At 37.8% G+C, this 66,654-nt stretch overlaps 4 protein-coding genes and 2 long non-coding RNA genes across 6 annotated transcripts; 2 read left to right on the forward strand and 4 right to left on the reverse strand.

Moving 5' to 3' along the window:
- Nucleotides 1-11,886: 11,886 nt before the first annotated feature.
- Nucleotides 11,887-15,203, reverse strand: LOC121796426. The gene is made up of 2 exons (XR_006049747.1): nt 14,562-15,203; nt 11,887-12,399 (listed from the first exon to the last, which is right to left on the reverse strand). It is a non-coding gene; the product is annotated as an uncharacterized LOC121796426 (long non-coding RNA).
- A 485-nt stretch (nt 15,204-15,688) lies between these two features.
- On the forward strand, nt 15,689-22,821 carry LOC121795588 (peptidyl-prolyl cis-trans isomerase PASTICCINO1-like). Its single transcript, XM_042194122.1, has 20 exons — nt 15,689-16,000; nt 16,095-16,179; nt 16,265-16,334; nt 16,549-16,646; nt 16,944-17,066; nt 17,660-17,692; nt 18,665-18,723; nt 18,905-18,989; nt 19,155-19,313; nt 19,595-19,652; nt 19,844-19,995; nt 20,080-20,177; nt 20,330-20,399; nt 20,908-20,967; nt 21,539-21,595; nt 21,769-21,834; nt 21,911-21,988; nt 22,102-22,203; nt 22,289-22,360; nt 22,486-22,821. The coding sequence occupies exons 1-20, from the start codon at nt 15,927-15,929 to the stop codon at nt 22,738-22,740; spliced, it is 1,854 nt and encodes a 617-aa protein (XP_042050056.1). The 5' UTR covers nt 15,689-15,926; the 3' UTR covers nt 22,741-22,821.
- Nucleotides 22,822-22,943: 122 nt separating this feature from the next.
- On the reverse strand, nt 22,944-23,336 carry LOC121796813 (copper transporter 4-like). The gene has a single exon (XM_042195593.1). It carries the CDS (start codon nt 23,334-23,336, stop codon nt 22,944-22,946), a length of 393 nt encoding a protein of 130 aa, XP_042051527.1.
- A 6,160-nt stretch (nt 23,337-29,496) lies between these two features.
- On the reverse strand, nt 29,497-31,047 carry LOC121794086. The gene is made up of 3 exons (XR_006049233.1): nt 31,005-31,047; nt 30,776-30,874; nt 29,497-30,665 (listed from the first exon to the last, which is right to left on the reverse strand). It is a non-coding gene; the product is annotated as an uncharacterized LOC121794086 (long non-coding RNA).
- Nucleotides 31,048-40,729: 9,682 nt separating this feature from the next.
- Nucleotides 40,730-43,840, forward strand: LOC121797307 (phosphatidylinositol:ceramide inositolphosphotransferase 2-like). Its single transcript, XM_042196059.1, has 11 exons — nt 40,730-41,194; nt 41,306-41,395; nt 41,886-41,972; nt 42,070-42,138; nt 42,219-42,299; nt 42,533-42,604; nt 42,747-42,804; nt 42,888-42,990; nt 43,078-43,220; nt 43,307-43,425; nt 43,510-43,840. The coding sequence occupies exons 1-11, from the start codon at nt 41,129-41,131 to the stop codon at nt 43,588-43,590; spliced, it is 969 nt and encodes a 322-aa protein (XP_042051993.1). The 5' UTR covers nt 40,730-41,128; the 3' UTR covers nt 43,591-43,840.
- A 5,246-nt stretch (nt 43,841-49,086) lies between these two features.
- On the reverse strand, nt 49,087-50,845 carry LOC121793753. Its single transcript, XM_042191787.1, has 2 exons — nt 50,332-50,845; nt 49,087-49,417 (listed from the first exon to the last, which is right to left on the reverse strand). The coding sequence occupies exons 1-2, from the start codon at nt 50,688-50,690 to the stop codon at nt 49,174-49,176; spliced, it is 603 nt and encodes a 200-aa protein (XP_042047721.1). The 5' UTR covers nt 50,691-50,845; the 3' UTR covers nt 49,087-49,173.
- Between the last annotated feature and the right edge of the window lie 15,809 nt (nt 50,846-66,654).

A 66,654-nucleotide genomic window follows, 5' to 3' on the forward strand; every position in this document is an offset into this window, starting at 1 on the left:
TTTCTTGGAATTTTCAATGCTAAAGTGTCTAAGTATTGTGTAGATGTAAGATTCTTTAAGAAAACATACATTCTTTTTCTAGCAATCTAATGACAGAGATGCTTAGAATGTAACTAGATTATCTTAAATCCATCATCCTTAAACTGGGTAGACGACCAGTTTCCTACGCTAGATAACCCTCTAAGTTGTTTATCAACTTTTATAGAAGTCATCATCGTAGAGTACCAAAAATACCAAATATAGTGCACTTTCAACTTTCTTGCCCTTTATTACATAACCATTAAGATGTTCCATGCAGATGATCTCCTCAAGACTTCTACTTAAAGAAAACTGTCTTGACAATCATAGTAAATACATCCTAATTTATGTAGGCTACAATAGACAATATACAGATCGACTTAGGCAAAAATGGCAGGCGAGAATATAATTCTCTCTGGGTATAACCCTTTGCCATTATTCTAGCCTTTTGAGATCCATGCTTACACTTGAAGGTCCACTAGCTCCCACTGACTGAAATAGTCTATGGGTAGTATCGCAAATCTTGCAAACATTCTTGTCTATTTAAGATTGTTATTCAGAATCTATCATCTTATCAAGAATGATTATCTGAATAAGTCATTGCGTCCTTGTAGTTACAGGGATAATGTTCGAGTTGATCTAAGACTGAGTCTCAAGACTCTTTTAGACCCATGAACTTATTATGTTCGCAAAGAACGCTCCCACTACGACACGACTCTTACAATCTTAGGTACAAACGTTGATTTTCTTAGTGCATAAGTTTCTAATGGTATGACTTCTTGATTAAGATGGAAAATAGATATTCTCATTATCTTGAGAATTATCATGTTTGTTAGGCTTGTAGTTCTTCTCATAATCTTCATCAAAGAATCTAGCATTCATGTAAACAAACACACATCTTGCCGTGAAGATTATAGAACCTGTACCTTTTCTATCATTTGGGACAACCTTAAAACATACCTCAGTACACAACTCCAATTACTTGGATACCTTTTCCAAAACATGTGTTGGAATAACTCCACGCCTTCAGATGTGTTGGATTAAACTTGCCTCTAGTCCACAACTCGTGTGTTGTAGAAGGTACTGATATTATGATAGTTTCTTTAAGGTATAACTCGTTGTTTCCAACGTATATCCCATCAATGATAAGGTGTTATTGAGTAAAACTGTTCACTTATCGAACTTATCTTCGAGAGACTTCGATATCTTCTTATATGACTATCCCATTCTTTAGAAGAATGCTTGGAGTAGTCAACTAGGATTTAACTCCCACTACTGATCTTAACTCATTTGCTCGTCTCCTATGGTGTAAACCATTGAGACTTAGTAGTGTTTCTATGTTGCATCTCTATAAGTATTCCGAATCCCTTGAACCACCAAAGGATTCTAACTTATAGTGCATCAACCAGACTTACTTGACCTTTAAGCTATTTAACAAACAAGTTGTTAAAATCTTGATAGTCACTTGAGTTAGACAAAATTAGTTAGAACAATTACTAAGTATTTTCTTGGCCTTATGTTTAAGTACCATAAATACTTTATCATTCATTGTTTAAGAAGTTGAACTGTCGTGTTAAACTCAATCTTTTTGCAATTATATTGTTTAGATACTATGATGTATGATTTGTTTTTCTATGGTACTTTGATAGATATTCGATCCACATTTCTCAATAATGCAAGCATTATAAAATGAAATTGAACATCGTAGAATCATAAATGAGTTTAGAAACTGAATATAAATTCATTCTAAACAGCATTGTACTAATAAAACAAAATCTCTAACATCAAAACAAAACAATAAAGTGAGCATAAATAAATAGCTCCCAGTGCAACAACTGCCCAACTGGATGTAGATTTCTCCTTTAGAAGTTGCATTGTTATCTAAGCCATTGTCCTTCTATATAAGAGGTCAATCCGACTTACAATGCATCTTCTCTTTGCCTTTTCACCAAATTCTTCTTGCCCTTCTTGCTTTCTGCAGGCATTGATGACAATTCAGTTATTCCCTCTTTCCATTGCTAGTCTTCTGTTCGATTGAACTAAGACATAGGAAAGATACAACTTTAATGAATTCGTCAAGTATCATGTTATCTTCCTCCAATAGTAATAAAGTGAATATAATGCCAAAGGTTTCCAACTTTTCAGTAACAACCTTCATATAATCACTTCCTATTACATTTGTCGATGAACTGAGTGTAGAAACTATTTGAGTAACTGAATCAGAAGATTCATCAAAACTTTCTATCTCTTTTGGATGTTCCAATAGAATCTGGACAACGTCCTCATTGGATATTCCTTTATCATCGGTATAAACCAAGACATATCTCACTACTTAAAAGAAAGTAGTTTGACCTTCTTCCTCAAAGAACTTATCGAGTACATGCATAAAATGCATTCTCAAACTTTCTTTGTAGAATTTTGTCGAGGAAATGGAGGACATGAATTAGTGAGTACAAACTTTAAGTTTTCAGCAATGAGAATCTTATCCATTTAATATTTCCAGTCTACATAATTTTGGCCTTCGAGTTTGATTTCTTTAAGGTTCGCAGACATTATTAAGAACTTGGCTGAGAAGAAATAAAACTATTTATCACACACTATGCTTAATACATAATCGCAAACAACCACAAAATAATTTATGTATCTCGCAACCGTGAAAACCAAAATAAGTACGCCTCTAGGGAGGTCAAACAAATTCGGATTCCAACAATTTCCTGGTCACAATACCTACGGATAGTCCAGAGACCACTAAGATGGCATGGCCGCCAAATATTGCCTAAGCTTTAACCATAAATATTAGCATCTAGGAATTTCATTTCTGTTTTGATACTCCTTCTAGGGAAGGTCGTACGCCACTAACAAAATTCCATAGCTATTTTATAAATATGTTTAAACACATGAACTTGCAATTTCGTAGGATTATGGCTCCCACTAGGGTGGGTCGCGATAATATTAGAAACATGTTTCCAGTTTAAACAATTTACCATTAAGTAGTCTAATCTTATGAACTTGCTATTTCGTAGGATTATTGCTCCCACTAAGGTGGGTCGCGATAATATTATAAACTGCTTCATATATAGACCAATTTATGGAGACCATATACAACTCACAGTTGTAATTATCGCTTAGTCATTTTAAACATGGTTTTTGCATAACTATCGCATAAGTAGATGAGGCAGACAATCCACTTAAAACAGATAATCACCAAATAAACAGATAAATCCATTTAATAATATGATAATTAATCTCACTGGATAATTATTGAAATTATTTATAAATCTAGGGAGATTTAATTAAATAATTAATTACTTATCTTATCCAAAATAGGAATTTCAGATTTGATACGATTTATTTGGATAATGACTATCCAAATTAATTTAGGATTTATCTAGATAGAATGGAATCTATCTAAATCCTCTTAGGATTATTCTAGATTTTAAAATCAAATCCTAAAATTCAAGATAAAACTGACCTTGGATTATCATTATCTAAATCTTACCAGGATATTTCATGATAAAAATAAATTTCTCCAAATCCATAAGACGAAGATAAAATCCAATCACTCTAAGATTTAAGAAAATCTTAAATTATTTAGAATAAGAAACTAGAATATATCATATCTATTAGGATTTATTCTAGATAAAATTAACTTTATCAAAATCCAATTAGATTAGGATTATCTTGTATTATCTTTATCCAAATTTATCTAGGATATTTTCTAAATAGAAATAAATCTATTTATATCCATAAAATTAGGATAAACTAGAATTAATATTAATTAATTCAACTAGGGTTTAACTAGATAGAACTAAATCTATCTTAAATCCAAAAGATAATTACAATACTGGATTAACAATTATCTAAATCTTCTAAGATATATTCTAGAAAGATATAAATCTATTAATATCTATAAGATTGAGATACATTTAATTATCTAAATCTACTAGGATATTTTCTAAATAGAATTAATTCTATAAATATCCACAAGATAAAGATAAACATAGATTTTAATTATCCAAATCTACTAAGATAAATTCTAGATAGATATAGATCTATCAATATCTACAAGATATGGATAAACTTAATTAATATTTATCTTAGTCAATCAAGGATTCAACAAGATAGAATAAAATCTATCTAAATCCATATGACAGAAATAAATTTAATTATTCATCCAAATTTATCTAGGATTTCTCTAAATATAATTAAATATATCTAAATCCATAAAATAAGGATAAAATCTAAATTAATCCATAATTTAATTAAAAATTAAATTTTAGATAATCCAATTAAAGATATATTAAAATCTTAATCTAAATCATATCTTGAATTATTTTCCAAATTGAATCCTAGGATTTGGAAATCCTAACCAATTTGGAATGCTGCCTTGCTACACGAGCCTAGGCTATGCGACGTCGCGCAGGTTTCACCCGCGTGAGCGTCGCGCACAAGGTGTTGGACTCCCACTGAGCGCACCCGCCTCTGCATCGTCTCCGTCGTCCATCGAGTTCGGGATCTGCCCACGAAGGGCTCCCACTCGATTCACGAACAGCTGCTGTTCTGCGTGACAACAGCTTCCTCCGATTCCGGGAACTGCCCAAGAAGGGCTCCCACTCGAAAAACCGTCTCCGACGGCGACCTGCTGTCTTGCAGAAACCACCGCCGCTGCATCTGGACATCTCCGACGCTACTGCGTAGAGTCCCACCGTCGGGGTCGCTCTGCGGGATATCGACGCTGCTAACGCTGCGTCGTCGCACCCGCTGCTGCCCGATCGCCGTTGGAATCTCTGCTGCTGCGCGTCTGCTCGATATCTGCAGCCTCCGGTGCTGCTCTCAGGAAGATTCTCCAATTCACGCAATTAAAACATAATGAATTCTTACGGGAATTGCCGCAATTCACTCCACGTACAGGTAATTGGAATTAGTTGATTCTTGAGCAAATACGCATGTAATTAGTAATGATTGCATATATTCAATGAATCAATTAGATCAAGGAATTTAATTCCCAAAATATGCAGCGCAGCACTCCCTGTTCCGACGTCGCAGATTTTCTGTTCTTCGTTCTTTGCATTCATCGTCGATGAAAAATCGACAAAACAATAATACAAACGGAGAAACATATGCGTTCAAACAAGTCATATAACATGAAATTAATCCACATAATCAGAGCCAAAAATTGGCTCTGATACCAATTGCTGGGGTTTAGAGCCCCTTGCACAGCGGAAGACATGCATAAACAAATAAATCAGATCTACAGATCTATTTGACCGATTATGGGATTAATTAACTACATGTTAAACACAGAATTGTATCCAAGAACGCACATAATTCATAAAAAAAGAATTAAACCCTAACTCATGAATTCCTACGGTTTAGGATTACCGATCTGATTCTCCAAAGAATCGTCGATTGCTTGCGCCTTCTCCACGTGATGTTCTTCGTACTCAACCACAAACCTTCTAATCTGTATCCCGAACTCAGATAATGACCTTTGGGTGGGCAAAGCTTGTCAGAATCGAAAAGGACTTGATTAGAAAGAAGACATAATATCAATTTTATCAAAATCGATTTTTCGTCCACTGGGGAGCACGAAAATTAATGATTAAATTCATTAATTTTGTCTTCTATTTAGTCTCCTTTATATAGAGTTATGATGGGCCAGATTAGGGATCCATGGAGGTTGGACTTGGGCCAAACTTGTTGGACTTTTACTAATCAAATTGAGCCCCAATTTAATACAAGTCCAATAGAATATTATTATCATCCACTATAGTATAATAATATTGACTGCCCGTCCAATCCCAAATTACGAGTAATCCGGGCTTTACCTCTTTAATTTATTATTTCACGTGTTTAAGATATAAATATCCATTAATTAATTTAAGTCTGCTATTTGACTTTAATTAATTAATATCTTTTTCCAAGAGTTGTCTAGTTCAAAATCTTTATTTATTATTCTGGAATAAATTCCAACCGGCCGGGTTTCTGAATAATAAAACCTTTTTCGAACACCTCTTGAGGATATTATCAAACTGGACTCACCCAGCACACGATTCATTGCAATAACAATACTAGCACCTCTAGACATTGATCACCACTACCCAAGATACCATGATTCTTGGATTGCGAAAAATCCGCACCATTTGATAAATCAAAGTAGTGCATAATCAATATCGTATGCTCAATGTTATGTCAACAATGATTAAGAAATAACAATCACCGAGACCTCGTCTTTTAGTAAATAGCAAGAAAGACTTATCTCAACTGTTAGATCCTTCAGTGCTATACCACACCAGTGTCGTTTATTTCCAAAGGTAAGGAAACATGCAGACTGACACTGCAACCTTTCACGATAGGTAGCCAAAGCCTATCTAGGTTGTGAAATTATTTTTCTCTTCTACAAAGAACCGACTGCGTCACCTTCTGTGAACGTCGTTCACGACCAGTCTACTATGTAGAAGAATTAGACTTATTTGCTTCTTATACATTTAAATGTTTGAGATACATCTTATAAATGCACAAGCAAACATCAATGTGACAAAATTACTTCTTATCTCCTTGGGATAAAAGTGGATTGTAGAGTTTATTGTATACAAGCAATTCTATCCGTGCAACATGCTCGAAATATGCTTTTCAGTATATCAATTCTAACATTATCTTAGGTCTAGTTCCTTGCTTTCACATGCTTGATCATTATTACTTGTGTGGCTATAATTGCTTGAGGTGTATACCGTGATTGAATTGTCCGGGCACCACCAATTGGGAATTGGATTGAGAGTGAGAGATACTAGCCCTACTATATTCTAAACCTACCGAGTGATATTGGTGAGTGACTTGGGGGTGGGATATTACCATTGAGGTGAGATCATCTTCTTAAAACTCTCCTTTTTTTACCAACCCCTAGGACTAGATCCTAGTGTTTGTTGATTCTTGTAGGTACTTTTGATGCCTCTTATCACTCGATCCAATAGGATGGGGGAAATCCACGAGGATAGAGGTAATAAGGGAGTGGGCTCGAGTAACCTTGTGCCCGGTAATGACTTTATGGGCATGATGGTCAAGATGGTGGCGGAGCTCAAGAATGAGATAAAGGGATCCAAGTTCGGATGAATGCTAGTCAAAATGTCCATTATGATGACTTGAATTAGCTAAAAGAGGGTATGACCTCTATCCGTGAGGAGGTCACCATGTTGAGAGAGGTCTGATCCACTAGACCTCACACTCTGATGCACTTTTTATTAGCACTAAATAAACCTGCAAGTATACACAGTATATATAGTATAGCTAAAGGTCAGTACCGGATATCGAACACAAGGAAAATAAACACAAATTGTCTACCTTCTACTAAGAGTCTTTTACTATTTGGAGAAACGAAAGATTTGAGAATTTTGAAAATAAAAACTTGTAAAAGCAATTAAAACAACTAATGCAGATAAATCACAGAGATAAAAACGGCGAGATAAGGGAATTCCAGGGATATGCTTTCACAGTTATGGTTATACATATTCCAACTACAACACCCTAGCACGGTTCATACTTCACTAGAACAATTCACATAAGTTTTGCCCATGTGGAACAAGCGTAGATTACATACACTAGGGACGTCAATCCTAGATTTTTAACTCCCAAAAGCTCCTAAGATCCTCAAGATGTCTTCACTCTCAATTAATAGTGTCATTTTAAGGGAAGCTAATTGTAGTGTCAACTAAGCTCTTCTAACTCGCCAACCTCATCTCACGATTATGTAGCAAGTCAATAGATCATCACAAAATGTGTCATTCAAACGTGAAGCAATTATCCAACACTTAGAATAGAAACGAAGTAATGAACAAAACGGATATTAAATAAATAGGAACTGCATAACTGAAAGGGCTCGTTCCAAGCATGGTTTTATGGTAGTTATTATACTGATCAGAGTGTTAATGTTCGAAAAAGTGGATATTTAAGTATGCAGGGACTAAGAAGCAACGAAGCGGCTAAGTGAGGAGGTGACCTGATCAAATGAGATAAAAGCGAAGAAATTGCCCAGAACTGAAGCAAACTGATCAAGGGAAGGCAGACGGAGCGACTGGAACTTGCAGTTGTGCGAGTTGATCAAGTGAAACAGAAATCAGGAAGCAACGAAGGATGAGTCATAGGAGAGAGAAAGAGGGATGCCTTCCTACACAAGGGTATTAATGCCAAACCATGAGGGACTTACCCTAGGATTGGTGCCCTAAGTCGTCCTATAAATAGAAGAGGAATTCATGAAAATGATTATCATCATCACTCAAGCCCACCATCCATCACCTCACCTCACTTATACCTTCGGCATTAGGAGTTAGCATGGAGCAGTAGCAGGAGTTAGAGTTCTACCGTAGCAAAACTCTCTTTTTCCTCATCTGGGAAGAAGAGAGCTTAGTTTAAGAAGAAACTCGTTCGTTCATGTTTTATTTTTCTTAGTTCTGAGGGGTTAATACTTTTGTTACTATGTTTCCTTCCGTTCGTTTCAAGATATTTTGTTGAATTCACCGTTACCTTTAAGTTTCCTTTTAATTTGATCGTCTATTTCAAGCTTATTTATGTTTTCTCTCGCATCTGAAGTTTGATTGTTGTTTGAGTTGGATTGTTGCAGTTTCTGTCGGTTGAAATGGAGTTTATTGTGATTGTTGGTTTGGATCTGGAGTTTCTGGAGTGGGATTATGTTCTGATCGTGCTTGGTTGTGTTCGATTTCCGTTTATTGCCTAGATTTGGCATCATAATATTCTGATCTTGTGTTCGTAGTTCCAGATTTGGTAGTTCTTAGTTAGATTTACGTTAATCTTAGTCTTGTGTATGTCTATTGCATGAGATTAGGATAGGTATTGTCGATATGCTTTCATTTCGTTTAAATTGCATGGATCTAGCTCAGATTTATTTGGTGTCTTGTTTCATGTTAGATGCTCTGTTCAGATCTGCTGCAGTTTCTTAGCCAGTTATTTTGTTTGTTTGTTTGGAGAAGAAGAAGATCGTAGTTAGTTAGAGTAACAGTCTCTGTCAACTTTCCGTGCGTTTTCAGCTTTATCGTAGTGCGTCGTTTGAGTCAGTGGTCCCTATTTACTTTATGCAGTGTACGGTCCAGATGCCTATTTAGTTGATCAGTTTGAAGTTAGCCGTAGGTCAGTTAGTTTGAGTCGAGTTCAGTTGAATTGATCAGTATAGTAGAAACATAAGTTATGTAGTTTAGATTGAGTAAACTTAACCCATTGTGAAGCGTGGCAGCAGCCAACCCCCAATTATCTCAAACTCGGTCAAAACACCTTCATCTCTGTGGGATCGACCCTTACTTCTCTTTACTAGTTCATAGTATTGTGGGTTAAGGTCTTGAAAAGCGGAGTGAGTCTCAATCTGTTTGCCCAACCAACGACAAGTTAGAATTGGCTAGGGTTGTCTTGATCAGTTGATCAGTTTCCCTTGATCCATCCGTGCTTTTAAAATTTGCGTGAACACAAATACCACACTCAGGTCTCACTCTCGAATCGAACTTTTCAATAACCAAAATCGTTACTAACACATCCCTAGAATTCTATGAATTTAGTTACACATGATTGAATAATCTAAAGACATAGTTCTTAGGGAAAACATAGAAAACATAAAGACTAAAGCAAATAAAACCCAAAGGTAGAATCCTTGTAGCCTTGATATTCTCTTGAATCCTTCTTCAAAACCCTTGAACAATGAAGAACTCTCAAATACATCTCTCTGGAATTATGCAGCAAAAAGAATATTCTTGTTGGTGAGGTTTGAGGGAGTATTTATAGCCTCAATTTCGTGTACCACAAATATGGCAAATATTCAGCACAGTATGGTAAATCTTAGGGAGAAAGTAGATCAAATCTGTGCGCCGTGTTTTCCCAGCGGACCGCTGCACCTTGGTTAGCGATCGCTATGTGATGTTCCGTAGCTTCTGTTTCTTGACCAACAGTCGCTGCACTTTTTTTCAGCGGTCGCTGGCAATCATCCCGTAGCTACTGGATCTCTTGGAGCAGTCGCTGCGCACACCCCAGCGGTCGCTGCTCGTGTTCCTCTTTTCAGCACAACTTTCCAGGAGCAGACCGCTATATGTTCAGCGGTCGTTGGCTGTGTTGCAGCGGACCATTGGACCTCTTGAAAGCTCCAGATTTCCAACTTCGACTTTTAGCTATCTTTTTTGTCTCTAATTTGCACATTTCTCACAAAACACGTCAAAATACCAAAATAGATCAAATATGCAAATATTGGACATATAATGTAACTTTAACACTCAAAACAGACCAAATAATGGCTTTAAAATAGTGCAAAATCCGAGCGTATCACACTCTCAAGAGTGACTAAATACATCTTCACGTCCCCAGGGGAAATAACGAAGAGGATGTGAACTATGAATTGCATGAAGGAGGGGGACGTGATGAGAATGAAGGAGGAAATTATGGGAATCGTTTTTAGCATAGAAAATTGTTGGAATGAATGATTATGTTGGAGGTGGATACAATCAAAGGAGAGTCGGAAACTATGGGGGGAATGACAGGTGAAGGAGGGCACTAAATAGCCGACTTCTTGTTACAATTTTTTCCTTTTATACTCCAAAAAGAGTAGACATCGCGGTCTTTGAGATTCAGTTTCCTTGTGCTCTCCGCAGCTGGAACCATTGACTATGTGTTGCACATATTCGCAAGTTGGACAAATTCGTGGTCTGGGCACCTGGAGCATGTTGGTCATCCTCATCATCAACTAGCTGAACCCTTCTTTCCATCTTTCTACTACGAACGCTCCTACTTGTGTTCTTTGCGGATTTCCACCATTTCTACACCAAAAGTCGCATATACACGTGCAAATTCATCTCATTATGGCACAAAATTGAACGAAAACATGTGACACAAATCAACATATCAGGTCCTATTACCATTGCACATAGTATATAGGGATCAGTTCTCCCACTTGAGCGAAAAGCAAGTTTGTTATTCGAATTTAATTATTTGTTTTTCTCCTACATTGTACTAAAAAATTTGAGTTGTTTGCAGTTTATAGGAGAACTGTATGTTGAACGACCCTTCTTGCCCCTTATGTATCTTGAGGGTCAGGGATCTTGGTCATCGTCAATATTTCTAATAATTTGGCATATAGTAGAGCCGCATTGTGCACAAAGAGTATTGCGCCAATTTTGATGTTCGCAAACCCTTTACAATGAACAACATAGGTTCTACCTATAAGTCGCTTTAAAATTTGATAGAAGGGGTAAAATTGGGTGAAATTAGGAGGAGCACCACTGTCAATTAGGGTTGGAACTTGAGGCATTGATGTACTTACACTCGTTTCGATGCCCCGACTTATCCAAATTAGGCACAAGAATATATGGCTTGGTTCCGCAAAATTACAATCTGCTACTACACACAACCTAACTTACACGCTCAACATGGAATCCACGAGGCTGCATCTTTACAAAATTATGCGGTAGATAAAATTACTTTGTAAGTTAAATATTTTTTAAGTTCAATATTTAATTTATTTTATACTACCTTCGTCCCTCGTCAGGCGAGACGCTCATTTGCATTCATGGTTGGCCTATAATTAATATATTACTACCTCCGTCCCCCAATATTCATCCCGGTTTGACCGGGCACGGGTTTTAAGCAGTGATTTGACTTTGTATTAAATGAAGGAGTGTAGTGGAGTTTGGGTCCCACATGGATGCTATTCTTTTATTCTTGTTTAAATGAGGTGTAAAGGGTGTAATTAAAGTTTTTTCATCCATTTTTTTTGTGATTAACATGTATACTTAACAAATTGGTTGTAATTAAAAATTTTATGCGAAAATGACTACAAAATTGATTAACTACAGTGGTTGAAAAGTGCAAAAAAAATTCAATGCATGAGTACATAACATAAAAACTGCCTCTGCATTTCCAAATTTAGGGGCTATCACCCTAAGCCATACATTTTGAGAGGGAATTCCCCAACTACCTACTACACTTAGGAGGGAAATCAATTGAAACTAATGGAAGGAACTCCATTTCATACACACAACAATGGAGGGAAATTCAAGCTAAACCTATCTATAAAAGGGCTAGCTCTAACTACAACATGAGATTTTTAGAACTAGTGCCCTCAGAAAAATTTCATCACTGGGCTATGGAGGAGGAGCCTGCTCGAAGAGACTCACGCATAATACCAAGCACCATAAAAAATCTGCTAGCTCAAAGTCTGCTGCAATCGAGCCAGGCAGGAGAAGTGCCATATGGAGCTATTCAAAAGGCAGCAATCGAGCCAGGCAGGAGAAGTGCCATATGGAGCTATTCAAAAGGCAGCAACAGAGTTTGGAGTATGCAGGAAGACAGCCCTGAGAATATGGGCAGAAGCAAAACTCCAAATTTAGAGTGGAGTACCTGTCAACATAAGAGGCAGGGTTAAGGGCTACGAGCACAAAGACAAATTCCAGCTTGATGCTGACAAGGTAAGAGATCTGTCAGTTCTTGAGAGATCTAACATCCGTAAGCTTGCTTCTAAACTAGATGTAATCAATAGCACAGTTGGTAGGTTTGTGAAAGAACATCATCTCAGGCCACACACAAATGCCATAAAGCCTCTACTTACTGCCTCAAACAAAGTTGCCAGAATGAGATGGGGTCTAAGCCATATTCAACCACTCATAGTCAATGCTATGCTGAAATATCACACAATGCACAATGTAGTGCACATAGACGAAAAATGGTTTTACATGACTAAGACTTCAGATAGATACTACCTGCTGCCAGATGAGATTGAGCCATATAGATCATGTAAGTCAAAGCGGTTCATCACAAAGGTGATGTTTGTGTGTGCTGTGTGTAGACCACATTTTGCAGAAAATGGAGAAGTGCTTTTTGATGGAAAAATAGGCATTTTTCCATTCACAACTATGGAGCCAGCAAAGAGGAAATCCAAGAACAGACCAAGAGGGACTATGGAGACAAAGCACATTCAATCAGTGAACAAGGAAGTGATGAGAGAATGCCTAATTCAGAAGGTACACTTTTTGTTTTCCTTATGTATACAATCACATAGTAACATATCATATATGTGTAGATCATACCAGCAATCAAGGCAAAATGGCCAGAGAATATAAGCAAAGAGATATTCATTCAACAAGACAATGCCAAGCCTCATATACACCACAATGATGCTGACTTTCTGTCAGTTGCTTCCACAGATGGGTTCAAGTTCCATATCAGGTGCCAACCACCACAATCCCCAGATTGCAATGTGTTGGATTTGGGATATTTTAGAGCAATCCAATCTCTACAGGATGATAAAGTGGCTAAGGGAGTGGATGACTTGTTGAGGAATGTGCATAGCTCCTTTGATGAACTTATCTCATACATACTCAACAATGTTTTCCTTACTCTACAAGGTTATCTAACTGAGATACTTAAGGTGCAAGGGGGAAATGGCTACAAAACTCCACACATGAATAAAGAGAGGTTAACAAGGATGGGGACACTGATGTGGCATACCTCCAACAGCCAGAACATGATGTGAGTACAAATTATGACATATCTCAGGTGTCACAGAAGCTGTATGCTTCTAGTTCAGCATGTAGGAATCATACTTTTTGTCAGTTGGTTGTGTAAGCCTCAGAATTAGGTGTGGCTTATGCTATTCAACTGATTTTGTCATTTTGTAAAGCCTCCAAACCTGTGTAGGGGGGTGGCTTCTAAAATCCTAATCCCTCAGAAAAATTTCATCATAGGGCAGCCTCCAAACCTGTATAGGGGTGGCTTCCAAGGGTGCCTATCTCACATAACAACCTCCTAACCATGTACATGGGTGACTTGTAATGTGAAAGTATTTCCATCATGAATTTGTATGATTTTTTAAGCATAATCCCTCAGATAACATGTTTAAATCATGGACAAATAAGCCTCCTAACCTAAGAACAAGGGTGGCTTATTAATAAGGACAACTCAGCAACAAGCAACACAAACATAATCATCACAGGGAACACACCAATATCAGCAAACCATACAAAATCATCACAGGGAATACATCAGACACAACAAACCATACAAAAGCCTCACATGGAACAAGTCAATATGAGCAACACAAGCATCATAAACATTTATCACAACCACAACAGCAAGATAAAACAACAACCAAAGCCTCCAATCCCACATCAGCCAAACCCATCCACACCCACAGACTACAGATCAACAACAAACGTGGCATCCAACCCCACAGCCTCCAAACCGATCCACACCCACAACCTCTAGTGTATACAACAACCAGAAACCATAAATCAACACAAACCCCCAGCCTCCAAGCCCATCAACATCCATAGCCTCCAGATTAAACAACCACCAGAAACCCTAAATCAACTCAAACCCCACAGCCTCCAAACCCATCTACACCCACAACTTCCAGATTAAACACCCACCACATACCCTAAATCAATCCAAACCCCCAGCCTCCAAACCAATCCACACCCACAGGCTCCAACCCATCGAACAACCACAACCTCGAAACACAAATCATCCAAACCAGAAAGATAGGAATTTGAGGGACAACATACTTAGATTAGATCCAAAAACCCAAGCAGCAAGATCGCAAACATTTCCCTCTCGACAGCCGAATACACGATGGGGGAAGCTTGAGGTAAGTTGACAGAGTTGGATGGTGGTGGTGGACCGTAGTAGGGGGTGGCTGGGGGTGGTGGACCGTAGTAGGGGTGGCTGGGGGTGGTGGACCATAGTAGGGGGTGGCTGATGGTGGTTGTGGACCGTAGTGTGGGCTTTCAGAGCCAAAGTACTCAAACATCTCAGATGGGGGGAGGTTTTCAGGTTCCGTTTCGGGGACAATGGTGTCGGTAAAGGTTCCGACATAATAGGGGGCGACGATGGGGGGTATGATGACCATAGATGCTCTGGCGTATCTGGGACGACGAGGTCGTCCAGATCGTCGGACGACAAACAAGGCCAGGAGTCGGGATCTCCAGCCATCCCACAAAATTAGGGTTTCTGTGCGAATATTGGACGGAGGCGAAGGGGCGACAAAATTAGGGTTTTCGGTCGGTGATATATGAGGTTGATGGTGGCTGAAATCAAATCGTGGAGGGAGGAGTTGCTCCACGACCTAGGGTTTCAGTGGAGTGAAGGAGGCGGTGGGTTGATGGGGGGATGAATTTCGCCCATTTAAATGAGGGAGGCGTTGGAGGAAGGGGAGATGTTTAATGGAGAAGGTGGGTGGGTGGTTGAATGGCATTGATGGAGGCGATGGGTGGTTGAATGGCATTGAAGGAGGCGGTGGGTGGTTGCACAACATTGAAGGAGGCAGTGAGTGTGTGGTGGGAGGCGAAAGGATGGAGTGAATAGGCATTGACCGATTGAGAATGAGATGGGGTCAAAGTGTAAATACCATGAATGTGGAGGGGTATTTTCAATGTCCATTTTTAGTAAGTTTGAAGTGAGACAAATTTTCAGAGACGGACCGAAATGGTAAACTGGGACAAATTTTCAAGGACGGAGGTAGTAATATTTATATTTAATTTTTATATATGTTTAATTATTATAAATATAGGATTAAAAAAAAACTAAGTTGTTTATTTATCCGGTAGTTAGGTTGGTCTAGATCCAGAACCCATATAATAGTGTTGGAAATTTTGAATATGATAACTTTAACTCAATTAATCGGCCAACTACATAACACTTGATCAATAGAGTAAAAAATGAAATAATACAATCAATGGCAAAAATAAATTAATGCGAAATGCTGAAAGCAGTCAGATGCAATAATTTTCAACTACTTCAACCTAATTTATTTTCCCGTGTCGCCTAGGGTTCATCGCTGTTTCAATTATTTTCTGTAATCAGAAATTGAGCTCCAATAGTCCATATACGCGAGTTCATCTGAATTATCCTGCTATTGCTGAATTGATACCATGGCCGTGGTTGAGGAATCGGAGCAACAACTCAAACAGCAAAAGAAAAAACCAGTTTCTGAAGACGACAAAAGGTGAACAATTTTATGTCTATTTCATCCTTTCTTTGTTTAAAGTTTGTATCATTGTTTATTTTAGTTAGCTGACTGCACAATTAATTATATGTAGGAGAAAGAAAATGCCTCCTGGTAGCTTGATGAAGGCTTTGATAAGGCCTGGAGCTGGTGAAAAGACACCAATAGAGGGTGATCAGGTTATCAGTTTTTTTGTTTAATAGCTAGTGATGATTCTTCTATGAAGAAATGGATGTGATTTAATAAATATGACGCTTTATCCAGATTATATATCACTGTACAATACGGACATTAGATGGCGTTGTTGTTGAGTCGACTCGATCAGAATATGGAGGTGAGTTAAGCTTTTTTTTATCATGACCATCGGCAAGATAGGGGGGGGGGGGGTATGTGTTTTAGCTGAACTAGTTCTAGTAGAATATTCATATTTAGCATTTAAAGGTAGATGGCTTAAGGTTAGTTTTGCCGAGCAGTAATTTGTTATTGCATAGTTTTCATTTTGTTTATGCTTACTTGGCGAAGGACTATCTCATTTCTCTTGAGTACAGGCAACGGTATTCCAAAACGACAGGTATTGGGAAAAAGCAAGATCATATTGGGATTGCTAGAAGGATTTCCTACAATGTTGAAAGGTGAAGTTGCAATGGTAGGTGTTTTAAGAACATGTTATCGCCGATTTCCCTTAAAACTTAACGTATCATTTCACTCCTTCATGTGTATAGTTTTTGGAGTAACAGAAATATAACACTCTTAATGGATACTTACTGGTTTTAGACTAAACGTACTTACAGTCTCTCTTCTCAGTGAGATTGCTGATATGTATATCCTTTTAGAATAAAAATCTATAAAGTTAATGCATACAAAACTTCTTGTGGGTGGCCGGTCAAGAAACCTCATTTTTTTGCCTTGATTGCACTGGGTGATGATGTATATTTGATATCAGTTCAAGGTAAAACCTGAGCTGCATTATGGTGAGGAGGATTGCCCTGTTTCTGTTCCCGATGGCTTTCCCAAGGATGATGAACTTCATTTTGAGATAGAGTTGATTGAATTCTCGAAAGTCAAGGTAAAAATGTCTTGATTTTTCTTATTAGCTTTACGCCAGTTTTTTTGAATCACAAGTTCATACTCTCTGTTATTATGCTATGTTTTCAAAGATCTTAAATATATGTGGTCTTGATGTTATTTGCATACAAATTGCGCGGATCTTTTCATTGCTCAGACAGTTTTGTACATTATATTTGTTTGCTTTGCAACTGACTTTGTCCCATCATACATTTTCAAATAACATACTCCTTCTGTCCCTTAAAAATATGAACTATTGTTTTTTTAGTCCGTCCCTTAAATCTAGGAACTTTCTAATTTAGGAATTTTTTTTCTCTCTAATGAGGTTTGACCCAGTCTCAACTAACAATACTTCGATCACTTTTTCTTTTTATTTGTCTCTTACTTTACCAATTGTTCATTAAACCCCATGCCCCTTCAAAAGTTCTTATTTTTAAGGGATGGAGGGAGTATTGAGTATTATCTCATTAACTTTGGCGTCATTTCTGAAAGGATATAAATTTACATTTCTTAAACTTTAGTCGTGTGATCAGCTTGGAGAATTTTAACCTCCATGAAGCTATTAATTTGGATGTTTTCCCTTCATTTTCTCAGGTCATTACTGAAGATTTAGGTGTCTTAAAGAAGGTAAGTTTCAGGGATTTCAAGTTCCAACCCATTACCTGTGTTTGCTATTGCTTTTACCTTGTAGCCAAGTTGCGGAGATTCACCCAAAACAGATGTGCTGCGCTACCCAGCGCGTAGCCTTGTCTCCCCTACTCTGATTCCAACCCACTTTGCCTGTTTTATCCATTGCTTAGTTACATATGAATGATGCATTTTACTGCTTATTGTATGACATCTGATCATGATAAGCTCATAAGTTGGGAGCAATAACTTAATCCATAACCATGTGTTGACTCCCACTTATAATTCCACACTTTACGTGGAACCGATGTGGGATTCATATCAATCCATCCCCCTTTTGAGCCAAATGTCCACAAACGGAACACTTCGGATGACATATCTAAGTACATGGCCCACCATCCATTTGGTGCCCCTTGGACCAACATCGGTTCCCCATGAAGGTGTGGAATAACATATAAGTGGGACTCGACCCTTTAGCTTTGACCATGGTTTTGGTTTAAGTTAGGGCTTCCTAACTTATGTTCCTATGAATTTGGTGGGGTGAACGTGGTTCCAAAGGTGTGACCGAAAGGCTACAGAAATGGGCTAACCGAAGGTGTGACAAAAGTGTTGCCACAGAAGATGTGGACCCAAATGGCAAAAACGGATGGTGGGCCCGTGGCTTTGGGTTTACCACCTGACGTGTGCCGTCCGGTTCGAGAGGGGATGGATTGTTACATATCCTACATCGTTTTCACTCATGAAAGTGTGGAATGACATAAAGTGGAATTTGACCCTCTATCTTTGACCATGGTTTTAGGTTAAGTAGAGCATTATACAAATAATAAGCCTTCAAAATCATACAACAAGGCAGTATTATTAGAGCATACTTATTTGATGATTGATATTTTCTTGGCTAACGTGTTTAAGATGTTAAAGCATAATTATGAGGAGAAAAATGAATGAGTGTTTATATTTTAATTTTTCTAATAGGTCGAGGAAGATGGACAAGGTTGGGAACAACCTAGAGAACCGTATGAAGTTAAAGCTTGGTACAAGAACTGCTTCTTTAACAATTTCTCTTCAGTTTTGGGAGATATGAAACTAATCTATCTCTCTGTGTTTTTTCTTGTATACTTATATATTTCTTTTGTAGAGCTCAACGATGGTTCTTTGTGTTCCGGTAAACTTTTGGATGGACTAGTTATTTACCTTGCATATGATTGTGTGTAGGATATCAGGGAAGTCTGGAGATGGAAAGGTGATATATTCTCATACACATGGGGAACCGTTTCTGTTCACCTATGGTAAATCTGAAGTAAGCAGCGCATTCCTTTATTTATGTTCATGTATTATGGTTATTTTTTTGTCTTCAGACATGTTTAATGTATATTTTTGATAATACCTTGCTAATATTATTTTTAAGATAACTAATAGCTATACATATCTAAGTTCTATTTTTATTATTCTTTCTTGTGATTAGATACCAAAAGGTCTTGAGTTGGGAATTGGAACAATGACACGAGGAGAAAAAGCAGTTATTTATGTCACTAAGGAATACTTAACTCAATGCCCTCTGATGCCCTCCATTGAAGGTGTTTCTGAAGTCAACTTCGAAGTAGAGTTGCTGCATTTTGTTCAGGTAAAACGCATATATTATGTTTACCCTTTTCATGGTTGTTCAAAGGAAAGAATCTCAGGGAGCTACATCTAGGGGACGGTGTGATTGCAAACCAATATTAAAATGCATGGTTTTATTCAGTAGCTTATCTTTTCATTTCTCCTTGTTCGAGGAAAAGTTAGTGGCCAATTTTGTATCGGGGTGTGTGCTTTGGGGGGGGGGGGGGGGGGGGGGGTCTAATCAATTGCACTTTCTCAAATCTATTTATAAGTTATTAGAGATAACTTGGTTTGGATTCGCAGGTCCGTGATGTCCTTGGGGATGGGCGCTTGATAAAACGCCGTTTGCGAGATGGAAGAGGTTCTTTTCAATAATTATTATATTGTTTCCTTGATCTATTATATTGAACGAATACCAGTTCACCGGATAAAGTCAATGATTGTAATAATAGTCATTTACCAACTTCATTATAGGTTTCTTTCTGCCTAATAAAGCATATTAATTTGCTAAAACATTTCCTGTGTACTTTCTGTGATATTCCAAATAATTAGGTGAATTTCCTATGGATTGCCCTCTTCATGATAGCCTGTTACGTGTCCACTACAAGGGGATGCTTCTCGATGAGGAAAACACTGTTTTCTATGATACAAGAGTTAATAACACTGATCATCAGCCTTTTGAGTTCAGATCAGGGGAAGGCCTTGTAAGGCACACTTCAGAGCTAAGCTTATATGTCCAACTTCTTTAAAGCTTTTTTAGATCTGTTATTTACTTCTGGTTTTAATAGGTGCCAGAAGGGTTTGAAATGTGCACAAGATTGATGTTACCTGGAGAGATAGCTTCGGTCACATGCCCCCCAGACTATGCTTACGATAAGTTTCCAAGGTTAAACTTACCAGTGATCGTACATAGATATTACACCTAGTGTAAATGTTGCTAAAAAATACTTCTTCTGCTGCTAATCTGTCATTCATGGTCTAACTTCTTATTTCCAATTATTTGTTTAACTAGTTTCTGTTGTTCATTAATATGAACAGGCCAGCCAACGTTCCTCAAGGTGCTTATGTAAAATGGGAGATTGAGCTTCTTGATTACGAGAAGCAAAAGGTAAGAAAATTTAAGATCATGATATGGAATAAAAACTGAACCACAATAATCTTACATGTGGCCCATGCATTCAATATTGAAATGTCATCTTTCAATTATGAGTGTAGGAACTCGATTGAGGAAATGGATTATTTTTGTCCTCTTTTGTTAATGAAAACTAGTGAGAAATGGATAACTAAATAGCCTCAGACACATAACGGTATTTCTAATGTAATATATAGACACATCAGTCAGTCTAAATTTATTGCAGTTTTATTATGATCAATGATAATTTGATTAATGTCTCACGCTATGACTACTACAAGAGCACCCAATAATTGAAAAATCTAACATAAATACAGTGGGTCAAAAATTTTGCACCGTAGCCTAATCCTGTTTAGAAACCTATTTATTATGATTAAATAGTACTACAATGTATTTCTTGTATCCTGCCAAAATTAAAGATTTCTTTGTTGGCTGAATTTGTTCTGCCCAATCGGCATTGCTGCTGATTGAATCCTTGCTGCAGGACTGGACAGGTTTCAACTTTAGAGAAATAATGGATGCTGTTGAGAAGATCAAAGGCACGGTATATGTTACTTGATTACTCAGTGGGGACTTTTTCATTTGTCAATGTGTTTTTCTTCTCAAAATGGGAAGGGGCGAGAACAAATATAAAAGTGTATAAGGCAGGGAAGGAAATCCTTATGTGATGTATAAGTATCTTAATATAATGCATGTTATACCAGAATCAATAGCCACCATGAGACATAGCTACTGACCTGCTTGCAGCAGGTGGTGTGTAAAATGTTTAGTACAATCAGAAGATATGTACTGATGCATCTGTAATGATGAACTGCACTGATTGAATTCGCAATATACATTCTCTATTCATATCTTTCTTCCTTTACAAGTTGATGAATGTTCCAGGTAGTTCATGAACAATCATCCATACAAAGTGAGATTATGGACTTTTTTCTTTCATTAAAAATAGTCTTTACAGCTTCATTTCTTTCATTCACTAAATTCTGGATGAATCAACAGTATCTATTGTTCTTGTAGTCTGAGCATGCTTATATTATATGCTTTTGTTCTTTAAGTTGTAAATATTCGATATTTCTTCATACTGTGGAAGCAATATTATTCTCTGTATATTTCAGGGTAACAGGCTATTCAAAGAAGGCAAATATGAACTTGCCAAAGCAAAATATGAACATGTAATTTCCTTTTATTTTGATCTCAGTTCTTTTCCTAAGCATTTAGAGGCAGCATGTATTTTAAATATACATTGCTTTATCCATTTTAGTTGTTCAACCCTTTGAGTTATTTCTGACTAACATACTGTTATTGAGTGATTTGGATTGCCTTTCTTACTTAAATTGGTACCCAGTTGCTTCGGGAATTTAATCACGTTAATCCTCAAGATGATGAGGGCAAAGAATTTTCAAACACAAGAGTACGTATTACAAGGAATTTATGCAATATTATCTTCAGAAACGAGTTAATTTATGTTCTGTTCAAATTGGTTGAAGGATTTGCTGCACCTGAACATGGCTGCCTGCTTGCTGAAAATTGGCGAATATAGGAAATCAGTTGAAAGTTGCAACAAGGTAATCCCCCAAACCTCATGGTGAATGTTTTCCAGATTTAGATTCCTACTAAGAAGGTAGCTAGCTTTTGAAATCTCATGAAATGACCGACTAATGAGTTTCTGCATTTAAAGGTATTGGATGCCAACCCAGCTCATGTCAAAGCTCTGTACCGCCGTGGAATGGCATACATGGCTGTTGGTAACTTCGAAGAAGCTAGGGCAGATTTCAATAAGGTACAACATCATTGAAATGTTACTGGTGGTGAAGGCGGTCATATAGTTATTTATCTCCCATCTGAATCACTCTTCTTGGTTTCAGATGATGAGCGTTGACAAATCATCAGAAGCAACCGCAAATGCAGCTCTTCTCAAACTGAAAAAGGAGGAGCAGGTTAGTGTCAAAAACAAATCTTGGCTCAGTTATGGAACACTTCTAATCATGTTGAACAGATATTAAGGTTTCATAAAAGTTACTCCGTTTGTTTGTGAACCAATGTGCGCTACTGGGTTGTTCAGGAAATTCACGAACGAGCTCGTCAACAGTTTAAGGGATTGTTTGACAAGAAACCAGGGGAGATTTCTGAGGCTGGTGGCAAGGATCTGCAAGAAGAGGCTCCCCTCGATGCGGATGACCGCGATGCTATAAATGACGATAAAGAGCATCTTCTCGAGGCCACCGCTCCTCCACCTACAAGCATATGGTCCAGATTATGGCCTAATACCAGGAACCTTTTTACAACTCTTGGATTAGATAGATGTACCATTTTGTGATATTTTATCTCACTTGGAATAAATTGATGTCACGTTATCTATCTAATATGAAAAGAGAGGACCATACATTTTTGGTGATAACTTATCATTCTTCCTTGTTATTTTTATCTCACGTATTACAACTCATACGTGACATCTTTCGAAGAAAATTACGAACAAGAAAATAAATATTCAACTGCATTCGACCTCCGACATAGCTTGATTCACACAGTATAATAATTTCCACAGCTACAGTCATACAACGCAGACTCGACCTCTTCAATATGATACTGATAGAGACCAGCAACAAGATTTCCGGCGGCATGTCCAGCCACCGCTGCTGCAAAGAAGACGAAATCGGTGGCCATTATGGCTATGATGGCCAAGTAAGTCATGAACATCTGAAGCGCCCGCAAGGCGGCGCCACCCAGCGCAGCCACCCTCGGATCGCTTCGTCGGCTGACGGGGTAGTTGGAGCAGAACTCAGCAGTGAAGGTGAGCAGAAACACTAACAAGAGAGAGAAACCATAGTCGTAAGGAGATTGGTAGTGGGGCCACCCCGGCAAGAGCCTCATAAGATACCAATTCCAAAAGCTGCTAAATGAGGAGGTCTCCATACAAAATTCAAATTAAATGCAGGCTGAAATCTTCTCTTCACACACACACACACATATATATATATATATGTGATTAGTTGTGAATATGAAGCCAAGTTGCAAAAGAATTGGTTGCCTTTTGAGGAGTGATTGGGATTTGGTGGAATGGATGAAATGATTGCATAACTTGCTTGAGGTTTTATAAAGGTTGGGGGCTAATTATTGATCTATGTCAAGTTACATTTTTCGATGCTATTCATTTTTAATTAATAGAGTATGACTTTGAAGCTACGGTAAATGCATAAATTGCAAGCATTTCAAAAGCTGAGTTTGAAATTAAGGACTTGTAAAAGGCAGATGGCCTTTAGAAAAAAAATACCCAGTAACTACCTCTTGACTTTGTAGTTTAATACTAGATTTGTGAGATGAAGAAATGCTCGCGTAATCGTATGAGTTTTTGTTATGTTTTTTTTCTTGTTAATGATTTTTTCTTATGTTTTAATACTTCATCTCTTATTAAATTATTGGCTATTTAAATCTTGTATATACAATAAAAATTTTATGATAGTTTTTTAACCCTATTATTATTATTATTATTATTATTATTATTATTATTATTATTATTATTATTATTATTATTATTGAAACCTTTGTTTCATACATTAACCCCTTTGCCGCTCGGCCAACTCTCACACGCCTATTATTTTGATTGTCGTTATGTTGTATAATGTGTTTCCCTGAAATATGTCGATATGCATAATTCTGGAGCCAAGTCATCGGGTACCCCCACCAATCGAATAAATTGTCACATTATTGTCACTATTGTGTATTCAAATATTGATTCGGCATTAGAGAAAACGACATGAATGCCAGTTTGTCCATTTTGCTTTAATCAATAAAAGCAAAATTAAGAATATTAATAATGTCTCTGTGATTTAACGACGTAAAGAAATTATCCATACAATCAAGAGCAAATTAAGAACACTCATGAAGATCCTTACAAAAATCACGGAAACTCGACTATGTCGTATCAGAAGTGTAGAAAATGAATTGAAATGTGGAAATGTAAATAATGAGAATGGCTAAGGACTGAGGAGTAGTACTGTACATTTTATTGACTTAAAGTGACCTTATTTAATACTCTTTCCGTTTCATAAAAAATGTCAAACTTGTGGGACGACACAAGATTTTAGATGGTTTTATTTTGTGGGTTAGGTGAGTAGAAAATATTATATTTATATTATTGTGAGAGAAATTTTTTCTAAAAATGGAAATGTGGCATCTTAAGTGGGACAAAATCACAAAATAAAAAGGAAATTGGGACATCTTTTATGGGACAGAGGAAGTAATATGTATGTATAGTAAAACTTGTGCTCCAAATATTCTTTGGCTCCAAGATTATGATTTAATTATTTTTTCTTTTTTAACACTCTCCCTCCAGTTGAGTGGTGAGATTTCTAAAACTCAACTTGCAAAATACACTTGTTAGACCCTCGAGTTGACTGTCTTGATAAGAATATATGTCAGCCTAATCTTCTGATTAGACAAATGGAAACTCCACAACTCCACTCTCAATCTTCTCTTTGATGAATCTTTTTATTCCAACACATCCCCTTAAGTATCGGGCAATATGATACTGAACTTGTAGCAATCTTCAGTTAAATCAGACAATTTTGACTCTAGTCGAGGAGCTAATCCCCACAATTTTGACTTGTGTCGAGAGCTAATTCAGACAGTTTTTACTCGTGACGAGAAGCTAAATCATTGACAATTTAAGCTTGTGTCTAGAAGCACTTTAAGTTTTCTTTGACATTTTTTGCTTGTGTCAAGAGCCAACTTAGACAGTTTTTGCTTATATCCGGGAGCCACTTGGATAGTTTTTGCTCATATTCAGGAGTCATTTTAAAGAGTTTTCGCTCTTAACTAGGAGCCATTTCATTTTTTTCTAACAGTTTTTATGCTCGTGCCTAGGAGCAGCTCGTATCTAGGACCCACTTTTTCCTTCTTCAGATATAGGGTTTTCTACAATTCTTCAACCACTAAAGAATTTAATGAATTTTGTTCATAAGTTGTGGGTCTTTCTTGCTTCCCTGCTCAGCCTCATACATTTTGTTTCTCTCCGTCCTCGGCGGAAGGCTAATTCTGACCACACAACGGAGCAATCTCGCTTGCCACTGAATGGGTTTCTCTTTTGTCGGCTAACAAATTATAGATCGTTAGCTACTCTGGTACCATGTTGAAAAATGAAATAATCCATTTTATTTTCTTCACACTTATTTTACATGGTGAAATAATTTTTTGAAATGATAACAATATTTTCATATAAAATCTAAATCATATATGTATATGATAAAAATTTATTACAAAAATATAAAATCTAATAACTTTCAAAATAAAAATTCTTTAATATATTAATTAGAGAATTTGAAAAAAAAAAACTCAATAAAATATTTGGGCCAACTAATTAGAACTAATTATAAAGCCCATAACTAATTAAGAATTAATCCGCCTCCATTTCTATTTTGCTCCGGTGGGCTTTCATTTTATCTTCTCCCCCAACTTCTGTTAGAGCATCCGCAACGCGTCTCGTTGCGGGCTCTATCTCGTCTCGGAGAGATGAGACCGCATCGAGATAGCGTTGCAGGCTCCGTCTCGTCCCGGTCTAATCCCCAGCCCGTCCCGTGTCTCGTCGCGGAGAGGCAGGCCGCCAGCTGTCTCGCCACGCGCGTTGGCCACGTGGCGAGCTGTGGTTCGTCCGTGACGCTCACTCGCCGGCCCGCGAGTGGGCGTCGTTTATTTCCGTTGAAAATATTTTTTTTGTTTTTTTAAAAATTCAGAAAAAATTTGAATAATAAAAAAAATCCCAAAATTATACTAGCCGTTTATAGCCGTTTTTACAAATTTTTTATTTTTTTTTGTATTTTTTAAGCCCCCAATCGCTTCTATAAATATCAAATCATTCCCACAAATTAATCCACAAAAAAGCTCTCTATTCTCACTCAAACACTATACATTCTTCATCTCAAAACATTATTCTTCTCCCAAATTTAATCCATTCATGGATCCATTTGAGCATATGCGTCGAATAATGGAAGAATCGCTAGAAGAAGATCGACGTAGGGAGGAGGAGGAAGCCACGGCGCCTCAAAGGCGATCCCGGTCTTACATCCATCGTAACCGGGAGGAAGCTGCCGCAAGGTTGGTACTCGATTACTTCTGTGAGAACCCGGTATGGGGAGAGACCAACTTCCGTTGCCGTTTCCGCATGCGGAAACGGCTATTTCTGCATATCGCAAATACATTGGCAGCCCGGGAAGAGTTCTTCCAAGAAGGGTTCGACGCCGTTGGCCGTCCCAGTCACACGACGTTCCAGAAATGTACTGCAGCAATCCGTCAGCTTGCTACTGAACTAACGACGGATTTGTTCGACGAATACCTGCACATTGGGGAAAGCACTCGGAGAATGTGTTTGATGAACTTCTGCAAAGGAGTCCGGGCAGCCTTCACCGACGAATTTCTCCGGAAGCCAAGCACCGCAGATTATCAGTTTCTGCTCCGACTTCACGAACAAGTGCACAGATTCTCCGGGATGCTTGGCAGCGTCGATTGCATGCATTGGCAATGGAAGAATTGCCCTGTGGCGTGGAGGGGGTCATACACGAGCGGCCACAAAGGCACCCACCCCACCGTTATACTCGAGGTTGTTGCCGACTACCGGCTATGGATTTGGCATGCGTATTTCGGGGTCCCCGGATCGAACAACGACGTCCACGTGCTCAACCAATTCGACCTCTTCACCGAAGTTTTGAATGGTAAAGCGCTGACCATCAACTTCATCGCTAACAACCGGCAGTATAAAATGGGGTAATATCTTGCCGACGGCATCTATCCGAAATGGGGTACTACAGTCTAGTTTTTCCTAAAAAAATACAGTTATAATCAGTTACTCGTGATTCTGAAAGAGTATAACTCTCAAATTAGTTCATCGCTCGATCTTTTTATTGTCTTTTTGATCGATCATTTCTTTTCTTTTTATATAATGAAGAAAAAAACAAAGAGTGTGTCTAATAAGAATAGTGTCCCCACATCTGTTCTATATAGTTGAATTTTGTCGTTGGTGAGAAATTCAACAACTATTTAATAGTTTGTGATATTATATGTCAAATTCAAAGTTTGTGGGATAAAAACAATTTTTTTATAAGTTTGGTGATAATATGCGCCAATATCATTTTTTTGTTATTAATTTTATGTTTTGATTTTTTCTATTTTAGAGAAAATACATACGATTTTTTAAAAAAAATTGGACTAATCATATTTCGTTGGTTAGCAAATTGGTTTACCATGTACTCTCTTCTCTTCGGTCCCCACTAAATGTCCAATATATTCAATTAACTCATTCTCACTAATATTTTTTTATAAAACTAATACTATATAAAAGTAGGACTATATAAAAGTAGAACCCTAAACTCATATTTCAGTAACTTTTTCTATACATTTATACTAATAATGGGAACAGAAGGGAGTAGTATCTATAAACATATATCTACACTGGCTATAATCCTATAACTGTGATTAAATATCTACACTGGCTATAATCCTATAACTGTGATTAAATATTTTATTTGGAATATTTATAACAGTGGAAGTTGAGAGTATATGGGCAAGTACTGGAACATTCCACAGCCATCTCATGAGAGCACCCTCTCGAACAAGCAACTAATCCAAGTATCCAACACATATTTTACTACTTACAAATGAATCAAATCATGTAGTTCGTGGAAGCCCCATGAAACTTCAAGTCCCTTAATTGTAGCTATAAATACCAATACATTTCAATGCATCCTCAACTATCACAAACCAATTCGCAAGCTTAATCAAATTGTCAGCTAAAAAATTCTCAAAAATGTCTCTGATCCCTCAAATTCTAGGAGAAATTTGTTCGGCCTTCAACGCGGCGCCGGTGGGCTTCGCGAGTAAGCCAATATATTTTCAATAAAAACAATCACAAACTGATCCAGAAATGGTTGAAACACTTTGTTCATCAGTGCCATAAAAGTTGCAGGTGCATTTGTCAGTCCGAAAGGCATTACCAAAAATTCATAATGGTCATATCGTGTCCGAAAAGCTGTCTTTGGAATATCCGCTTCGGCTATCTTCAATTGATGGTATCCTGATCGAAGATCTATCTTTGAAAACACTTGTGCACCCTGAAGTTGATCAAACAAATCTTCTATTCTGGGCAATGGATATTTATTCTTCACCGTCACTTGATTCAACTTTCGATAGTCTATACAAAGTCGCAATGTACCATCTTTCTTCTTCACAAATAATACTGGTGCACTCCAAGGTGAAACACTGGGTCGTATAAATCCCCTATATAATAATTATCGTAACTGTTTCTTCAACTCTTGCAACTCCAATAGAGACATCCGATAAGGAGGAATCGAAATAGATGCAGTACCAGGTAGCAACTCAATAGTAAGCTATGTTTCTCGATCAGGTGGCAATCCAGGTAAATCTTTCGGAAAAACATCAGGAAAATCTTTAACAACAAGAATATCTTTCACATTATCAAGAACTGTAGCACACTCTATAACATGAGCAAGGTATGCCTCACATCCACCTCGTATTAATTGAAAAGCCGATGTAGCTGAAATAAGACAAGTTGGGCATGGGGTACTATTCAAAAGAAGTAAACATGAGGGGATCTATGGATACACCGATACAGACTGGGCAAGCAATCCAATTGACCGGAAATCAACAGGAGGCTACTTCACCTTCGTCGAAGGAAATCTAGTCACTTGGAGAAGCAAGAAACAAAAAGTAGTTGCCTTATCGAGTGCAGAAGCGGAGTTCAGGGGTATCAAAAGTGGGTTGATGGAAATATTATGGTTGAGAAGACTAATGAAAGAGATCGGACTACCACAAGGAAAAAGTTAATTGTTTTGGATAACAAAGCAGCAATCAGTATATCTGAAAATTCAGTGCAACACGACAGGACCAAACATGTAGAAGTCGACCGGCACTTTATCAAGGAGAGTATTGAGAATGGAGTTGTTGAACTCCCATTTGTACGATCCGAAGATCAATTGGCTGACATCCTTACCAAAGCAGTCAACTCAAAGAGTCTATCCAATATTTTGAGCAAGTTGAGCTTTGGAGATCCCACCACTCAACTTGAGGGGGAGTGTTGAGCAAGGAAGAAGATCACGTTAAGATATCAGAATCATCCAAAAAAGGAAACAAGAATAAAATCAGCATAAATCAATTAGTATTGATTGAGTAATTTATTTCCTATGATTGTGTAAATCTTACCTTGTACAAGTGATGTAAAACTCTATTTAAAGAGTGGTAGTCAAAGTGAATAATACGACACAATTTACCACAATCTTCTTCCCTATAAACTTCGTCCCTTCAACCATGCCTAATACCAAATTCAAAATGATGCTCAACACTCGTGGTCATATCACTTATTCTATTTCGTTCATCAGATTAAGAAAACGAACATGAACTAGATTGGTCATGGGTCAAAGAGTAAAAATTATAGCCTTGGATATAGTATAAATGGTCAAATGAATATTTAAAACTTTTATCACATGAGAGCACACAGGGGGAATAATGATGAATTTGATTTAAGGGAATGTGTCCTGTATGGTGATGAGTATAAACAACCAAATGCTTGCATTTGTACCTAACAAGAAGATTGCAGCCATTGTGGTAAAAACCTCAATAAGTTAATGGAAGAGAGAACCAATGGTCCAAAAGGTGGAATTTTCAACGTCTAATCCAATTTGTCTGGATGCAAGCTCACCTCTTACATGTACCTTAATATCCATTATCTCAATCTCAAGGGGGAACTCGTAGTCCGTGCAAACAAATTCCCAACTCCCCATCACAAGGACACAACCAGGTATGCCACTCACACTAGGATGCACGATATATACATGGTTGCCCTCGACCAGAGAACATTGTTGGATCCTGTGAAGTTTGAGCACTGGAAATGTAGCTTCTACTCTGGCATTTCCACTCAAAACCACTTTGTTGTGCCTGTGAGAACAAGGGTAAAGATGATGACGAAGCGTCGCACCATTGTTGGTGCATAACACATGTAAATGTGTATGTTCTCTGCAATGCAACAGTGCTTACGTTCATAATCATTTTGTAAATTATCACACCACCTCAAATACTTCAATTTGCAATAATAACATTGATTTCATTCACCAAAATCAAAGGCCTAACTAATTCTAGAATTATGAAGGGAACATAGCATTGAGTCCATCACCATATATCGATTCATGCCTTCTCATACACCAATACCTCTGACTATGAACTCAATGATACAATCAAAATCTGTCAACCAGAAACAAATGAAACAAAAATAAAGGGAAAATAAAAAAAGGCTACGCAATAATAGGAAAAAGTAATCGATTGAGCTATAAATAATAAATAAATACACACACCATCTTTTGCATCCCTGAATAAACTAGAACGGTTTAGTTGGGGCTTGAAATGCATCGCCGAAAATTTTGAAGCCTCCATGGCAGCAAAGAACTTACCAGCTGCCAAGAAGAGAAATAGTTACACGAGTGAGTATTACTTAATGAAGGACCGAGAAGTGCATTGCAGAAGCATAGAAAAATAAATCTAGAAAAACTCTCGTGGAATTGATAAGGAGGAGTCTGGACTTACCCGTTCACTGGTAGGTAAGAGAGGGGAGATGGACTGATATTTGACGATGAACACAAGATGATATTTGATGATCAATTGTATTTAAATGAAAACTGGACCGTTAGATTGAACGGGGTTCATAATCCAGGCCTAGATGGTGGGATTACGAAATAGGCTTTAATTGGAAGTCGGACCCGGACCCAATTACTTAGAGCATCCCCAACGGTCCTCTTGCTGAAGGACCGCGTCCGTGCCAAAGGCGCGACACCCTACTGTCTGCCGCTGCACTCTTGCCGTCGAGCACGTCCGTGCCATTGAGCAGGGCGACGTGGCAGCACACAATTGGCCAACAGCTTAGCCGTTGCAATTTCTATTTTTTTTTAAATATTTTCGGATTCCCAAAAATATAGCCGTTTTATTACCTTTTTATAAATTATTTTTATATTTTTTTAATTCCAAAATCATCTATAAATACACACATTCATCATCCATTTTTCACATCAAACTATCTCTCATTCATATTTTTTCATACAACTCATCTACATCTTCCTCTCTCACTCATACCCTCTCTAAATTCAAAAATGGATTTCAGCGATATCATTGCGGAAGCGGAGCACGAAGAACAAGAATACTATGAACAATATCGTGCCGCCTATGAAGCCAATGTCGCCGCCGCTACCCCCGCCGCCCCTCCTCCTCGACCAACTAGATCAAATCGCCGCTACATCCACCGTGACAGGGAGCCCACGAAAGGCTCGTTACCGACTATTTTTTCGACGAGCCGCGATTTCCGGAAGATTACTTCCGGCGCCGTTTTCGCATGTCAAAATGGTTGTTTATGCGTATTGTCAACACATTTTCCGTCCGTGTTGAATACTTTCAATCACGTAGAGACGCAGCCGGTCGGCAAAGTCTCTCGGCGTTGCAGAAGTGTACTTGTGCCATCCGATAACATGCTACTGGGAAAACGGCTGACCTCTTCGATGAGTATTTGCATGTGGGTGAGTCAACTAGAATCGAATGCCTCAAAAAATTTTGCGACGGCGTTCGTTCTTCTTTCGGTGAGGAATTCCTTCGGGCACCTACCACCGAAGATTGTCAACGGTTGCTTCATCTTCACGAAACAGTCCACGGATTTCCCGGTATGCTGGGCAGCATTGACTGCATGCATTGGAAGTGGAAGAATTGCCCGAATGCTTGGAGGGGGCAACACTTAAACGGCCACAAAGGTGGCGGCCCAACGCTTATCCTTGAAGCGGTCGCCGACTACCGCCTACGGATTTGACATGCATATTTTGGTGTTTCCGGATCCAACAACGACATGAACGGGCTCTATTCTTCACCACTCTTCAATGATGTTTTTGAATGGTGTAGCACCGGTGATCGACTTCACCGTCAACGGAAATCCATACCACATGGGTTACTATCTCGCCGATGGTATCTACCCAAGGTGGTCGACTTTCATGAAGACGCTCAACAATCCGCAAGACCCGAGACGGGTTCTTTATGCGCAGCGTCAAGAGGCTGCTCGAAAAGACGTCGAAAGAGTTGTTGGGGTCCTTCAAGGTCGATTCAACATTGTGAGGGCCCTGTCTCGGTTGTGGTACGTTAAGAATATTGTCGACATCATGTATACGTGTATTATCTTGCACAACATGATTATAGTTGACGAAGGACTGATGGCGGCTAACTTTAACGACGAGGATAAAGCTGGAAGCTTAACCGCAAGGTCTCCCCCACGCAGAGGTATGCATACGACGGTGCGCGAGAGGATCCAAACAAGACACACAATACGCGATACCAAAATCCACACTGAGCTACAAGATGACTTAATCAAACACATTTGGGTGAAATTCGACAATGAGTAGTGAGTTTTTTAATTTTTATGAATTTAATTATGTAATTTTTAATTTTTAGGATTTAAATTATGTAATTTATATTTTTTAGACTTTATTATGAAAATTTTCATTTTTAAGCTTTTAATTATGTAATTTTTAATTTTTTAGTAATTAGTAATAGTATTTTGGATATTTTTAATGCATTTTAATAGTGTAGAAATATTTTTATTTAAATTGAATAATAGAATGATGGGACCTTTGAGCATGTTCTTGCGGAAGAGCATGAATAGGGGTGTTGTGCTCTTAAAAAGAGCATGGAGTAAAAAATCAATAAACGTAGGGCAGGGCCCACATCCATGCTCTTTAGCAAGAGCATGGTTGGGGATGCTGATGATATTACGGACATGGAATTATTGAAATTTGAGATGTTTGAATCTTTATTTTTTAGTTTTTGATTTTTTTAATTAATAAATATAATTTACTCTCTTAACCGAACATAAGTTGTATGACAATATAAGGAATGTGTTGTATACTTATAACTACACCCACCTAAAGAAAAATTCAAAACATGTGGGGGAGTTGGGATCAATATTGCAGACGGAGGCCCCCCACAAGTAAGAATTAAAATTCAAAATTTATGTGGGCCTCCACCTCAAGAGAGAGATAACGCTTTAGGTGGGCCTCCACTCTATAAGAGAGAGATGGTTTAAAGCATCGGCGCACGTTACTGCGGAATTCCCACCGGCGTGCGGGAATTCCGTGGCGGACGTCCGCCATTGTGCGTATCATGCACGGATACAGAATTTCCGCGAGGAATTCGCAGTTTCGCGGAATTCCGTGCGGACGTCCACCATTGCGTTGACTCCCACATACGTTCGCGCGGAATTCCCGTTTATTGCATTAAATGTTTTTTTTCGGTCCTTATAAATACATCTGATTGAACTATTTTTTCCCTATTTGTGTCGAAATTTTATTTCCGTAAATTGTTTAATTCCGAAAATTGTTTAATATGTGAATTTGTGAATTTTTTTAATGTGGGAATTCCGTCGGGAATTCCGCAGGGGAATTCCGTCACTGTGCAGTGGGAAGTCCGTATGTCGTGGCAGGAGGTGTTTTTGGGAATTCCGCGGGGAATTCCGTCGGGGCTAACTTGCCAACATCATGTACATGTGTATTATCTTGCACAACATGATTATAGCTGACGAAGGACCGAGAGCGGCTAACTTTTACGACGAGGATGAAGCCAGAAGCTCAACCGCAAGGTCTCCCCACGCCGAGGTGTGCATACGACGGTGCAAGAGAGGATCGAAACAAGACACACAATGCGTGATACCAAAACCCACATTGAGCTACAAGAAGACCTAATCAAACACATTTGGGCAAAATTCGGCGACGAGTAGTGAGTTTTTTAATTTTATTAATTTAATTATCTAATTTTTAATTTTTAGGACTTTAATTATGTAATTTTTAATTTTTAGGATTTAAATTATGTAATTTTTTATTTTTTAGTAATTTTTAATAGTATTTCGGGTATTTTTAATGCATTCTAATATTATGGAAATATTTTTATTTAAATTGAATAATAGAATGGTGTGACACTTGAGTATGTCCTTGCGAAAGAGCATGGATGTGGGTGTTGTGCTATTGGAGAAGAGCATAGAGTAAAAAATGAATAGAAGTGGATCCGGGCTCACTTCCATGCTCTTGCCTAAGAGCATAGATGGGATGCTCTAAGTGACACGACATTACTACTAATGCTATCTATAAATTATTTTAATCCACTCAATAAGTAGGCATAAATTGTGGATTTGATTTTTAGGAAGAGCAAACCAATAGTATTATACTAGTCCATTCATCCTAGCTAAGATAGTACACTTTATTTTTTAGTTTGTCTCATCCAACATTACACATTTCTATTTTTAGTAACTTTCTCTCTCCGATAAATACACCCAATCATTTTTTTTCTCTCTCCAATTAAATATTGAATTTTCTTTCTTTTATCATTTAATACTTACATCAACTTTTTATGCTCTCCAATTAACCATATTTCCGTGCTGATTAAGAAATGTGTCATCTTAGCCGGGACGAGTGCATTGGCGATAACAACAAAATTATCTTGCATTCAATTTCGTTGATAATTAATTGAACATTAAAATTCACAAAATAGTACTATTTTTAATTCGTCATTTTCGAACTACATTTCATGTAATTGGTTAATTGCAATATCCTCTTTGAGGTATGATATGTGAAAATGACGTATGAATTATGGCTTCTATTTAACACGTCACCATATCCAATAAACTATCTTCGTCCCAAAGAATAGGTACTTTTGAGTTCAACACAAACTTTAATGAAAATTAATAAAGTATGAGAGATAGAGAGAAAAAGAAATTAAAGTATTATTAATAGAGAATAGATCCCACCTCATTATAGAAAAAAATTTTCCAAAACTAGAATGTGCATATTCTTGTGAGACAGACTAAAAAAAAGAATTGCATATTCTTGTGGGACGGGAGTAGTTTCTTCCTTCTCTTTTTACGTTGTTAGACCATCTCCAACAGTACTGCAAAACCTAAAATGCAGTAGAATAATACCTCTAGTGCTGCAAAACCAATCCCATTATAGGTTTTTAAAGAAAAAAATACCTATCTTTAGGTTTGAACTAAAAGTATACCAAAAACTTTCAAAGTTTGAGTTATTGCATTCAAGTACAAATCAATTAATAATTATCAAAATAGAAGAAGAGAATGAAGAGAAATTAAAATACAAAAATAAAAAAACTTACAGGAATAAGAACGGCGAATAACTTACGGGAAGAAGAATGGCGTAGAGAAGATGTGAAAATTAACCTAATTTAATTTTATTATACAATTGGAAAAAAATAATATTTTACTAAATAAAGAGCCGCTATTTTAATTTCAAAATACAGAATTCAATTTTATAAGGCCCATCCGCAACGCTGTCTCTTATCCGTCTCTTAACCGTCTCATCTCTTAACTATTCATAGGCCCCACTGTACTTTTCACTCCATCTCTTAACCGTCTCTTAACCATCTCATCCCTTAACTATTCATTCAATTTTATTTTTTATTTTTATTTTCAACAAATTCAATTAATAAAAACACACTTCATTAATAAAATAAAATAAAATTACAACTTAAAATTCTAAAAAAATTTAAAAAACACATAATTAAAATCCTAAAAAAATATTAAAAATACATAATTTAATTTCTTCCGCGCACTCTACTGGTTGCCAAAGTTTACCCACAACAATTTAAATTTGGGAGAAGAATAAAATAGATGGTTTGAGATGAAAATTGGAGAGGAAAGAGAGATGATTTGAGAAGAAAAGATGTGTGTTTGTGTGTGTAATGATAATGAAAGAGGCGTATTTATAAAATAAAAAAATAAATAAAAATAAATAAAACGTTGAACGGTTATATTTTAATTTTTTAATTTTTTTTATTTAAATCAAATTTTTTAAAAAATATTTATTGAGTCAGTGTGACGACGCCCACTCGCGGGCCGGCGAGTGGGCGTCACACCTAGCGCCAGCGCGCGCCACGTGGCGCTGACGAGTGGCGAGTTGGCGCGCCATGCGTCTCGGAGGGACGAGCATCTCGGCGAGATAGGGATGAGAAGGGACGCTGCAACGCGTCTCTTAACCGTCTCATCTCGAAGAGACGAGATAAGAGACGGTTGAGAGATGCGTTGCGGATGCTCTAGATTAATAATTCACAGTGCTTATAAATCTATGGGAAACAATTATTTTATTAGATAGATTAATAACTATACGTACATTAATACATAATCCAATTTACAGATTAATAACTATACGTACATTAATATTATTCAAATCAAATATGCTATTAAATATAACAAAAATTAGTTAAACATTAATATGTAGTTATATTAATTAATAAATCTTATATTATTTAATTTAATTTATGATATTGACAAAGTGTCATGTGTGTAATTTAAATAAAATATAAAGGTATGATTGAAAAGTAAAAAAAGTTAGTGGGTGAGGAATATTCTTTTAAGTTTGAGTTTAGTGTAGATGGTTGAAGCAAAATCAATTTTTAATGTGACATTTACACTTAAATGAGTTTGAGTTTAGTGTAATGGTTGGAGATGCTCTTAGAAAATTAACCTAGGCGCCAACATGGATTATACTCTCTCTGTCCGTGAATAGGAGTTCCGTTTTATATTTTAGTCCGTCCCCGAATAGGAGTTCTGGTTCACTTTTACCATAAATGGTAATAGGGTCTCACATTACACTAATTTATTCCACTCATATTTCATTTAAAATTAATACTATATACAAGTGAGACTCATATTTCACTAATTTTTTTCCACTCACTTTCTTAACATTTCTTAAAACCCGTACTACCAAGGAATGAGATTCCTAATGACGGACGAAGGAAATACTTATTATCGAATTATATTTCATCCCTTTATTTATTTATTTATTTTTGGGTACAGTTTCACAAGTACTATCCGAAATTGACCATCCCTGTTAATTAGCATGATCAATTATGTCACACGTTATTATCTCGGGGGTGCACACATTGAAAAGTCAAGGAGACTATTTTTTTGAAGTTAATTTTGTTTTTTCATTTTGGGTGCGTGAAAAGTGCGATTATGGTGCAACAAACATCATGTGACTACGTTTAAATTAATGAATGTTCAGCGTTAATTAGGCATCATGCTCAATAATATAAGTACTAATTATTTATAAGTCAAATTTCTATTTTTTTTCAGGTTAGTGCAATACGAATATATTGATGTAAAGACATAAAGATATACTCTCTCCGTCACACTTGAGAAATGACATGAGATTTTAGGAGATGTTATTTTATGTATTAAGTGGTGAGAAAAAATATAATTTTATAATTGATGTGAGAGGGAACTTTTTCAAAAGAAATGAGACATCTTTTGTGGGACAAACTAAAAAGGAAAGTGTGACATCTATTATGGGACGGATGAAGTATTAAATTGACAAATTGTAATTATCATTAAACCAAAATAAAATATCATTGCTGAAGAAAATTCCATTAAGTGAACACTAGTTATAAAAATAATGTTGGAAATATGAATATAGTACTCCCTTCGTCCCATATAAATATGTCATATTTCATTTTTCATCCGTTCCATAAAAATAGTCCATATCTATTTATGGAAACTTTTTTTCTCCTTCTTTTTCCTTTATCTTTATGGCTCCACAATCCACTACACAATTTCAACTATTTTTTCTCCTTCTCTCTTATTTTACCAATTACATATTAAAATATGTGCCGACCAAAAATGACATATTTCAATGAGACAGAGGGAGTAGATTCGGCCACAAATGCTTCTAGAAAGCTTGTAGGGTAGATTCTGCCACAAATGCTTCTAGAAAGCTTGAAGGGTGAAAAGAAAATAGACTGGTCAAAGTGGGCAATGGTTGACGCCTACACTTTTCAAGTTTGAAAATAAGTATCCACGCAGGGATTGACTACGACACAAAAAGTATTAATTGGCCACTTAATTAAATAAATTTAAATTTATATATACCCGAGAAGCATGAAGAAGCCACCTGGATATTAATCATATTATAGATGTATAGAGTGTAATAACAATATCTATCGAACCTGCTGGAATAAAATAATACTGTAATATAGTATGTAATTATTTACGAAACTAATGGGACATTTTTTTCATGGAAAACAGAAAGAAATCTTTTTTCACTTGTTGAAAAAATAACTAATTTAAGAGATCTTTTATGTGTTACTTTTTTTTTAAATAATTTGCAAAATACTTATAAACTATACGGATATAAACACAACCAAAACACCATCTCGATTAGCCGAAAAACTCAGAAGAAAATGAAATACAAAAATATTACTCTATTTTAAAAAGTTTGTTTAGAAAAGTATGATTTGGAAACATTAGCGCGCGATTAAATGATTCTTCTAGTTTTGCCATCTACTAATATTTTACTCCCGTTATATAAATGCTACGGTGAAAACAAATTACTCACTCCGTTTATTCATAATTGAGTCATTTTTCCATTTAAGAAAGTTCCTACGTAGTTAAGTCATTTTCATATATGGTAACTTTTTTTCTTTTTTTTTACTTTAACCTCTCTACTTTATTCACTTTATACTTTATTCTCTCTACATTTTCCTCTCTCTCACCTTTTTATATATTTATTTAGCACACCCAACATTCCTTTCTAAAACTCCGTGCCGAAAAGTTTCACCTCAATTATAAAGAAACGGAGGGAGTACAATTCAAAAAATTCTTCCTAATTATTTATTGTTATTTATAGATTAAGAATAAACAAGAAATTCATGAAATAAAGACAAACACGAAAAGTTTAGTATGCATCAAAGTCATGGGACACACACAAACATGCCAAGAGTGAGTTGTTTCGAATCAAATGCCATGTTATGGCCTTTGATTAATTCTTTATTTCTTTACATTATTTAATTTTATACTGTTAAAAACAGGTTATATGGATTTATTGATAGCCACGTGGACAGAGTTAGTTGCATCATTTGAGTTGTCTCCACACTCTTTTGTTTTGTGCTGTTCAATTCAGTGTCAATTTATTTTGACCATGAACAAAAAATTAAATCTATCTATATATCTTCATATTCTAAATTAATGTATGATTGTTTGTGAGTGATGCGAATTACACCATATGTTCCATATCATTATTTTGTGCAATAAATTAAGTTGCTACTTAATATGTCCTTCCTTCCGCAATTAGAGTCCGGATTATCATTTCGGTGTATTCATAATTAAAATTTTCAATTCACTTTGCTAATAATATGTAAGTAAATTACATATTCTACTAACTTATTATTTTTATCTTTAATTATAAAATTAACATATAAAAATATAACTCACATTAGACATGCCCACGGTTCGTAAACCGGCAGTTTCGGTTCGGAACCGCCGGTTTTGGTTTCGAGAAATGTGGAACCGGAACCGAACCTTGAGGCTATTTCACGGTTCCGGTTCCGAACCGCCGGTTTCAGACGGTTTTTCGCGGTTCCGGCTAGATTTCACTGTTTTCTGACGATTTCTCTGTTCATCAGACTTACTTTATTTTTCATCCACTTAAGACACTATTCTTAATCTTTATGTCCAAAAAAAGTGTCGCAATTAATAAGAAATGGAAGAGAGAGTAATAAAATTGACACATTAGTGGATTGACTTATGTATCCATTTTTCATAGTATATGAACTCGTGACATGCACTTTACAAATCGTAAACTAAAAAAGAAATTAGAAGCAAAGAAATCAGGAATTTGAAGCTATGCAATAACTATGATATTAAATGATTTTATAAATAAATTTGAACTTTAATTGTATAATTATGAAATAATCTCTCCGTCTCACTCAAGATGTCCACAATTTTTTAGTGGCACGAAATTTTAGAAAGAGTTATTAGGTGAAGTAAGTAGAGAAAAAAAATAATTGAATATTTTAATAAGAAAAAAGGATAGAGATTTATTTCCAAATATAGAATATAGATATTGGGACAAACTAAATGAACATCTCGAATGAGACGGAAGGAGTATCAATCGACCAATCTTGACCCGTCAAATTGTAAGAAACAAGTTTTTTGTGATAAGTTAATCTGAATATTGTAATTTGTAAAGTTTATGGAAATAATACATTTCTATAAAATCTTAATCTCATTGCTGGAAAGGAAAAGCAAAATTCCAGTGATGATGCATTAATTGACAGGTTGTTAACCACACAAGTATTAGCTACTTTTGAAGTAAAATCATCTTCCTCTTTTACTAATTGGCAAGTGTAATTAATGTATGCTTAGTTGCCTAATCTATTTCCACCCCTAAAATTTCAAAGGTGTAAAAGAAGAAATTGATTTTGAACATATCTATTTCAAAATTGAATACTAGTATTTGGTCCGCATTGTGCAGCTTCCTCCCCCCTCCCTTCACAACTGACTCTCCGTGTTCTACTCGCGTTTATAGCAGACAATTCGAAACCAAGTTAACTTGTTTAATTCAAAGAGAGAGAACTAAGAGGAGAGAGAGAGGGATCAATTATCTTTTTCTTTTTCCGCAGAGAGAGAGAGGGGGAAAAAGAGCATCCTTTTGGTTTCAATCAATCATTTCCTTTTGCCACTGTAACTGCTGCAATCGGCCACTACCTTTGGAAACAGTCGATTTGAAAACTTGGGTTTTTGAATTGGGAGTATTTTAGATCCTGTTGTTTGGACAAGTTTAATTCTTGATTGAATTTTGGTGGGGAAAAAGGATTCTTGTTAAGGATGCTTGTGATGTAATATGGCACTCGTGTTTCTCACAGAATCAGAGAAGATGTCGTTTTACATTGGTCGCGAGGCTTCAAAGGTTCGCTTTATCTCTCTCGTTTGCCAATACTTGCTTTTCAAGCAAATTCTTATTGGGCTTCTTGTTGCTGCTTGTATTGATTTTGCTCTTGTTTTTGTTTCTTTTTTGAAGTTATGGAAGAGATTTTGTGCGGAGATTGCAACAGAGCTCAACCTTCTTGCTGAAAATTGGAAATACATTTTAGGCGGCATCGTTTGTCAGGTTAATGCTTCACTGATTTCTTATGATGTTGTTTGGAAAAATGGGTGCTAATAAATTTTGTTGATTCTGTCCCTCAACATGAGTCTTTACATATAAAAATGGCAGTTCGATTAGGCTGATTGAAACTCCATGCTTTTTACAAGTTGCTTCAAAGGTCCATTTTGATAAAAATTATCCTTGTCAGAAGCTTTTACTCCCTCTTCTTTGTCTCAGTTTTAGTTATACATATGCTTTTGTAGATCTCTGATATACTGCTCAAAGAGGCTGAATGCTATTTGGCAATCTTTGATTTGTAGCTACAATGGAGAGATCATGATCCTTTGAATGATATAGTTCACAGTTGCATCTTGATTTTTTTTATTTGGAAAGTCTATATATGTTGTAGTTTATGTAGTAGTATTTACAATGTCGTTACGGCGTTGCTTCATTAACTGATGTTACAAGACAGTGGGACTTATATATTTTACCTGTGACGTTCACTGTTATACAGTACATCCACGGGGTAGCAGCGCGAGGGGTTCATTATTTTCATCGGCCGGGACCAACACTTCAGGATGTTGGCTTCTTTCTTCTTCCGGTAATAATGAATTGTTCCTTTATTTTATTTGCAAATGTTAATAACTTAATAGTGATATGCCTTGTTATGCTATGGTCTAATCTTTTCTGAACTGTAGGAACTTGGCCAAGAAAGAGCTTACATTAGCGAAACAGTGTTCTCCTTCATTTTTCTTTCTTTTGTCTTGGTGAGTTTTCATCTGTTCTATTGTTCGTTTATAAGATGGCAACTAGGTTTTAACTTAAATGCTTTTTATGCTACACGCAGTGGACTTTCCATCCTTTCATATTGAAGACCAAGAAGATATACACAGTCCTGATATGGTGCAGGGTCCTTGCATTTTTAGTCGTAAGTGCAATCTAGCAAGTCTTTTTAGCACTACTAGTAGTTGTATACTATAAAGTTGTGGGCTTTACGCTGAGAGAGAGGTCTGTGGTTGTTTTCTCTTTCGTTCGGGGTGGGGGGTTGGAGTGATCCTGGCTACTGATTGACAGCATTTGCCTTATTTTTAAGTTCATTGAAAAATCTAACAACAAGTATATATTGTTAAATAATTCACATCCACACTACACTTGTTGCAGGCATGTCAGTTTCTTCGGATCATAACTTTCTACTCTACTCAACTGCCTGGTCCAAATTATCATTGTCGAGAGGTAATTCAAAAAAAACCTTGGTTCTCTTTTCTGTTGACGTGGTTCATAAATGGAGAAAATTGCTTTCTTGATTTCTCATTTTCTACATAAGGAAACCATATAGGTCATGTTGGGTTTGTTCTTTTTGTGTTGAATCATGTAGGGTTCGAAGCTTGCAACGTTGCCTCCCCCAAACAATGTTTTAGAAGCTCTATTAATAGGTAACAATCCCCCCTTCTTGCCCTACATCCTGAGTCATTTCTAGAATTCTATGCTTATTTTTTTGGTTCATTTGGTTATGCAGTCCCTCGTGGGGTTCTTTATGGCTGTGGTGATTTAATATTTTCATCTCACATGATATTCTCCCTGGTCTTTGTTCGGACATACCATAAGTATGGTACTCGAAGGTAATATCTTGCTTCTTTTCAAATATGTAGAAGTTAGTTTCTATTCTGAAGGTTAAAGAAGAAGCTCACTATCATCTATTCTGGCAGTTTTGTTAAGCAGTTAGCCTGGTTAACCGTCGTAATTCAAAGTTTGTTGATTGTGGCATCTCGTAAGCACTACACAGTTGATGTCATCGTGGCATGGTACACTGTAAATTTGGTAGTGTTCTTTCTCGACAAGAAGTTACCAGGTCAGCATTAGTTTCACTTCACCTTTCTATTTTCCTCCTCCAATTGTTCACATGTTTTGAGGCCGACTCGGATGTTATACCTGCAGAACTACCCGACCGTTCGAGTGCATCTGCAGCATTGTTCCTCCCACTGACCAAGGATAACAAGACCAAGGAAGAGAATCAGAAACTCTTGAATGGGAATTCCGGGGATGCTGCTGACTGGGTATAACTTAGCTTCTCGTCTCCCTCCCTCGATATTTAGTGGTTTCCTTCCCCTAGTCAGCTAAAAAAGTAGTCTTATTTGCAGAGACCAAGAACCCAGATCAATGGCAAGATCATGGAAGAAGGCAATGTCGTGCATGTTGAAGCAGTCATCAGCAGCGTCTAGTTGATGAACAAGTGCACAAGCGCCCGGTAATACGCCACTTGTAATCTTAGATTGTCGAATCGGTGTAGCGTTTAGCAACAAGTCCTCAACAATGGGAATGGGAGGATGTATCGTGAATTCATTTTTTTGTTCTAATTACATCAATTAATCATTCTTGATCAGCAGTTCTCTCCAAAAGAGATATGTTTGCTTACTCTTTAGGGTACATTGTACAACGCATAATGGAGTGTTGTTGCAGTGGAATTCTTTATCTCTGCCATAGCTGAATCATACTTTATTCAGACATCATATATGTGATGGTAGCGTGCTTGTCATGAAACCGACACCTCTGCTTTGCACATGCTTGACAGAGAAGAAGCTGCTCTTAGAGCATCATTAACCCTGGCCTGGAATCAGACCCCAAGTCTCCTCCACGTCACCATTCCCCTAAATTTGAGTCCCGGGCCACAACTGCTCTAACCCTGCAGGCCCCAACCCGGACCGCAACTAATAAATGACACTATTCACAACTCCAACTTATTTTACTCGTAAAATAGAATACGTTGAACAATTAAAATACAAAAAAATCATTTTTAATTCAAAAATAATAAATTATAAACTAAAAATTAAAAACATTAAACAAAATAAGAAAATCAAAATTAGAGCTCCACTTTCAAATTTCCAACATATAATTATAAATTATACTCCATAAACTAAAAAAATGAGAGAATTAAAATAGTCTCCTCTTCCCAATAAAAATGTGAAAATTAAAATAGGCTCCACTTCCCAACATTTATGCATGCCTCTTTCCCTCCCTCTCCCTCTCCATTCTTCTTCCTTTTCTCCATTCTTCTTCCATTTCTTCTTCAAATGCTAAAAAAATCAGAAGAAAAAAAAGGAATGGGGTTTGGGGCCCGGCCCAGGAGGCTCCAACGCAGGGACTGACCGAACCCCGGGACCGGCCTGGGCCGGAACTTCGTCGCCTCCAACGCTGAGCTCGGGCCGGGACTCGCGATTTGCGGCCCGGCCCCGAGCGTTAATGATGCTCTTATACCCCCACTTGCTTCATAAGACTATCTAACATTTTTCTTTCTCTTAATTACATTCATTTGTCCCTTAAAATATGAACCATTTTCATTTCAGTGCATCTCTTACAATTATGCATTTTTTATTTTAGATTTTTTTTTCTGATAAGGTGATACGTATTATTCATCACTAATAATATTTCAATTATATTTGTTTCTATCTCTTACTTTACCAAATAAGTATGCATTAAAACATAGCCTATTCAAAAGTTCATATTATTAGTGGACGAAAGGAGACTATTCAGATCATCACCTCAATCTAACCTAATATTGTACTCCCTCTGTCTCATAAAAGATGTTACAATTGTGAGACGACATGACATCTTTAATATGACAAACTAAAAAGGGAAATATGACATCTTTAATATGACAAACTAAAAAGGAAAATAAGACATTTTTATGCGACGGAGGGAGTACATCATTAATTTTATATATTAACAAAATGAAAAAGACATAAATTAAATTATTTTTGCACAATAATTTAGATAGTGGTGTTTAGTGAATTAAATTATTAATAGTAAAGTAAGAGACATAATAAAATAAGAAAGAGAAAGAGAGAAAAGTAAAATAGATTATAAAGTAAGAAAGAGAAAAATAGAATAAAGTACGAGGGATAAGATGATAAAATAGAATAGGAACGAGAAGACTCTCCTTCATTATTCTCTCTCTTACTATACTCTCTCTACTTTAATTATTTATTACTCCCTCCGTCCCCGAATAAGAGTCGCTAATTTCCTTTTTGGGTCGTCCCCCATTAAGAGTCACTCTTCATTTTTACCATAAATGGTAGTAGGTCCCACATTCCACTAACTCACTCCACTCTCATTTTATTATAAAATCAATATAAAAAAGTGAGTCCCACATTCCACTAACTTTTTCAACCAACTTTTCTTTACATTTCTTAAAACTCGTGCCCGGTCTAACAACGACTCCTATTAGGAGACGGAGGGAGTATAATTTTTCAAAAACGAGTACAAAAAATAAGTGACTCAAGTAACGTGGAACAAATGAGTACTATCTTTGTCAAAAAAATTGATTGAGAACGATACATACGAAATTAACAAAGTAGGGTAAACTACGGAAATGGTACTTAAACTTTGCGTTTTTCACCCCAATAGTCCCTGAACTTATAAAAATGACATAGGTGTAATCACATTCGTGATGAATAGTAAAAAAGTACCACGAATGTGATTACACCTTAGTCCAGGGACTACCATGATATTTTTAAAATCAAGGGATTATTGGCGTGCAAAACGCAAAGTTCAGGAACCATTTGTATAGTTCACTTAATAAAGTAAGAGAGAGATAGAGATAAAGAGTAATTGATACTCCCTTCGTCCCCCATAAGCGAAACACTTCTTTTGGGTGCGAAATTTAAGAAATTGATATATGAAGAGAGAGAAAAGTAAAAAAGTGAAGAAAGAATAAAATAGGTGGGAGAATAAAGTAAGAGAGATGAAATGCTATTACTTTTGCTAAAAATGAAAATGACTCACGTATGGTGGGACATCCCAAAAAAGTGACTCACTTATGGTGGAAGTAACGGAGGGAGAATATTGTTGGTGAAAAATGAGATCATCCAATTATAGAAAAAAAATTACTATAAATAGATGAAGGCTAATTTTAGTGGACAACCCAAAACAAGAAAAACAAGACTATATTTTTGTGAAGTACTTCATCCATCCGCCATTAGGAGTCTCGGTTTATCATATTAGTCCATCCGCCATTAGGAGTCTCGGCTCACTTTTACTATAAATGGTAGGTAGACACCATATTACACTAACTGATTCCACTTACATTTTATTATAAAAAATACTCCCACCGTCTCACTCTAAGTGACACATTTTTCTTTTTGGGATGTCCCACTTAATTTGGGATGCAAATTAAATTAAGAGACATGAAGTGGATGGTGAGAAGTGGCGTTCGTTGTGGCCTTGTGAGAGTTGTGACCTGGTGCAGAAAAAAAAATTACTGCTCCGTCCACTCTAATCGAACCATTTTTCTTTTTAGGATGTTCTACTATGAATGATACATTTTTTAAAATAAAAACATTACTCTCTCTACTTTTTCATTCTCTATTATTTTCTCCACTAAACTTACAAAACAATAATAAATAAAATCTCGTGCCAAAATAGAATTGCTCCACTTAAACTGGGGCAAAAGGAGTATAATATTTAAAGTACTAATACTAATTCTACGAATTTTATACTCCCTTCGTCCCAACTAAGTTGAGTCGTATTCCTTTTTGGGATGTCCCAACTAAGTTGAGTCATTTCCTTTTTTGACAAATATCAAAACATCCAATCACTCTTACTTTATTCTATCACCTACTTTCCCCCTCTTTATCTTTCTTACTTTATTCCTCTCTTCTACTTTTCAACACAATTTTTTAATCTCCGTGCCCAAAAGTTGTGACTCAACTTAGTTGGTACGGAGGAAGTGTTATCGAGGCCACGATGGCACACAGTTATTTAAAACTAGTTTCTGAGCATTATAATATACTCGCCTAAATTTATCGATTCTAATCATTTATCATTTATAATTGTATAACTCATAATTAAATTAATTTACAAATAAAAGGATAAATACTAACATTTCACTAAAAATTAGGGACGTCAATCTAGTCCGAAATCTGCGGGTCAACCCAAATAACCCGGTAAAATCATAAAGTTAGGGCCGGAAAATCGCAACCCAAATGCATAGTCGGGCTACACTGGCTGACACGTTTAGGTCGGCGAGTTATGCGGGTTGGCCCGGTGGGTTGTGGAATAGCCCATGGGCTGTGCATTTAAAATAAAAATATAATTAAAATTTTAGGTTATATACTTATATGAAGTATACATGAAAATATCAATACTAAACGCAACATTATTATGATATATGTATGGTAATTATGTCCTCTCTCAAATTGAAAGTTAGGGTTGAATGGAATATAGTATGTTATTAATATGTACTCATATTAAACGCCACATTACGTCTTTCCTCTCGAAGACAATGATCCGATGGAAGCTTCAAAAGTTATTGATGTAGAAGAGTGTCATTCAACTCCATATAATTTATTTTTTGACATACTACAATCTATACTATCTTTTTTTTAATTGCTTATAATTTATTTTTTGAATATACAATTATGAATGTCATTCAACGCAGTCGAAATGCATGATTATTGTAGTCAGATTCACGTGTATTACTAATTAAACTATGTTTATGTATTTTGTTTCAATTTTCAATTGCTATTATTTTCTTTCTATTGATTACATTGATAATTACTATTTATGACAATCTGTTTTTATAAGTTAGAATATTGGATTGGATAGAAATTAACACATAAGATCACTTTTAACCCGAATAGCCCGTGGATTAGCTCGGAAACCGAAGATTTAGGATTATGTCGAAAATTTATAACCAAAAAAATTGACAACCCGGATAACCCACACCCAAATAGCCCGACAACCCGAATGGATAGACCCAAACCGAATAGGCTAGCCCAATTGACGTCCCTGCTAAAAATGGCGCAATTGAATTAACTTATACTTCCTCCTAAAAATGGCGCAATTGAATTAACTTATACTTCCTCCATTTCTCTTATAAAAATCGCATTTATGTATTGTCCATTTGTGGACCACTCTAAATTTCTGATCACTGCTGTAGAATTTAAATCTAGGACCAGCTTTAATAATTTGTTACTTTATGTACTAATATAACCACAGAGACAAGGCAAAATAAACCTTATAAGCACGGTGAAATAAAATAATTCCCCCTTAATTAAAAAAAATAAATTAGTTTTACCATTTGAGCCGGCTTCCAAAATTAAACCAAGTGTACATATGGAAAGTTTCAACCAATCAGACACTACTAATAATGTGGATCTCACAATCCATTAACACTACTTTCAATACATTTTCCCTCTTTTTTACTTTTTTCCATCTCACTATTATTTTATCAATTGCACATTATCCACTCCCTCCGTCCCGCAAAGTTTGTCTCATTTTATCATTTTCGTCCGTCCCACTTGGAATCTTACCAAAAATAGATATTAAAGTTAAACAATTTCCTAAAACCCGCGCCGGGTCAAATTGGGATAAATTTTGGGAGACGGAGAGAGTATTTTTTTAAGGACGGAGGAGTAGTTGTGAAGAGTGGCAGTTAGAGAGATCCTGCAGCTGCAACACTTCACTTGTATGTATGTATGCATATGCATATATTATATGCATAATATTCATTACCAGGGGGCAGTTCTTTACGTATATATAAAATGTTATTGCAAGTGCATAAAATATTCATTGTTTGAAGTCCTACAAGAAGAATTGTTTGTATTTCATGCACCCTTATTAATATGTATGCAACAGTAATGAAACTTGTGTATAACATGAATGCATACTGCAACCAGAATCAAGAAGAAGATATTGAAAGAAAAAGAGAACTAACTCACTGCAGCAGAATGACTACTTCAATTCCTATCAACTTATAACTTTGGCATTTGCAATCCGGTTTCTGTCTTTACAGGTTTCCCACCATCTTACGACGGGATGTTGAAATGGAAAAGCCAAGAAATGACAAAGGCAAACACCATACAAGCGAGAAGAAAATTTAAGAAGCGATGACCATTTAAGCAAGTTCGGGTTTCTAGAGTGAAGGGGGTGGGAGCTAAGGATGTGGCAGTAGCTGCACCATCTGCGTGGCTTTCACTCACTTGTTGAACAGCCTCTATATCAGTAGGACCAACAACGTTGCACGCCACCGAGTTGCAAATTTCACAAGTCCTGAGGTCAGCAGAGACATGATCAGAGCTGAGCCAAATGCAAAACAATAGCTACTACAAGGAAAAGGGGATAAAATGTTTCTGGTTGCGATGCCTCTTCATTGTCCGGAAAAATGGCATCAATCTTGAATTTATTACTGTCAATTTGAAAGTTACTCGATCCAGTCGAAATAAAACTACTTTTGCAGTCTGAAAGAGGAGAATGCAAATGTAGCAGATGAAGAAATGTGATGGTTATAGTCAAGTAAAATTTGATGATAACACCTTCAAATTCTACTTCAATCATGCAGTCATCTTTTACTAGTTTAAAGAGTTTCACAGTATATGCTACTAAAAATAAAACTTTGCTCAGTTTAAAGACTTAAGTAAAAAAAAAGGATAGAATTTGAAATGCGAAATCAGATTTGGCACTTGCTAGCATTAAATCTTTATTGACACCATACCAAGGTAGCAGGTTAGGTTAATCAATGTTACACCATAAGGTAAGACAAACACAGAGACAAATATTTCTCCCACCATGCATTCAACAACTATTTGGTTTGAAAAGATTTAGGCTTTTAGCCATGTCTTTCCAGGTGTATAGGAGTAATATACTAAAAATATTGCCTTTGGCTGAGGAATCCAAATAAGGTGCTGTAAATTCTGAGATTTTATTACTATAATCAAGAAAAATAAAGGGAGAGAATCTCAAGAATGAGCTTAAGAAACATAAGCAATTGTTCTACTTTAATAAAACTCATTTGCTTTAACATCACATTCTTGATTATATACCCTCATCAGCATTTACCAGAAACACTACCATAACAAGACAAAAAGGAAAGGAATCCAAGAAAACAACCTTAAACAGAGACGCACCACAATTCAACAAAAACTATGGAAATATTAGAAATAATTGAAAATTGAAGAGTTACTGACTTGTTTCCTTTGATTTTGAACCATGTTTCAGCACAATGCCTGTGAGCAGCAGCTAAATCATCCTTACACGAGCACCCCAATTGAATGGCAATCCCAGAGCTAGGGCTACTGCTCACCAAACCTAAATGACAAATCCGGCAATCTCTCTCAATCACCTCCTGCGCCGCTTTCTCCCCGCTCTCTAAATCCAAATATTCCAAATCCCCATCTTCCAAAATCTCCGACCCACAGGCGAAGCTGCAATCGTCGTAGAATTGCGAGTTGCAAGAACCACCCTCCACGGCGTCGGAGAAGCAAACGCTGCCCTCCTTGTCTCCGTCGCATTCCAAATCTGTGTTGGATATTCCTAAAGTAGCCATTTGTTTCAAGGCGCTGCAGCTACATAAGCACCTTCAAAATTCAATCTTTATACAACCCATTTCCTAATTTTCCGCTTCTGTCATGAATTCTTTGAGGTATGAGAAAGAATGAATCTTGAAAGAAGAAGCGATGTGTTGAATCTGAGCAAATTCAAGACTCTCTGTCTATTTATCAACTTCTGAAATTGAAAATGACGCTTTATTTTCGAATAATAGTACTAAGGTTGTGATGGGGTACGTACTAAACAAGCCCAATAGCAGTGACGGCCCATCAGCCCAAAGCCCAAGGAAGAGTATCAGTTCGGCATTACCAAAGAGTTCGGCCCCAGCCTACAGCTCGGTAAAAGCCGACCAATCAAGCTCTACTCTCAGATCGGCAAAAGCTGCTCGGCAATAGTTCAGCAGTTCGGTCTCAGTGTTCGACCGAACTGGGAGATAGTGGACTCATGCAGAACCTCCACGACCTCCACTACACGATCTATTTAGTGGTGTCAACTCATGCAGGATCTCATGCAGGATAGCGGACCAAACAAAGAGATAGTGGACCCATGCAGGATCTCATGACCTCCACGACATCCACAACCTAGTTAGTGGTGATGTAAGCCACGACCTAGTTAGTGGTGATGCAAGCCACGATCTTAGTTCAATGTATAAATAGAACTTAGATCAGATAGACCAAGAGAGAGAGCTCTCTAGACATCAAATATCATATAGCAAGTCTGTATTTGTAAGCTGTAAACCAGATCAAGCAATACAATCTTGCCCTCCTTTCTTCCCGTGGATGTAGATTTACCTCAGTAAATCGAACCACGTAATTCCTTGTGTCGTGATCTATATTTTCTTTTACCTGCATTTACTACCATCAAAAATTCGCCCAATCATCACTGGCGCCGTCTGTGGGAAACAGAGAACCAAATCTGTGATAAAAGCGAGTTTTTGATCCTCTTCCACCAAAAAAATGCATACCAGATCACGTAACACCCATAATACCGTTCGTGATAACCATGAGGAAGCTAGTCCAGCCCGCAGGTCTGGAAAACAGCCTCGGGAGAAATCTACTTCCAGTTCTCACGGAGAAGGAACAAACCGCTCAAAGACTCATCGCACCGAGTCTTCCCAGCAGCCCGATTTGAACGAGGCTGTCAAGTTGTTTTTGGCCGAGAAGCAGGAAGAGTTCTTAATTTTCCTGCAAAAGGGCCAAAAGCCGGAGACGAAAACGGTGGATTCTCCCTCCTCATCCAGACATGAAAGTCACTACCGCAGTAGTGCCGTGTCTTCCAGGAAGAAGAATCCTCAACCCCGACATGTTCCTGTTCCTCCTCGGTACCGGAATCACAGGAGAACTCCATCTCCTCCATACCGAAGAGATGTCGGGTTCGCCATGTACGGAGCATTGAAGACTCCGTTCTCGGACGATATCACCCGAACTCCCTTACCACAGAACTACCGAACTCCGTCAATGACTTATGACGGGTTAGTGAATCCTCATGACTTCCTGGGACGCTATCAGTATAACATGGCGAACCAGGGTCTCAATGAGGTCCATATGTGCAAGCTGTTTCCCGAGCTGCTTATCGGGAACGCAAGAAGGTGGTTCGATAGCCTCCCCCAAGGCAACATTAGATCTTACCGAGATCTAATGGATGCTTTCCACAGGAGGTTCTTTCAGAAAGCGGAAGCCCGAATCACTTCGGCTCAGCTGCTTTCTACACGTCAAGGTCGCGACGAAAAGATCAGCGACTTTATGACGAGGTTCCACAAGGAATGCCTACAAGTAGATGATCTCAATGATCTACTTGTCATTTCGGCATTCCAAAATGGAATCCTGCCCGGAGCTCTCTACAGAAAGCTCGTGGAATGCAGTCCGCAAACAGCTCAAGAGATGTGGGACATTGCGGACCAGTTCTCCCGTGCCGATGAGGCAGACCGTCGCAAACGGTCTTTAGACAGCTCATCCCGAGGAGACGGGAGGAAGCCCGATCATAGCGATCAGGGACATCCTCGCCGAACTCCTTTTGGCGATCAGGGACATCCTCGCCGAACTCCTTTTGAAAGGATTCAAAGGACTCCGGTGCAAGACCGATTGGGGCCACGTCTCAATCCTGAGAAGCCGCCCGCCCGCCGTGGTTCCGGTTGAGATCGGCGTACCCAGTTCCCGAACTCTAAATTTCTCCTCAGAAATGAATGATGACGGACTGAGAGCCGAACTAGATCTGGCCGAAGAAAGAAGAGAATTGGCCTGCATAAAAGCAGCCAAGTACAAGGAGCAAGTAGCCCGGTATTATAACCAAAGGGTGAAAAAGCTGCAATTTCAAGTGGGAGATCTCGTCTTGAGAAACAACGAAGTAAGCCGAGCAGAAAAGCTGGGCAAACTCGAACCCACATGGGAAGGTCCATATCGGGTGTCAGAAGTCCTCGGCAAAGGGTCTTATAAATTGACTCACATGTCAGGAGAACAAGTACCCCGAACATGGTACATTTCCAACCTCAAGAAGTTCCATTTGTAAGAGACAGTCCGGTCAGTCAGTCTTGTGTCTAGTTCGGTCCTAGGGGTATGTGCTTTCTTTGTTTTTTACTTGTTTTTCATGTTTGTCTATGTGCGTTTTGTTTGTCTATGTGCGTTTTGTCTGTCTATGTGCGTGTCGTCTCTTACAAATGTTACTGAGGTATCTTGTTCTTCGAAGGCTGATCCCCTTTTTAGAACATATATAAGCCAACGATTGTGAGTCCAAGCTTCTAAGGAGGATACAAGACCACAATTCAGCTTAAGAAACAAGCAGTTCGTCTGAAACGAACTGCAACAAAGGGAAAGTCCGATCCACGCGATAAAACTCGCCGAATTAGGACAAGGGAAAGTCCGATCCACGCGATAAAACTCGCCGAATTAGGACAAGGGAAAGTCCGATCCACGCGATAAAACTCGCCGAATTAGGACAAGGGAAAGTCCGATCCACGCGATAAAACTCGCCGAATTAGGACAAGGGAAAGTCCGATCCCCAAATTAGGACAAGGGAAAGTCCGATCCGAGCGATAAAACTCGCCAAATTAGGACACAAGCTTAGTCCGGTCAAAGAAATTTACTTCATAAGACCAAAAGACGAGTCCGGTCAAAGAAGTTTACTTCATAAGACCAAAGACGAGTCCGGTCAAAGAAGTTTATTTTATAAGACCGAGGACCAAGTCCGGTCAAAGAAATTTACTTCATAAGACCAAAAGACGAGTCCGGTCAAAGAAGTTTACTTCATAAGACCAAAGACGAGTCCGGTCAAAGAAGTTTATTTTATAAGACCGAGGACCAAGTCCGGTCAAAGAAGTTTACTTCATAAGACCAAAGACGAGTCCGGTCAAAGAAGCTTACTTCATAAGACCGAGGACGAGTCCGGTCAAAGAAGTTTACTTCATAAGACCGAGGACGAGCACGATGAAATTTTTTCGCTGAGCTGTAAATACGCAGTGATAGAAGCGAAATGAAAATTTCATTTATTAAATCTTGTTCGGCATATAATTATGCTGCCCTACGAGAAGGCGTTACGCCATTACAAAGGACTATTCTACTGTCCATGGTTGCTAAAGTTGAGCCATCTATTCACAAAATCCTCGTGAAGCCGAGTTCGGCCGTTCCGGGCAGCTGAAGAATAAGCAGGTCGACGAGATGCTCTAATCGACCTACCGCCTCTTCCCTGAGCCCGGGAAGCTCTAGCACCTCGGCGGCGAAGAGTCTCTTCACGAATCATTTGCCGATCTTGCTCACTCATAGTCACCGCTCCTCTGCGAACTTCAGTCCGTCCTCGTCTTGACGTCTCCGGTTGTTCCTGAGTTCGTTGCTGACTTGGAGTAGGGTTTTGAGCAAGTGAATCAGAGGTTTGAGCTGGAGTGCGAGCATCTGTTGGCGGGAAATGCCTAAGGAATCTCTCGATTGAGGGACGCCGGGAAAGAATGATGTCGTACCGAGAAGCCCAGCGCCGCAATGATTTCACGACTTGTTGGCAAGCCGAGCTCTCCAGCGCATTGTTCCTCCGGAGTACATGATATTCCTCCCACAGTTCGTCAACTCGTTCCTGAACTTCAGAGATGGTCATTCCCCAGCGCCTGCAGATGAAATCCTCATACGCAGTCCTCTCAGCGACGGCAATATTCAGCTCGGCCTCCAGATCTTTCTTTTCGGACTCTAAGTCCTTATTGTCGGCCTCCAGCTTCACTAAACAAGCCAAGAGTTCGTCATTCTTCATCTGGTCAGCTATGGCTTTTTTCTCAGCTTCGTCTAAAGCGGAAGAGTACAGCCGCTTCCAGTGAAGTACCTCCAGCTCCTTAAGAGTTAAGAATACAAAGCAGCTATGTCAGTTCGGCATTTCAGTTTACTGAGCAGGTAGTAAACCACAACAGGAGTAAAAGAGAGTACGAAAAGCTATACAAGACACAAGTGTAGAAAGAAGAATTTTTTCATTCATAAGAAAAAAATTTTTTTTTACACAAGGAGGGCTTCAAGGCCATTTTACAACAAGGAAGAAACTAAACTAAGAGAAGGGAGACGAAATCATACTCCGCCAGCTTCGTCTCCGGCTCCTCGGTGAGGTTCAGTTTCCTTCTCCTTGTCTGCCTCAGCTTCAGCCTCGGCCTCCTTGCTCCCCCCAGCCTGCTCGGTGCCCCCATCACCGATCAGCAGCACCTCTTGCTCGGCCTGCCTGTCTCCGGTCTGCTGATCAAGCTGCTCGGTCTCACCCTCTCCGTGGAAAATTGGAGCGGGTAAAACTGGCCCTAAGGAGGCAAAGATAGCCTCCATATTCTCGTCCCGGTCAGCTCGGCAACTACGAACTCGGTCAGCAGAAAGCAGGACTGAGGACGAAGCAAGCTCCTCAAGGAGCGGCAGACTCTGGAGACGAGCTGCTATCTCTCGGCCGTACAGCGACAGGATGACTTCGGGCCCCTGCTCGGCATTATCGGTCATCAGTTTCAGCAGATCACCGACAAAGGCCGAAAATTGATTGCTCAGAAAGAGTTTCTCCGCGAAAGCACGGAGAACCTCCCCTTGGGCAACCACGGCGGCAGCATCCCTCCGTTTCGTCTGCTCTCGCTGGATGACGAGCTGGTTTTTGACAAACTGGGCTTCATCCTGGGCCGAGATCCTAGCAGCTCTGGCCTTCTCAAAGTCTGCCTTAGCCTGTTCGGCCTGGTGACGAGCAGCCGCCAACTTCCTCTGCATCTCAGCATAATCGTTGGACGCTTTGGAGAGTTCAACGGCGACGAGCTTGGAGAGCATATCGTTCCTCTGAAAATGGAAAAAGGAAAAAGTCAACCGAGGGGCCACAAAAAATACAGGAAAAAAGCAAGGCCAGAAAATCAAGAAGAGAATTCACCTCGGCGAAGTCCGTGGGCCATAAAAAGGGCTCACAGATATGTTCCGAAGGAGGCGCCAAGACCACGTCTTTCTCTGGCGCTCTTGGGGGTTTCTGAATCCTCCCTTTCCCCCTTGACGAAGTCGACTCCAGCTTCTTTGGATCCGAAGAGGTCTTTTGCCTCTTCGGATTCTTCTCGGCATCAGACGCCGAGCTGGTGGTTTTCGGCCTCTCCGGTTCCTTAGATTCGGAGGATTTGCGACCGAGCTTGTTTAGCAAGTTCACTGCCAAAAAGCAAGAAAACAAGGTTAGTTTTCGTCGTCAAGGCAGTAATGCATAAAAAAGAAATCCTCACCCTCAGTCTCTTCGTCCGAAGACGAGGAGTCGAACACGAAGTCGCCCTTGACGAGCTCAGACTCCGAGTATTGCTTCCTAATCATGGGAATCTTATTGAGCTCGGCCTCGAGCTCGTCCAACGGTTCTACCCGAGGATGAGGAATAACGGACTTCGGCCCTCTCCAGGAAAAGTCCGAAGCCGAAGTCCTATTATAAAAAAAGAAGCGATTTTGCCATTTCGGCCATTTGGTTTTACAAAAGGCTCTAAAGGGCTGTAAAGGGATCAAGTAAAACCAAGATCCCTTCCTCTTAAACTGGAAGAAATTAAGGATTGCCCTCAGAGACAGATCCTTATCTAACCTACGCAGTTCGGCAGCAAAGGCCGATAAGTGCCTCCAAGAGTTCGGAGTCACCTGACCTAAAGGGAGTTGAAAAAAATCTAGCAGCTCTACAAAGGCAGGGGGAAGAGGGAAACGAAGCCCGCATTCCAAGCCGGCTTCGTAAACGGTGGCGTAACCCTCCGGCGGCGAGTCAGCCCTATGAAGGTCGTCGGGAATCGCAACCTTCCCCCCAGGAAAAAAATATTTTTCGTGTAGGGATATCACAGTATCCTTACTCAAGATGCTGTGAAAATACTCTACGGTCTTCTCCCCGGATTCTTTCCGGATAGAAGACCCCTTATCCCCTTTCCTACCGCTACCTGACTCAGAAGAAGAAGAAGAAGACATAGTTCTTACTCTTTGAAAGTCTGAAGAAATTCTGAAGAAATTCTTGAAAGCGGAAGGAAATTTTTACGCAAAAGAGAGAGAATGCAGAAGAAGCAATAGCAAAAGTGTTCAAATGATGAAGAAAGGACGTATTTATCAGATTCGGAGAAGATTTCAAAATCATCGCACCGTTTCGAATCCCACCTTTTCAGGATTCAACGGCCGGATTTTACTGTCGCATTTAATGCAGTCACGCGCAAGGCACGTCCCCTAGCGTCAGCCTCCCCCGTACCTTTATCCAGAATGCCGAAGTGACTCGCTTCGCCGAAGTGATTCACTTCGCTTTTCGGGGGGGTAGTGATGGGGTACGTACTAAACAAGCCCAATAGCAGTGACGGCCCATCAGCCCAAAGCCCAAGGAAGAGTATCAGTTCGGCATTACCAAAGAGTTCGGCCCCAGCCTACAGCTCGGTAAAAGCCGACCAATCAAGCTCTACTCTCAGATCGGCAAAAGCTGCTCGGCAATAGTTCAGCAGTTCGGTCTCAGTGTTCGACCGAACTGGGAGATAGTGGACTCATGCAGAACCTCCACGACCTCCACTACACGATCTATTTAGTGGTGTCAACTCATGCAGGATCTCATGCAGGATAGCGGACCAAACAAAGAGATAGTGGACCCATGCAGGATCTCATGACCTCCACGACATCCACAACCTAGTTAGTGGTGATGTAAGCCACGACCTAGTTAGTGGTGATGCAAGCCACGATCTTAGTTCAATGTATAAATAGAACTTAGATCAGATAGACCAAGAGAGAGAGCTCTCTAGACATCAAATATCATATAGCAAGTCTGTATTTGTAAGCTGTAAACCAGATCAAGCAATACAATCTTGCCCTCCTTTCTTCCCGTGGATGTAGATTTACCTCAGTAAATCGAACCACGTAATTCCTTGTGTCGTGATCTATATTTTCTTTTACCTGCATTTACTACCATCAAAAATTCGCCCAATCATCAGGTTGGGAGTTGTATGTGGCAAGAATTAGAAATCCATCGATTTTAAAGTATAGAAAAAAACAAGAATTTACAACGAAAATGGCAGTACTTTTAAGTTTGTGTTCGAGATATTTTAATCTTGACATTAATACTCCACATTAACTATCTAAATTACAAGTAACACATCTTACCAAATATTTTTGCATTTAATAGTACTATTTCCGTAGTAGAAAAACTATTGAATGTGGACTTTGAGGAGAAAGAGCCAAAACAAATCATCACTTTCAAATAATATTCAATTACACATGCAGCTGCTAAAGCGCCTATGAGCATCCGCAGCGGTGCGGCACCGCCTGCTCGCAGCTGCTAAAGTGCCTATGAGCATCCGCAGCGGTGCGGCACCGCCTGCTCGCCGCTGCGCTCTTGCCGCTGGCGCGGCGCGCTTGATGCATTGAGCACGTCCGTACCAGCGAGCAGCAGACGTGACGCGTTCAGATTGGCCAAAGGCATTTCCGTTGGAAATTCATTTTTTTAAATCGAAAATAATACCAAAAATTAAAAAAATATTTTCGGATTCCCAAAAATATGGCCGTTTTTTTTTTTTTACAGTTTTTCTAGAATTTATTTATTTATTTTATTCCCAAATCATCTATAAATACACACATTTATCATCCATTTTTCACATCAATTCATCTCTCATTCATTTCCCATTCATATTTTTTCATACAACTTATCTACATCTTCCTCTGTCACTCAAACCCTCTCAAATGGATTTCACCAATCTCATTGCGGAAGCGGAGCGCGAAAAACAAGAATACTATAAACAATATCGTGCTGCCTATGAAGCCTATGTCACCGCGAATATCCCCGCCCCTCCTCCTCGATCAACTAGATAAACTCGCCGCTACATCCATCGTGACCGGGAGGGAGCCAACGAAAGGCTCGTTGCCGACTATTTTTCCAACCAGCCGCAGTTTCTGGAAGATTACTTTCGGCGTCGTTTTCGCATGTCAAAATGCTTGTTAATGCGTATTGTCAACACGTTATCCGCCCGTGTTGAATACTTTCAAACAAGTAAAGACGCAACCGGTCGGCAAAGTCTCTCGGCGTTGCAGAAGTGTACGTGTGTCATCCGACAACTTGCTACTGGGCAAACGGCTGACCTCTTCGACGAGTATTTGCATGTCGGTGAGTCAACTGGAATCATTTGCCTTAAAAAATTTTGCGAAGACGTTCGTTCAGCTTTCGGTGAGGAATTCCTTCGGGCACCCACCACCGATGATTGCCAACGGTTGCTTCGTCGTCACGAAACAGTCCATGGTTTTCCCGATATGCTTAGCAGCATTGACTACATGCATTGGAGGTGGAAGAATTATCCGACTGCTTGGAGGGGGCAACACTTAAGCGGCCACAAAGGCGGCGGCCCAACACTTATCCTTGAAGCGGTCGCCGACTACCGCCTATGGATTTGACATGCATATTTTGGTATTTTCGGATCCAACAATGACTTGAACGTGCTCTATTCTTCACCACTCTTCAATGATGTTTTGAATGGTGTAGCGCCGGCGATCTACTTCACCGTCAACGGGAATGCATACCACATAAGTTACTATCTCGCCGATGGTATCTACCCAAGGTGGTCGACTTTCGTGAAGACGCTCAGCAACCCGCAAGACCCGAGACAGATTCTTTTTGCACAGCGTCAAGAGTTCGCTCGGAAAGACGTCGAAAGAGCTTTTGGGGTCCTTCAAGCCCGATTCAACATTGTGAAGGCCCCTTCTCGGCCGTGGTACGTGAAAAATATCGCCGACATCATGTACACGTGTATTATATTGCACAACATGATTATAGCTGACGAAGGACCGATGGCGGCTAGCTTTTACGACGAGGATGAAGCCGGAAGCTCAACCGCGAGGTCTCCCCCACGCCGAGGTGTGCATACGACGATGGGCGAGAGGATCGAAACAAGGAACACAATGCGCGATACCCGAGCCTACATTGAGCTACAAGAAGACCTAATCAAACACATTTGGGCGAAATTCGGCCACGAGTAGTGGGTTTTTAATTTTATGAATTTAATTATGTAATTTTTAATTTTTAGGATTTTAATTATGTACTTTTAAATTTTTAGGATTTTAATTATGTAATTTTTAATTTTTTTGTAATTTGTAATAGTATTCCGGATATTTTTAATGCATTTTAATTTTGTGGAAATATTTTTATTTAAATTGAATAATAGAATGGTGGGATCCTTGTTCTTACGGAAGAACACGGATGTGAGTGTTGTGCTTTTGCCCAAGAGCAGGGAGTAAAAGTGGATTCGGGCCCAGATCCGTGCTCGTTGGCAAGAGCACGGATGGGGATGCTTAAAAAGTAATATTGAAGCTACAATAATCGAATATAAATTGTGAATTTGCGTGTGAAAAAGAGAAAGTATGAGTAGAGTGCAAAAAAATGATTAAGTTGAGTAATGTTGGATACTTGAGTGACATCTTTGCCTTTTTTCTTTTTTCCAGGGGTGGTATGATGCATTGATGCTTGTTTGTTATTTTGATTAGGCTATAGTTATGACTAATTATTTATCATAAACACCTTTTAATGTTGCTTCGTGCATGACTTTATCACCTTCGGTCCTTACTGCAGCTATTAATGTTTTTGTGTTATTTACAATAGGCACATCGTACAATAAGCTAACGTTAGAATAATACAGAGAAAATCGCGAAAATTTGATGTTGTGAGTCTCCTGGTAAAAGATTTACATAACAGGAATTTCACTACTTTGATATAGACAATTTTACTCTCGCTATACTTCCTTACATTATTATCTATATTCTGTGAATATTGTTATTCTTCTGCTGCAGAAAAAAATTGAGTCAAATGGTATACTACTATTAGTCGTGCACAAAACAAAATTAAAAAGAAAAGTGAATCAAAATAAAATTTTAAATAATTATATTGTGAGTAAAACACGACACAAACTAAAATTAAAGGGAGATGGAGGGAGGGTGGGAGAGTAGAATAGTACTCCAATCTTATGCAGAATTGTTTTTTGCAAAATAAATGGAATTCATTAGCTTTAATTTCTGCTTTTAAGCATTATTTTTCTTAATTATTTACGTGTCAGCCTTTTATAATTTTAAATGAAATGAAAAATGTTGATTTTTGTGATTTCCGACCTAATTAACACATTTTTTCAGTTCCTCCTTCCATGAAAGTTTAGTCAATTTTTTGTGCACTCTATTTTAGAAATTTTTTCCTTTTTAGTTTGTCTTATCCAATATGACTTATTACTAAAATTAGAAATTCATTTATCTCTACTATATTCTCTTTTTTTTTTACTTTATTCTCTCCACCTAACATGCAAAATAAACTGTATAAATTTATGTGCCGTTCCAAAAAGGGATCATTTTCTTTGGAACAAAGGGAATAGTAAATTATTAAACACGAGAGATCAAAATAAGTGAGAAAAAAACAAATGTCCTAGAATTAGAAAAGAAAATAGGAAGATTTGCATTTCATTAGAAATTGAAGCAACACGTGTCACTGGATAACAATTACTACTCCATTATCTATGTTTAATTTTATATAGATTTTATGTTCAAATTCATCCACACAATAATACTCTCTCCCCTTAAATTTTATCATATTTTAATCAAGCACGAGTTTTAAAGATATAATGAAACCGAGTTAAAATTTTATATTAATTTTATAATAAAATATGAGTTGAAATGAGTTAATGGAATATGAGGTCCATTATCAAAAATATTAAAAAGTGAAATGATAAAATTTATGGGATTGGACGAAAATGAAAAAAAGTTGAAAAAATTTAAATAAGAGAGGGAGTAATATTTAAATTAATTAGCTAAAAAACGGGAAATCCGTTGATTCGAGCAAGTTGAGAAGGACTCAAAGACAAAACAAAAAAAGGAAGTTTAATAGAGGGCGCCAAACATGTCACAAACCGATTTGTATCACATGCCACATGGCCGTCCGTTTCAAAAAGGCAACCACAAATTACAAGGAACCAATACTATTATTATTATTATTATTATTATTATTATTATTATTATTATTATTATTATTTAGTTAGTTAATTATGGATTTGCATATCTTTTTCATATCTTTTATCTTACTCATTAAGTTAATATCCACTATTATAAATAGTGGACATTGTTAGTCATTTTGATCAATTCAAGAAATATCAATTCAGTTTATCCTTTATCGTTATTTTATCTTTTCGTACTTTATTTTTCCGCAAGTTCATCTCGTCAAACCTTAATTGACCGAGAACCCTAGGCTACTCGATGGGAGGATCCCGCGAACGAACCTAACCCTTCTCCGGCAACCTCGCGCTGCCGGGACCGATACGAGTACCCTCGTATCATCTGGTGCTTTCATTGAGAGCTCATCCTCCGTATTTCCGCCATCATGTCATACACCTACACTGACTACGTCCATCGCCAGTTCAATAGACCGTTCCTCTCGCCACTGCCCATGCCGAGCCCCACATCGTGTTGGTACCTCCAGAGTCAGAACGTGCAATTTGGATACTCCTATCCAGACTCGCCATTGTTATATCAGCAACCTCCCTATCAACCGGATTGGCAATGTCTCCCAACGACCAACGATGTCGGCCATATGGAGCCTCTCAACATGCCACGTGATCTAGTGACGCCGGAATCTGAACCGAACCTAACGGTGGCTGCCTTAGCTTCACAGCTCGAGCGTTTGACTGCTACTGTCAAGCAACTAACGTCTCTGATGGATGCAAACAAACGCTGCCTGGGCGATCCACACGTCGTGACACGACCTCCACCAGACCCTACAGCCAGTGTCATGTACACGGAGCCGGTATCGTGTCCCCTACCACAGATGACCGCCGCCGCCCCAGCTGATCTTCATCACGATCCATCTAGAAGCTCACTGCCTGTTGTCGTTGCTATCCCACCTACACCAGCCACAATATCTCTGTCGTGCTACTCTAATTTCGGGTATGACTCGATGGAATTAATTGTCGTTGACAATGATAAAGAGGAAAAAATGTTATTCATTCTATTGTTGATGTTAGTGGACCAATTTATGGTAGTAAAGATGGCATAGATGATCCATGTAATATTGTTTTTACTTGCCGAGAACCTATACATGTGGTGGAGCATAACATGTTGGATTTTACAATGTTGAGCAACAAGATTGATTCTTTTTTGTTGAAAGAGGATGAAGATGGTTCCATTGAGGATATGAAGAAGTTGATTCCTCCGCAAAATGACACTCTATGCTTGAGCATTCATGGACGCATTGATACAGGGAGACGCTCAACTATTCGGTGTATGTTTGACCCAGGAGAATTCCTCGACACTCATCGTTGCTTCATGGTGCCCACCTTGAGGACAAGATGGATTTCAACCGTGGGGGAGTTGATACGATTATTATTATTATTATTATTATTATTATTATTATTATTATTATTATTATTATTATTATTATTATTATTATTATTACTATTATTATTATTATTACTATTATTTAGTTAGTTAATTATGGATTTGCATATCTTTTTCACATCTTTTATCTTGCTCATTAAGTTAGTATCCACTATTATAAATAGTGGACATTGTTAGTCATTTTGATCAATTCAAGAAATATCAATTCAGTTTATCCTTTATCGTTATTTTATCTTTTCGTACTTTATTTTTCCGCAAGTTCATCTCGTCAAACCTTAATTGACCGAGAACCCTAGGCTGCTCGACGGGAGGATCCCGCAAACGAACCTAACCCTTCTCCGGCAACCTCGCTCTGCCGGGACCGATACGAGTACCCTCGTATCAAATACTTCGTTTTTTTAATCTTTTATAGAGCCAAACAAGCCCTAGGATGTGACAATACACTCCTTTTATATGTAACAAAAGTATTAGCAATATTTTTCCATTACCCTCAATATATTACTCCCCTATTCCGTTGCAGTGGACTCATTTTGAACGAAGGGTACGAAATAAATCTGATTGATTTTTCGATCAAAAGTACTATGTGAAATCTTCGGTTTTTCCTCTTCCTCTATCCCTATCATAGAGTTCGGGTTCGAATTCCATAGAATATTTTATATAATATAGATGGGGAAGCTAATCAAGTAGTTACGAGTTACTTGTTCTTACTTCTTTATATCTATCTAGTCATTAGAAGCTAAACAAGGAGCTATGAGTTAATGTGGTTAAAAGACAACGAATCTTTTTCTTTCTATTATTTAGATAGAAAACAAAGAATAATAGAAAGATCTCTCTTTTATGACTTCTACTTATTTCCTTTTTAGTACGTTGTGTGGTAGTAGAGTCATTTTATTTTTTTAGTAAAAGTCAGCATATTTCTTCTCACTTACTTTATTATTTCTTCATTTATTTTCTCTTCATCTCTCTACCTTTTTTATTTCCTATTTTATTTTTCCTTTACGTAACTCATTATGCCGAAAATTAGCTGCCGTTTGAGGTCATGGTTCGACAATGATGACTGGTTTTGGTGTGAAAGTGGAATGGGGTGGGTGGGTGAGGTATTATCACGGCCAAAAACAGCTAAAGTTAAGGCTTGTTTAATTGGTAATTATCATGTTTTAAATGCGATCCTCATCCCGCAGTCATTAGTTAGTGGTATTTGATATCAATTGTCTTTCACTTTATGTTTTCCTTTAAAACTTTACTCATTTCCGAATATGAAGACTAAATAAAAGTTAATAATATACAAAATGAAACTTGCGGTCACTATGTGTAAATGCGCACTTAATGAATCATATCATATTCCATGTGTATCTTAAATTCGTTTGAATTTATTGTTGAAATCCAAATATTGAATCATCTCGATTGGCTTGTCACGACATAGAATCACATCGACCCTTTCTTCATCGAAAACTACTTATGTGATATCCATACAATGTAATATTATCTCGGAGACGGAAATCGGAATCAAATATTCGAAATTCTCCAACCACTCCTTTTGTGTCATTATATTCATAGACAAAAATACAGAGCAGTACTAATATGTTATAAGCCATATAATAATATTAAAATATTCCTTCCAATTATCATAGTCTCCCCGCTCACAAAAAATGGTCTCATTGGTAAACGACATTAGTTTTAATACAAAATTTGAATATGTCAAATAAATAAATAAATAAAATAGGGCAAAATAGAAAGAGAAAGAGAAAATGAAGATAAAATATGAGAGAAAGATATAAAGTTAATACTCACTTTGTCCCACAAGAGTATGCACTTTTTTCCTTTTTAACCCGTTCCCCAAGAGTATACACTTTCTATATAGTTATAGTAACTACTATATTTGGCTTCTTTATTTAAAAAATAATGCTTCAAGGGAAAATGTATTTAAGAAGATATTATGAGGTATCTTTTTTCTCATTTTAAAGAGGCATGGAGATATAAAATCTTATAACTACTCCCTCCGTCCCATAAAAGATGTTACACTTGTGGGACGACACGAGATTTTAGGAGGTTTTATTTTGTGTGTTAGGTGGAAAGAGAAAATATAATACTCCCTCCGTCCCAAGCTACTCGCACTTATTTCCTTTTTGGGCGTTCCAAGTTACTTGCACTCTTTCCATTTTTAGTAAAAATTTTCACCTACAGCCGTCATTTTTGACTTTCCTATACACTCATTCCTTAATCTCCGTGCCGAAAAGGAAAGGAGCGAGTAGCCCGGGACGGAGGGAGTATTTATATTGTTGTGAGAGGAAACTTTTTCTAAAAATGAAAATGTGACATCTTTAGTGGGACAAATTAAAAATAAAAGTGAGACATCTTTTATGGGACGAAGAGAGTACTATATTTGCCTTCTTTCCATGAAAAATAATTTTTCAAAGCGGGAAGATATTTGAGAATTGTACTTTATATTTTGGAATGTATGTTTTTTTATTTTAAAAAATAATTTACCTTTCTACTCTATATACCTTTTCCCTTTGGAATTCATTATTTTTTGAAAGGGTATTATTACCCTTTTTGAGAAGGTAAATAGATGATATACATTTTCTATATACCTTACCTCTTGAAGATGCTCTAATGGAGTGAGACTCATTCTCCTTTAACAATATTTTAATAACATTGTCTTTCTACATCTCTTACTTAACTAATTATGCAAATAAACAAATACCCAACTAAAATTGCATATTCTCGTGGAATGAATGGAGTAATAAATTAAGAGTAACTTTTCATTATTAGTATGAACTAATTTTGGTGAACATACAGAAATGAAAAGGTGGACTATTATTTGTGGATGGATGGAGTACTAAATTATGAGACGTATATTGGTCTTTGACTAAAATTAGGCTTTAATTATTTTTCTTCAGAACTCTCTTTATATACTACCTCTGTCCCATAAGAATAGGCACTTTTAGTTGGACACGGATTTTATTGCACAATTGGTAAAGTAAGAGAAATGTAAAAAAAAATAAATTGAAGTATTGTTAGTGAGGAATGGGTCCAATCTCATTAGAGAGAAAATAGTTTCTAATATTAGAAGGTGCATATTCTTGTGGGATGGATTAAAATGGAAAGAATGCATATTCTTGTGAGACGGAGGGAGTATATAAATGATATCCC

Source organism: Salvia splendens, chromosome 3, assembly GCF_004379255.2.
Source record: "Salvia splendens isolate huo1 chromosome 3, SspV2, whole genome shotgun sequence".
NCBI lineage: Eukaryota > Viridiplantae > Streptophyta > Magnoliopsida > Lamiales > Lamiaceae > Salvia > Salvia splendens.

Coding starts and splice junctions, on each gene's coding strand:
- LOC121795588 (XM_042194122.1), top strand. CDS start 15,927: ATGGCCGTGGTTGAGGAATCGGAGCAACAACTCAAACAGCAAAAGAAA. Junction 16,335..16,548: donor GACTCGATCAGAATATGGAG/GTGAGTTAAGCT, acceptor TCTTGAGTACAG/GCAACGGTATTCCAAAACGA. Junction 21,989..22,101: donor CAGTTGAAAGTTGCAACAAG/GTAATCCCCCAA, acceptor CTGCATTTAAAG/GTATTGGATGCCAACCCAGC.
- LOC121796813 (XM_042195593.1), bottom strand. CDS start 23,336: ATGGAGACCTCCTCATTTAGCAGCTTTTGGAATTGGTATCTTATGAGG.
- LOC121797307 (XM_042196059.1), top strand. CDS start 41,129: ATGGCACTCGTGTTTCTCACAGAATCAGAGAAGATGTCGTTTTACATT. Junction 41,973..42,069: donor TTGGCTTCTTTCTTCTTCCG/GTAATAATGAAT, acceptor TCTGAACTGTAG/GAACTTGGCCAAGAAAGAGC. Junction 43,426..43,509: donor CCGGGGATGCTGCTGACTGG/GTATAACTTAGC, acceptor TCTTATTTGCAG/AGACCAAGAACCCAGATCAA.
- LOC121793753 (XM_042191787.1), bottom strand. CDS start 50,690: ATGGCTACTTTAGGAATATCCAACACAGATTTGGAATGCGACGGAGAC. Junction 49,418..50,331: donor TTCAAAATCAAAGGAAACAA/GTCAGTAACTCT, acceptor TGCTGACCTCAG/GACTTGTGAAATTTGCAACT.